We start from the raw sequence: 72,089 nt of genomic DNA on the forward strand, positions 1-72,089 counted from the left end.
TCACTGGCAAGAAGTGTGCCGACTTAGTGAGTCGATCCTACTATAACCCAAATAGCATTAAATCCTCTTACTGACCTCGGCAAACCAACAACAAATTCCATGGTGATATTCTCCCACTACCACTCGGGGATAGGGAGTGGCTTAAGCATCCCTGCAGGCCTCTGATGCTCTGCTTTCACCTGCTGACAAGTGAGACATTCAGACACAAATCGGCGGATGTCTCTCTTCATATCTGGCCACCAATACAGAATCTACAAATCCTTGTACATCTCAGTACCTCCTGGGTGAATGGAATACGGAGATGCATGTGCCTCTGTCAGAATATCCTCTCTTATCGAATCAACACTAGGCACCCACATCCTACCTCTTTACCTCACAATACCATCGGACACTATGTAGAGTACACTGCCCTTGGCTTCATCCTTCAGTCTCCATTTCTGCAACTACTCATCTAAAGGTTGACCTGCACGGATACGGTTAAGCAACGAAGACTGAACTGTCAGATTAGACAGCTTATGAGCTCTGCCCATAGGATAAATCTCTAATCCAATCTCTGAATCTCTTACTGAAGATATCTCTGTACGGACAGTTGTGCTACGACTGCAACTTTCCTGCTCAAAGCATCTGCCACCACATTAGGTTTTTTCGGATGGTAGCTAATTTCACAATCGTAGTCTTTTACCAACTCCAACCACCGTCTTTGTCTCATGTTCAACTCTTTCTGCGTGAAGAAATATTTGAGACTCATGTGATCAGTGAATATTAGGCATTTCTCGGCATACAGATGGTGTCTCCATATCTTCAATGCAAAGACAACTGCAGCTAACTCAAGATCATGAGTCAGGTAGTTCTTCTCATGCACTTTCAACTGCCTGGAAGCATAAGCTATAACCCGACCATGCTGCATCAACACTGCGCCTAACCCGAGCTTAGATGCATCGGTGTACAACACGAAATTACATTGCCCTGCCGGCATGGCTAAAACTGGTACTGAAATAAGAGCTCGCTTCAAAGTGTCAAAGCTCTTCTGACATTCATCACTCCATACAAATTTAGCATTCTTCTTGGTTAGTGAGGTGAGTGGCACTGCTATCAAAGAAAATCCCTGAATGAATTTTCTGTAGTAGCCTTCTAGACCTAGGAAACTGCGAATCTCTGAAGCATTCTTCGGCTCAACCCATTCCTTAACTATTGCTACCTTAGCTGGATCCACCTCGATACCACTGCTAGATATTATATGTTTCAAAAATGCTACCTTCTCCAACCAAAATTCACACTTACTGAATTTGGCAAACAACTTGTGTCTCTGCAAAACCTGCAACACTGTACTCAAATGTTGAACATGCTCCTCATGGCTCTTCGACTAAATGAGAATGTCGTCAATGAATACTATGACGAACTGGTCTAGGTAGGGCTGAAAAACTCGATTCATGAGATCCATGAAAATCTCTGGAGAATTGGTCAATCCAAACGGCATCACTAAGAACTCGTAATGCCCATATCTGGTTCTGATGGCCGTCTTATGAACATCTGCATCTTTTACCTTCAGTTGATGATACCCTGATCGAAAATCTATTTTAGAGAACACTGTGGCTCCCTGAAACTGATCAAACAATTCCTCGATCCTTGGAAGTGGGTATTTATTCTTGATCATTACCTTGTTCAGTTCTCGGTAATCGATACACAGCCTCATGCTCCCGTCTTTCTTCTTCACAAAGAGCACTGGTGCGCCCCATGGTGAGAAACTAGAGCGGATGAATTCTTTGTCTAGAAGCTCCGGAATCTATTGTTTATGTTCTAACATCTCAGCTGGAGCTAACCGGTACGGTGCCTTAGAATTGGCACGGTACCTGGCACAAGGTCAATAGCGAACTCCACCTCTCTCTCTGGTGGGAGGCCTATGACGTCATCTGGAAAGAGGTCAGGAAAATCTCTGGCTAATGGTACATCAGATATGGACGGAGTGGATATGTCAGGTGCAGAAATAATGCTGGCTAAGAAGGCCTGACAACCCTTATGAATAAGTCTTCGTGCCTGCAGCAAGAGATCATGCGAGGGAAACTCCTCCATCTATCCGGTTTAAAAAAAACTGCTCCATGCCCAACGGTCTTACCAATACTGAACTTTTCTGAAAGTCAGTGAAAAATCTATTCTTCGTCAGCCAGTCCATTCCCAAGATTATCAAATTCTGGCATCGGCAACACGATCAGATCGACGTACACTAGGTGGCCCTGCAGTTCAACATCGATGTCCCTGACCACACTAGCAGCTGATAACTTTTCCCCTGAAGGGACTGTCACTGAATAACTCACGTCGAGTCCAATAGAATTGACGTCTAGATGATTAGCGAACGTTTCCGAAATAAAAGAGTGAGTGGCCCCTGAATCTATCAAGGCTTTCGTGGCTACTCTCTTTAAGAAAATATTTCCTAAGAGACGTTGGTATAACACAAAAACTTATATCCCAAAAATTCTAATCTTAACCTCAAGCATAATAGAAATTTATATCCCAAGTCACCAAAATATTAACTAGCACACTAATAATCCCAAATAAAATTCGAAACATGCATAGCAAAAATAGTGCGATGCTGAATTAAATTGGTTACCAGTAAGCAGGGTCGTGTCTGGGTTCGTCTCCTCTGCCTGAATGGCGAACACTCTACCCTAGGTCGGCTGCCTCCACTCTGGCCAGTCCTTTAGCATATGATCGCTGGCTCCGCACTTGGAGCACTTGCCCGATCCATATAAACACTGTCCCGGATGCTGGCGATTGCACTTTGGGCACACTGGGTACTCAACGGGCTTCTGAGGAGCCTTCTTTTGAGGAATAGGACCTTTGTCCTTCCATAGTCCCTGAAATGACCTCTTCCTCTGCTGCCCCTGGAAAGGCCTCTTAAATTGGGTTCTCTGCTGCTGCTGCTGCTGAGGTGCATGATAGGGCCTCTTGCCCTGCCTATCACCCTCGATATCACTTTGGTCCTGCTCTGCCGCCAACACTCTAGATACGGAAACGGCATAGGTAGTAGGACCAGCAACCCTAACGTCATGGCGCAAGATCGGCCGCAACCCATCCATAAAATGCCTCAGCTTCTCCCGGGCATTATTCACAACCAAGGGGTACAAAGTGACACCCCGTCTAGAACTTCCTGACGAAGTCTGCCACGCTGTTGTCTCCCTGTCGCAGCGTCATGAACTCCCTAGTCAATCTGGAGCGTACATCCTCAGTGAAGTACTTGGAGTAGAAAACTTCTTTGAACCAATTCCACGTAAGTGTTTGCAAGTTTACTAACACTAATGCACTTTCCCACCATAGCATGTCGTCCCCAGTCAGAAGGAACGTGGTACACCTGACTCTATTTGCATCCTGCAGTTCCATGAAGTCAAAAATTACCTCAATGCATTTAATCCACCCCTCGGCTATCATCGGGTCAGTTTTCCAATCCTGATCTAAACCCGGTCATACTTTACCGGGGTGGAGAGGTCATCGGCCATGTTCACCGACTTCCAAACCCGTTCATAATTTGGTCACAAGACATTTGGCATACCTCAAAAATATAAAATATTTTCTTTTGCACGTCGAACATACTTACTTAGCGTTGAGAGATTCGTTGGATCTCGCTTGGGGCCACTGCTGCATATACTAACATGAGTTCAAACGCTATCTTTCATAGCTTAGACGTATAGCTATGCTCACACCCAAAAATGACAAATTTCTTTATGACGTTCTAAATCTCTCTGGACTTGACCTCGTTTAATCATCGTACTAGATCATGACATAAAACCCCAAACCAAATACTATATTTTATATTCATAACCACAAAACAAATCATACTTTTATATTCGTATTATAAATATAAATTTTTTTAAAGTTGTACACGGACCCAACATACGGGTCCAGGTAGGGGTCCGAGTAGGCACTGGAAATTCGCATTTTGAAGGAAATAGTGCACGGACCCCGTGCCAGGGTCCGGCTACAGGTCCCTTGTAGGTGCTAAAAATGCGAACTAACGGGAAATCACTACACCTAATGGTTATTCCTCCTAACTCGATGATACGGCCCATAAACCATTGCCTCAAGACCCATCTTAAGATGCTATGGCATTTAATAAAACTCAAACAAACACCCAAAAACAAATACGCATCACAAACGCAACCCAATCCGTGAACACAACATTTGACACTAATTCAATTATTACGACTTCTAATTCAACCGAGTGCCTAACAACACAAAACGAAAAACCAATAATCATCCCAACATTATTCTCGATGTACTTAAACGCAGTAGCGATCATCCGTCGATCCCCAAAGAAGCCTGGAACAATAAAACTTCAAGAGCACATCAAGAACGCATTTTCAGAAAAACGCAGTCTGAGCAGTCCCACAAAAACGATCATAACTCACTCATTTCTTATCCAAATATTTTGAATTTACTGTCAAATCGAAGGTATCCAAAAATTCTACGTTTTATACGTTGAAAGTTTTTCCAGAAAATTGACCAAAAAGTCGCAGTATTTAAAATTACAGTATATTTTGAGTTTTCAGATCTAAAATCGTTTCAAAACCGATCCAACAAATTTTTGCTCAAACTTTTTGCAACATACATGGATTTTTACACATAATAAACATAAGAACATATAATATAACAAGATCGATGCAGAAACAAAAGATTATACATGTCTTTTGATATTAAAATTACCGAACCGACGATACCGAAGCGGGAACGGAGCGAGGGTTGATCCGGGACGAATGTGGAACGATTTTCTTTGAAGAAAAGTAACAAACTCGCTGGAAAATATTCAGAAGATGGGGGCGGCTGCACTCTTGTTCTAAGAACCATAATTTCTCTAATAAAATCTGAAAATGAAATGTGTATGTGTGTGTTGTATGTTTAAGCGTGAATGTGTGTGTGTGTTAATGGATGTGTGCGTGAGTTTAGGTGTGAATTAGGGAAAATAATGAGCTTAATTAATAATAAAAAATTAATTAAAATACTAACATTCCTCTAACTTTAAATAACAATCTCTTAATTTAAAATGAAATGCACACTTGCTAAAGTTTAAAAGTTTTAAAATCCTAAAATCATTAATTAAATCAATTAGGCTTTAAAATGCTAAAAACTAAATAACTCTTTTAAAATGCCACAATCCTAACTTAAAATAAAATGCCACCTTTTAAAATCGCCCTAATCGTCGCCGGTCTCTTTTCCTCGATCCCGCATCGAATAATCGCCTGAAACATGAAACTCAAGAAAACATTTAAAGTGCATCACATAAACATAAATAATTAACATAATGCAATTTAATAAATCATGCATCGCTAAAAAATCATTTTAAACTTAAATAAATAATTTAACAATTAAATAAATACATGGGTTTTATGTGTACTGATTTTTGGGCTCTACAGCTGTCTTATGAACATCTGCATCTTTCACCTTCAGTTGATGATCCCAGAACATATCTATCTTAGAGAACAATGTAGCTCTCTGCAATTGATCGAATAAGTCCTCGATCCTTGGTAATGGGTATTTGTTCTTGATCGTTACCTTGTTCAATTCTCGGTAATCGATACACAACCTCATGCTCCCATCTTTCTTCTTTACAAGAGCACTGGTGTGCCCCATGGTGAGAAACTAGGGCGGATGAATTATTTATCTAGGAGATCACTCCTGAATTTGTTTCTTGAGCTCTAACATCTCTGCTGGAGCCAAACGATACGGTGCCTTAGAGATTGGCACAGTGCCTGGCACCGGGTCAATGGCGAATTTCACCTCTCTCTCTGGTGGAAGGCATGTGACGTCGTCTGGGAAAACATCGGAAAATTCTCTAACAACCGGTACATCAGATATCGACGGGTTGGATGCATTAGGTGTTGAAATAATACTGGCCAAGAATGCCTGACATCCCTTATGTATAGGTTTCTGTGCCTGCATGCAAGAGATCATGCGAGGGAAAATTCTCCACTTGTCTGGCTCGAATAGAAATTGCTCCATGCCCAACAGTCTTACCAACACTGACCTTTTCTGAAAATCAATCAGAACTATGTTCTTTGTTAGCCAGTTCATACCAAAAATGACATAAAATTCTTGCATGGGCAACTCAATCAGGTCGACATAAACTAGGTGGCCATGTAGTTCAAGATATCTCTGACAACAATAGTAGCTGATAACTTTTCCCCTGATGGGATTGTCACGAAGTAGTTCACATCAAGTCCAACGGGCTTGATGCCTTAATAATTGGCGAACGTCTCTGAGATAAAAGAGTGAGTGGCCCGAAATCTAACAAAGCTTTCGTGGCCACTTTATTTATGAAAATGTTTCCTGAAGGATGTTAGCACCACACATAAACTAATATCCCAAAATACAACTCTTAACCTCATGCATAGTTGAAAATTTCCTTCCAGAGTTTCAAAAATACGAAAACAACATACTAATATCCCAAACAAAATTTGAAGCATGCATGACCAAAAATAATTGAATTAAATAGGTTACCAGTCAGAAGAGTCGTGTCTGGGTTTGCCTCCTCAACATGCATGGCGAACACTCTCCCCTGGGTAGGCTGCCTCCACAGCGGGCATTCCTTCAACCTATGATCACTGGCTCTGCACTTGAAACATTTGCCAGAACCCCATAAACAGTGGATCATGTGCTGACGGTTTCACTTCGGGCACACTGGGTACTCCGGCTTCTGAGGAGCCTTCCTTTGTGGCATAGGACCTTTGCCTTTCGGCGGTCCGGGAAATAGCCCTTTCTCGGTTGTCCCTAGAAATGCCTCTTGAACTGTTGTTGCCGTTGGGGTGCCTGATAGGGCCTCTTGAACTGTCTATCACTCTCGATGTCCCTCTGATCCTGCTCTGCCGCTAAGGCTCTCGACACGACAATCGCATAGAAAGTAGGACCAACCACTCGAACAACACAACACAAGATCGACCGTAAACCATCAAGGAAATGCCTCAGCTTCTCCCAGGCATGATTAGCAATCAAGGGCACGAAGTGACACCTCCTCTCAAATCTCCTTACGAACTCTGCTACGCTGCTGTCTCCCTGTTGCAGCGTCATAAACTCCTTGAGCAGGGGGGAGCGTACTTCCTCAGTGAAGTACTCCGTCTGCTTCCTGCAGCTCCATGAAAGCTAAAATCACATCGATGGACTTAATCTATCCCTCAGCTATCATCAATTCAGTAGTCCCCGAGAACTCTTTTGGTTCCATCCTCCTGAACCTCTCATATACTGCCTCTGGCCTGGGCCTCGTCCCTGTATCAACTCAGTATTGTTCCCCGCAAACTGTGCAAAGAATTGAGTCATTTCTGCAAGCATATGTGCCTGCATATCTGGCGGTATGCGAAGAGGAGGGGCCCTCTCCTCATCGCAAGCCTCTCTGTTCTATTCACCTGCTCCTCGTGCAACCATACATATAGGAGGCATATTGTTCCAAAATTTACCCAACACGTAAACCAACTTGCAAGAATGGAAGTACGTAATATCCATATCATAAGGTGCACGTAAATCGAGTTTAAACGTGTACATGCTGAATTCAAGACCTTGATGCTTACAACATAAAAGAATTTAAAAACCTTAAAACTTACAGACTTGAGGCGTGACTTAGTGAGCTTCTCGCAACTGGCAGTAGGCTTAACCCTTTACAAAAACATCGCTCCGATACCAACTGTAACGTACCGTACTTTTAAACATAAATATACTTAAAATTTGCTGAAAAATAAAAAGTTTCTTAAATAAGTAATTATCTTTCAAAATGCAATGCAAATAAAATATTTGGATTGTAACGAACTTGCAAAAGTATTTGTTTTAAACGACAAGAAATAATTTCCTTAAAAATCAGAGTAAATGAAATAACATGCATAAATCCTTGAAAACTAAACGGTCCTCGGGTTAGTCCACCGCACAGTCCGTGCCGGCTCACTGATCCTCGTCTCTCGTCTCCTCATACTCGTCCTCTCCTGCATCGATCCAGTCTAGTGAGTCTAAAGACTCAACATGTATAGATTGGGAATAGCAAGTAACGCATAATAAAAACACATGCATTTCAAAGTAACACATACGTAACTTAATTTTGAACATACTTACAATACCATAGACGTGCCACCGGTTCATAAACATTTTCATAAACATACTTGTATCATACATACTTAAACATGCGTATCATCATCATTTTGCGTAGAGATATGTTTCAAAGCAAGTGACCCATAACATAGTGCGTCTGATCAGACTAAACCACAGTACTGGGCTGGCAGAGATGTCTATTACCATATACATAAGATCCACGGTCATACTTTACAAGGTGGATTGGTGAGCGGTCATGCTTTACCGCTTTCTAATCCTGATCAAAACCCGGTCATACTTTACCGGGGTGGAGAGGTCCCCGAACACGTTCTCCGGCTTCGAAACTCGTTCATAATTAGTCACAAGACAATTAGCAAACCTCAAAAACATAAAATATTTTCCTTTGCACATCTAACATACTTACATGGCGTTGAGGGATTCGTTGGATCTCGCTTGGGCTACTGCAGAACATACTAACTCAATTTCAAGCACATAATTTCCATAACTTAGACGTAATAGTCGTTTTCACCACCGAAATAAAAAATTGACTTATAACTTTCTAGATCACTCGGGACTTGACATTGTTTATTCATCGTACTAAACCATGACGTCGAACCCCGAAACAAATCCTGAAATGATGTGTGAACATATCCCAAACAACGGAAGGCATGGACCTAAAATAGTGGTTTAAAAGTCCTGAACATGTGCCAAGGCGCTGGGTAATACGGCGTTGGGTGCTAGGCACTAGCGCCACCACCAGGGCAGCACTGCGCAATCCTGGCGCTGCGGTGATCCCCATAGAGCATTGCGGTGCTAACTCTGCGCAAACTCAAGCCCAAAAAACAAATTTTGAAACAACCCTTGAAACAACTCCACTACCATGACATTTGATTTAAATAAATAACATACGCGGAAGCCTTATAATGTAAAAAGGGAAAACATAAAATACCATTTTCATAAAAAAGTTTTTAAACTTCTAACATAACAACTTTCAAAATATCATCATCATATATTCAAAAAAAAACCATCAACATGTAATTTATATGATACAAAATAGCAATTACCCAAAACTATTAATGTTTAACAACACAACTAAAGTGATACAAGTCAAAAGTTTCCCCTTCCATAAGCCTTATGACTTCCTCTCCCTTGGATGATCCGCTTCAATCCTTTTTATCACCTGCATCACATGACATTAATTGGAATGAGATAAAACTCAGTAAGCAGAAAGCTATACATAACATGTACATATATATGGGCTTGGCTTGAAACAGTGCTATAACAATGGCAATGAACAATGAATCAATGGAAATGAACGATGAATAATACCATCTTCAATGAACAATAGATAACAAACCAATATAGATGGTATTTCATGGAATGAATTAAAGGAAAGGAAATTATAGTTCTGTGACATGTGACCTGTGGATAGTATCTCTTTGATATATAAATATATCAAAATTGTGCGAGATACTGATAATCATGTGATTGGTTAATGACATGCAGGAATTAATATCATTCCTTGGCTTTAATTGTAGGAAATTGAGGTATTTTAACAAACACTTGGTAGGAACAATGAATTAATAGCTCCTTTGTCAATCAATTCAAAGGTAATTCTTTGAACAATGAATATATACCAATATACATATCAATTATATGCCAATGGAAAGAGTTAATTAACAATAACATGGCTTGATTCATATAAAAATCATGTGAGCACTTGAAAGGAAGCTTCTACTTACTACCACAAGCACAATGGTTGCTAATGTAACCTTGATTGAATTCCTACATCAATAAACACAATAATAACCAACAATCATCAACATTAATCCAAGAAATCAACAATTCAACTTAACCCTTCATTACCTCAAACCCATCCAACTCCAAGAATATAAAAGTTCTTACCTTGTAGCTTGAAGTCTAACTCTTGAAAAATGAAGTAGAGAAGTGGAGAGAAAATTGGAGAGAAAAAGGGCATGAATCGATTTAAGAAAAAGAGAGAATGGTAGAATGAAGTAGAAGCCTCTAGAATCATGTTATAAGCCTTCAAAACTACCAAAAATGTGTTTTAAAAACTTCGGCGCTGCAGTGCCGCGACACTGCCTGGCGGCGCCGCGGAAGGCGCTGTCTCCTGTACCAAAAATACACCCCAACTCACCTTAAATTCAACCTTTTCCAATACCATTCAATTCCAATAAATAAGCATCCAAAATCATCCTCAATCATCCAACACAACCATCAACAATACTCATTCATTATCATAAACAATACTAACCATAAACATAAATCCAAACAATAACATAAACAATAACCATGTTTAACCATTCCAATAATCATATCCATAACCAATAACCATTTCTCATAAACTCAATCACCAATACTATACCACAATATCACAACCATCGAACCATAAAAATATCCATTACCAATAACAACACCATAACAATAGAATAATAAAAGGTTGGGATATTACAATCTCCCCTCCTTATAAAGATTTTGTCCCCGAAATTTGTTTACCGTCAAATTAATTTGGATAACGATGTTTTATCTCCTCTTCCGGTTCCCACGTAGCCTCTTCAATCACTTGATTCCTCCAAAGAACTTTGAAAAGGCCAATTTCTTTGTTTCTCAACACTTAAACTTTGCGATCAAGAATTTGAACCGGCATTTCCTCATATCTTAGGTTAGGTAAAAGATCCAATGACTCGTACAGAAGAACATGAGATGGATTAGAAAGGTATTTACGTTGCATGGAAACATGGAAGACATTATGAACTCGATCCAAGTCAAGTGGCAATGCAAGACGATAGGCTCGGTCTCCAATCTTGTCAAGAATCTCAAATGGCCCAATATATCGAGAACCTAACTTACCTTTCTTGCCAAATCGCATAACTCCCTTGAGAGGAGCTATCTTAATAAATACATGATCACCAACCTCGAATGCTAAAGGTCGTCGTCAAACATCGGCATAACTCTTCTGTCGAGACTGAGTGGTCCTCATTCTTTCTTGGATCAATGCCACAACATCTGATGTTTGTTGAACCAACTCCGGGCCCAACATCTTCCTTTCACCTACTTCTTCCCAAAACAAAGGAGATCGGCACTTAATTCCATATAAAGCTTCATAAGATGCCATGTCGATAGAAGACTGGTAGCTGTTATTATACGTGAACTCCACCAAAGGCAACTTGGAATCCCAACTTCCCGGGAAATCAATCCTACAAGCCCTTAGCATATCTTCAAGAATTTGGATAACCGTTTCGGATTGACCGTCGCTTTGAGGATGGTAGGCGGTACTAAAAGCCAATTTCGTTCCCATGGCTCGATGTAAAAACTCTTCCAGAACTCAAATGTAAACCTCGGATCACGATCAGAAACTATCGATATTGGTATCTCATGAAGTCTCACAATTTCCTGAATATAAGCCTCAGCATATTGATTCAAAGAATACGTAGTTTTGACAGGAAGAAAATGAGATGACTTGGTAAATCGATCCACAATCACCCAAATCGAATTGAAGCCTTTCTGAGTTCTTGGCAAGCCAACAACAAAATCTATAGTTATGTGCTCCCACTTCCATTGCGGTATAGGCAGGATTGCAACAATCCCACCGATCTCTGGTGTTCAATCTTAACTTGCTGACAGTAGACATTAAAAAACACATAACATGCTATCTTTCTTCATACCTGGCCACCAGTAAATACGCCAAAGATCTTGATACATCTTGGTACTACCGGGATGTAAAGAATATGGCGTTGTATGAGCTTCAAGAAGTACATCTTTTCGAATGTCATCATTCATAGGAACACATATCTTACCTCGAAAGGTCAATAAACCATCACGATTCAACCCAAACTCCGAAACTCCTGTCAGATCACTTTTCCTCTTCAATTCTAATAATTGATTTTCAGATTGTTGTCCCTTCAAAATTCGATCAACCAAATTTGAGTGAAGAATTAATGCAGATAATCGAGCCATTGTACCTGAAGATACCAAATGGATCTCATTCCTTTGCAAATCCAGCAACAATGGTTTAGAAATCATAGATCCCAATAAAGAACTCGACTTGCGACTCAAAGCATCCGCAACCACATTAGCTTTACAAGGATGATAGCTAATGGTGCAATCATAGTCTTTCACAAGTTACAACCATCTCCGCTGCCTCATATTCAATTCCTTCTGCGAAAACAAATAACTCAAACTTTTGTGATCCGTAAATATTCACATTTCTCACCATATAAATAATGCCGCCAAATCTTTAAATCAAAAACCACAGCCGCCAACTCCAAATCATGAGTGTGATAATTCTTCTCGTATTCCTTCAACTGACGAGAAGCATATGCTATCACTTTCCCACGCTGCATCAATACGGCACCTAACCCTTGCTTTGAAGCATCTGTATACACAACAAAATCTTCAGTACCACAAGGAAGTACTAAAACAGGGGCAGAAGTCAACTTATCTTTCAATGTTTGAAATGCTTGTTGGCATTCTATGGTCCATTCAAACTTGGTAGTCTTTCGTGTCAAACTCGTCAATGGCAATGCGATCTTCGAAAAATCCACTATGAATCTTCTGTAATATCCTGACAAATCAAGAAAACTTCTTACCTCTGACACTGTCTTTGGAATGGACCATTTCTTAATGGATTCAATTTTGGATGGATCAACCGAAATTCCTTCTTTTGAAACGATGTGGCCCAAAAATGTCACCTGCTCCAACCAGAACTCACATTTCTTTAACTTGGCATACAATTGCTTATCCCTCAACAGCTGCAACACAATCCTCAATTGCTCACGATGAAGATCTCGTGTCTTTCAATAGGTCAAGATTTCATCAATAAAAACAATGACAAAAGTATCCAAATACGGCTTAAAGATACGATTCATCAAATCCATGAAAACTAAAGGTGCATTGGTTAGTCCAAACGACATCACCAAAAATTCATAATGGACATACCTCGTTCTAAATGCAGTCTTTGGTATGTCCTCCGTTTTTACCTTCAATTGATGATATCCGGATCGAAGATCGATTTTCGAAAACACGGTGGCTCCTTGCAATTGATCAAAAAGATCATCAATATGTGGCAAAGGATATTTGTTCTTTACAGTTACCTTGTTGAGTTGCCGATAATCAATGCATAACCTCAACGACCCATCTTTATTTTTCACGAATAAAATCGGAGCTCCCCATGGCGATGAACTCGGACGGATAAAACCTTTATCTAATAGCTCCTGTAATTGATTCTTCAATTCTTTCATCTCAGTCGGAGCCATTCTGTAAGGAGCTTTATAGATTGGAGTTGTACCTAGGATCAAATCAATAACAAACTCCACCTCTCGGTCAGGTGGTAATCCAGACACATCATCTGCAAATACGACAGGGTAATCTTGAACCACATCAATATTCTATAATTGAATATTACTTTCCTTGCGCACATCCAACACTAAAGCAATAAAACCAATACAACCTTTCTGCAACAATTTAGTAGCTTGTAGACAAGAAATAATAGGAATACTCAACGAAGAGCCTAGACCAACAAATACGTCATTCTCATGGTCATCAGCTAAAAACTTCACTGTCTTGCCAACACAATCAATCACCGCATGATAAGCAGATAACCAATCCATACCCAATATAACATAAAATGCTACAATCGGAATAACAATAAGATCAGCAAACAATAATCTCGTACTCATTTGAACAGGACAAGCCTTAAGGATACTAGTAGGACAAATTTCATCTCCAGAGGGCAACACAATATTGAAGTGCAATGGCATAACAGTAGGTTCAACAGATAAAGAATGCATGAACACTTCAGACATAAAAGAGTGTGTCGCATCAGTATCAATTAATGTAAGTGCTTCCTTGCCAGATATTAGAATATGACATGATATCACTGAAGAATCAGGATTGACACCTTCTTTTGTCATTGTAAAAATTCTGCCTTGAACCTTTCCTTTGTCTGAAGAGAGAAGCACTTCTCTGCTATATGCCCCATTTCCTTGCATCGATAACAGCGACCACTACCAACCAAACACTCACCTTTGTGTGGCTTGCCACACTTAGGGCACAATGATCGCTCTGTATCTGAAGAAGGCAAAGAAGACTTATTGCATTGCTCCATCTTGCCTTTTCCTTTGTGGCCACTTCGCACATTAGTACTTGTCTCTTGCCCTCTAGCTAGAAAAGCTTGCCTCCTTAACTGTCGTTTCTTTTCAATCTCTTGTCCATCATGCTCGGCAAGTAAGGCTCTCTCAACAATGTCTTGATAGGTGATCACCTTTGACATATGAACATCTCTTCGAATCTCTGACTTCAAACCACGAAGAAAGTGTTCTCCCTTATCTTTGTCGTTTTCAGCTATAAAAGGAACAAAAACACATCCTTCTTCGAATTTCAAAATATATTTAGCAACAGACATAGCATCCTGCTTCAATTCAAGAAATTCCTTCACCTTCTTGGCCTTGAACTCTCTTGAAAAATATTTGGTGAAGAATAATTCCTTGAACTCGTCCCACTTTAATTCTCGAACATTAACTGTGACCTTGGTGGCCTCCCACCAGATACGAGCCGCATTGACCAACATAAACACAGCACAACTTAACTTATCGTGATCGGTGAACTTCAAGTAATCGAATATAGCCTCTAATGATTTAACCCATTCCAAAACCACTAGTGGATCAGGGCCACCAATAAAATCAGGAGGGTTCATACGTCTGAAACGATCATATGCACCATCATCAGAACTTTCAGTTGTGCCTTGGCCTCTTCCACGACCACGACCCTGGGTCGAGGTGTGCATGCTCAACAGCTGTTGAATTTGCTCGTTATGAACCTTTTCTTGTTCTTGCCATAACTTATTGAATTCGTTAACAACCCTGGCAGTCTTATCAGTAGGAGGGGTCCTATCATCCCCTTCAATATTCTTTCTCTTGGGAAGCATATCCTACACAAATGCTCACTTTAACATAGATAGGAAGAAATGATACATCAATGGCAATGAAATCAATTCTCAATGTTAAAATCAATAGATGCAGGATCGAAAATATACCGGATTGTCCTAGGTAGAAGAAGTCATATATGGTCCGAAGAACTTTGGTTCTGATACCAATTGAAACAACCCTTGAAACAACTCCACTACCATGACATTTGATTTAAATAAATAACATACGCAGAAGCCTTATAATGGAAAAAGGGAAAACATAAAATATCATTTTCATAAAAATGTTTTTAAACTTCTAACATAACAACTTTCAAAATATCATCATCATATATTAAAAAAAACCATCAACATGTAATTTATATGATACAAAATACGAAGTACCCAAAACTATTAATGTTTAACAACACAACTAAAGTGATACAAGTCAAAGTTTCCCCTTCCATAAGCCATATGACTTCTTCTCCCTTGGACGATTCGCTTCAATCCTTTTTATCACCTGCATCACATGACATTAAATGGAATGAGATAAAACTCAGTAAGCAGAAAGCTGTACATAACAAGTACATATATATGGGCTTGGCTTGAAACAGGGCGATAGCAATGGCAATGAACAATGAATCAATGGCAATGAACGATGAATAATACCATCTTCAATTAACAATAGATAACAAAGCAATATAGATGGTTTTTCATGGCATAAATTAAAGGAAAGAAAATGATAGTTCTGTGACCTGTGACCTGTGGATAGTATCTCTTTGATATATAAATATATCAAAACTGTGAGAGATACTCATAATCATGTGATTGGCCAATGACATGCATGAATTACTATCATTTCTTGGCTTTAATTGTAGGAAATTTCATTGAGGCATTTAACAAACACTTGGTAGGAACAATGAATTAATAGCTCCTTTGTCGATGAATTCAATGGTAATTCTTGAACAATGAATATATAACAATATACATATCAATTATATGCCAATGGAACTAATTAACAATAACATAGCTTGATACATATAAAAATCATGTGAGCACTAGAAAGGAAGCTTCTACTTAATACCACAAGCACAATGGTTGCTAATGTAACCTTGATTGAATTTCTACATCAATAAACACAATAATAACCAACAATCATCAAGATTAATCCAAGAAATCAACAATTCAAATTAACCTTTCATTACTTCAAACCCTTCCAACTCCAAGAATATAAAAGTTCTTACCTTGTAGCTTGAAGTCTAAGGTAGGAGACACTAAAAATTCCACTAGAACCCTTGAAAAATGAAGTAGAGAAGTGGAGATAAAAAGGGCATGAATCGATTTAACAAAAAGGGAGAATGGTATATGAAGTAGAAGCCTCTAGAATCATGTTATAAGCCTTCAAAACTACCAAAAACGTGTTTTAAAAACACAATTATCGCCCGACTAGCGCCGCGGGCGCCTGCGCTTCGGCGCTGCAGCGCTGCGGCGCTGTCTCCTATACCAAAAAAACACCCCAACTCACCTTAAATCCAACCTTTTCCAATACCATTCAATTCCAATGAAATAAGCATCCAAAATCATCTTCAATCATCCAACACAATCATCAACAAAACTCATTCATTATCATAAACAGTACTAACCATAAACATAACTCCAAACAACAACCATAAACAATAATCATATTTAACCATTCCAATAATCATATCCATAACCAATAACCATTTCTCATAAACTCAATCACCAATACTATACCACAATATCACAACCATCAAACCATAAAAATATCAATTACCAAACAGCATAAAAATAGCGTAATAAAAGGTTGGGATATTACAAATTTGATGCAAACTCTACGCCACGCCCAACCGACTCGAACTGATGCAACGAGACTTATCCTAGGGCACTACAGCAATGTTTAAAACTCTCACCAACGCCCCAAAACAATGACGCACGACATGCAATGCAACACAACCCATAAACACGAATTTTCGACACAAAATGTTTCATACGACTTTTAATACAACCAGGTTCTTAACACACGAAATGAAGCACCAAAAATATATCTGAACACCATACACAATATACCTAAACGCAGCAGTGATCATGCGGCGGTTCCCAACAAGCCTGCAACAAACAATTCTCAAGAACACGTAAAGGACACATTTTTATATCATCGCAGTTTGAGCAGTCCCACGAAAATGATCATAACTCAATCGTTTCTTGTCCGAAACTACGAATTTATTGTCAAATTGAAATGTATCAAAAAGTACTATGTTTTAGACGTTAAAAGTTTTTCCAGAAAATCGAAAGAAAATTCACAGGATTCAAAATGACAGCAAACTTGGTTTTTGAGATCTAAAAATCGTTTCAAAAGCGATCCAAACATCTTTTGCTCAAATTTTGCATAAGAAACATGAAATTTTACACACAATAAACATCAAAACCTATTCTATGACAAGATCGATGCAAAAACGAAAGAATATACATACCTTTAATCTTTAAAACTCACGATACGGCGATACCGAAGCGAAGAGATACGAGGGCCGATCCGGGACGATTGTGGCACGATTTCTTGAATAAAATTGACGTGACTTCGCTGAAATAATTCGAAAGGAAGGGTGGCTGCTGGAGACCACTATGAACACTAGATTTTCCTCTAAAAAATGAAATAAAATGTGTATGTGTGTGTTGTGTGTGCTGAACTTGTGTGCGTAAATTTGTGTGTGCAATAAAATACCACATTTTTGTAAATTGCCTAAATCGTCACGATCTCTTTTCCCGATCTCGCATCGAATAATCGCCTGAAACATAAACTCAAGAAAACATTTTAACGTGCATCAATTAAACATATAATAATTTAAATTAATGCCATCATAAGTCAAGCACTGCTAAAATTATTTTAAAATTAAATAAACAATTTAACAATTTAAAATAAATGCAAGGATTTTATGTGTACTGATTTTTGGGCTCTACAGCCAACCTCGCCACCTGATGACGCTCAATGGAGTCCGTAAACGGATCAAAGTGCATACTAGTACGTATAGCGCCTGCATTGTCCTGGATCGAAGGACTAATGGTGTACAACCATAACCGCGAACTATTTCACTCGATAAGTGATAACCGCTTGGACAGTCCGAGGAAGGGTTGTTCAGTGCATCATCATATGATCACTCATCTGTATAAATGAACATCTCTATGTCCTTGACAATGAAACATGATGTTTACATCACAAATGCTAGTCTCAAGCTCAAGAGACATTTATACTTATTTTAGGCGGCTCATTCGACTAAGAACCTATTTATAATATACAGTTCACTTCTTAATGAGTTTCATAATCTTACATTACGAGGCAAACCTCATGGTACCTAATTTATATTTAAGGACTTTATCTATGCACCATGCATGTGTATACAGATAAAACGTAATGTCATAATTGAATCAAATTGTAAAATATTATTTAAATAAAGATCATTTTATATTAGAGCTAATAAAAGCCCAAGCCACAAGTTGGCTTGCTGGGCACCTACTCTAACAATCTTTCATTTTCCCTATAGCCAACTACCCATAGATCTTAGACTCATTGCTTCACGATGATTCTCAAACAATGGTCCTGGTAGGGGCTTTGTTAGTGGATCGGCAATGTTGTCTGAAGAGGCGGCTCTCTCTATCGATATGTCTTCTTTTCCCACAATCTCTCGGATTATGTGAAACTTCCTCAGTATATATTTGGATTGCGGAAGAGACCTCGATTTCTTTGCTTGTGCAGCGGCACCAGTGTTGTCATAGGAGACCGTGACTGGATCAACTGTTTGAGGAATGACACCCAACTCTTGAACGAAACTCCTCATCCAAGTACCCTCCTTTGCTGTAGCCGATGCAACTATGTATTCAACCTCAGTGGTCAAACCGCTGTGGTATCTTGCTTGGAACTCTTCCAAGAGACAACACACCATTGAGCTTGAATACAAATCCAGAGGTTGATTTTGAATCTTCCATATCTGATTTGAAGCTATAATCAGTATAGCCTTCCAATTTTAATCCTCCACATCCATAAACCAAGAAAAAATCTTTAGTCTTTCTCAAGTACTCAAGAATGTCCTTCACAGATTTCCACTGCAATGGATCAGGATTCGAATTATATCTTCTTGCAACACTCAGTGCATATACAATATCACTTCGAGTATATATCATACCATACATAATAATGCCTATAACAGACGCATATGAAATGTGGCTCATGGTTTTATCTCTTCGTCGGGCTAAGGGAACATAGAATTAGTAGACTCATACCATGAGACATTGGGAGATATCCTTTCTTGGACTCTTCCATAGAGAATCTCCTTAGTATGGTATCGATATATGTGGATTGGATGAGCATGGAGAATTTACTAGCAACCATACTTTAGTTGATTGCAACATCCCTACATCATTCCCAATGAGTAAATCTCATCAATGTAAATTACCAGGAATGTCACTGCACTCCCATTAACTTTATTGTACACACAAGGTTCCTTAGGATTCTTGGAAAAATCAACTCTTTGATAGTGTTGTCAAATCTGAGGTTCAGCTCCTTGATGTCTGTTCGAGTCCATAAATGGATCTGTGAAGTTTGCATACTTTATGCTAACTTCCTATCGCGACTCGAGAAAAGGTTTTCTCATAGTCAACATGTAAGGTCCAAGAAAATTCGAGCTACGTAACCTGACTGCATGCAATCTGGTTTTATTAAAATATGTGTTTAATTATTTTAAAGCATTAAATGCATGATTATTGCATGGATATGCGGTCTATTTCATGGTTTATTAAAGTTTCACGTATTAGGACTTTTAATAGTATTTCGCGCTCGAACGAGGAACGGAGACGGAGATAATTAAGGAAAAATATTTTTATTAAGTATTAATTTTTAATTATTTAATATATGGTGCAATTAGAGGTGATTTTCGAAAATGGTCCATGGTTGGTATTTTTACTTGCCGAGTCATATTTTAAACCGATACGCAAAATTTAGCAAGTCGGAGGACTTTTTGAGGGTTCGGGTATTATTTTAAAAAATGTACTTAAATGAAATATTTTCAGGAGTGTTTTTGTGCTTAATGAGATTATTTTATTGCCTAATAGGACTAAAATCTTTTTAATCTCTTTATTTTTAATTAAAGACTCATTAGCACTTAATATTATGACTTAACCCTACACTTAGACCATAAACATATTTCCTAAACAACTCGATCACCTCCTCCATCATTCTCTAGCAGCATTTTCGAAAATACACCAGCAGCCACCTTTGAATTCTCTCAAGTTTTTGCAAATAAATCATTCCTCATCTTTCCGGTGCAAGTTCTACGCGAATATTTCTAAGGTTTTAGCATATATACGCAAAGGCACGCCATCGTTTTTCTCATCATTCACATCGTTATATGCTGACTTGTGTGTTTATGCATGAGAAATTATTAGATCTCTTATGTTGCATCATTTTTGCAAGGTTTTTCATGAAATACGCATACAATTTTACATATAAGTCACGTTTTTCCATGGCTTCGTGCAAGGGCTGCTAGACCTTTGTCCCAAGAGGCTAAACACGTCAATATCTAGAAGGATAAAGGGGCGAGTGCACGTCGGATCATGGTTAGGCAAGGAGCGATCGGATTTTGCCTTGTTGAGGGAAGCTAGGGTGAGATCGGACAGAGGGGGAGAAGTGGCCATGCAAGGGTCGAGCAGAGCTATGGTGCAGATCCTGGAGGGTCCGAGCCGTGGTCCATATGGGCTGGAGAGTGGCTGTCTTGGTCAAGGTTAGGTTCGAAAGTCATGATCGAGCAAAACTTGCATTGTGGAATTCTCAATAAAAATATAGTTTTGAATGCTCGAAAATTAATCGCAAATGCACGATGTCAAGTAATAGTATAATGTACGAGAGTACGAGTATCGTTCCACTGAAGACTGTATTTTACAATTATTATTTTCAGTTATCAAATTTTTAGCAATGAAATTTGATTGATTGTTTACTACTACTATGCTCAAATAAATATGCAAATAAAAATATTCAGGAATTAAATAATGAGATATACTATCTAGAATGATTGATTAAAATTCAATGAAAAATGGATTTGTTGGAAATTTCAGTTCACCTACCCCTTGTTAATTTATTAATTGGTTCGATATTGATTGTATGCTTCCAACAGGATTTCCTATTCAATTAAACACGCTCTCTCGAGCTATGCCAAACTAATTCTACTCAATGAACTAATTAAATATCTTTAATTATTTATCAAGAGTGAATCGCATATCGGTCTATGAAATCCCCTAGTTTTCGCCCTACTGGACTATGACTATCGGCGCGTATCCAATTTCATATGTCTATGTAAATTGTAGATCCACGAACTATGCTACTCGTTCCTATCACAAGCTATTCTCTCGAACTCACTCGCAATATAAGATTATTATTAAAGTTAGCTATTCTTTAATAATGATAATGAAAACAGTGACACAATCAAGAATAAACCAACAATTGAAATATGAATTAACTAAATCAAAGTTCGGAGTAGGATCCCCTTAAATCCCAACAAATATGTAATTTTAGCTACTCGAATTCTTAATAAACATAAACACAACAATGTTTAAAAGATAAAAACTAAATTAGAAATACTATATTTGACGAAAAACGCAAAGACGATGCCAAGAAATCTTCGAATATTTATCCAAGCACGAAATCCTCTCCAAGGCTTATGGTGGCTGCTGAACAATGTCTAAATTTCGTGCCTAGGTTTTCACCTTTAGCCATCCACCTTCCAAATTGAATAAAATCCAAATAGGAAACTTTCCTATTTTAATTCGCGCTAGGGCGGTCAAGTTTCCCCGCGATCTACAGTACTACTGGTGTCTTCCGCAGCCTCTCGCGCTGGGGCGGTCAAGTTTGACCGCCATAGCGCAAGGTCTCTTGTTCTTTTTCCTTCAGCCTCTCGCGCTGGGGCGGTAAAGTTTGACCGCCCTAGCGCGAGGTCTTCTGCTTGGCACTCATTTCTTTTGCGGCATTCACACTTGACCGCCCTAGCGCGACATCTTCTGTCCCCATCCTTCTCTTCCAATTGATTTTTCACCACTTTTCTGCACAATAACCTACTTAAGTGAGCGGTGATCAAATGCAATAAAATAAGAAGAAATAGACAAAATGTAGACTCCAAATACCCTAGAACGATGCAAACTACGACTCACACAATGTATTAAAACATGTAAATATTACCTCTATCAACCCCCTCATACTAACCTTTTGCTTGCCCTCAAGCAAAATAGGTTACAGACCACAACAAAAATGTGAACCAAACCACAAAGTGAAAGTACTAAAAACAACTAAACTGATGGCGAAACAGCAAACTGACATCTTATGCCTCAACGGGTTTTTGAACTACAGCCAATTAGTCAACTCAAAGAATCTATTAACACCCCCTTTTTAAAGCATCTTATAGCATTTTGATCTGACCAGAAAATGTGGTCGTGTGTGTGTGATGTGGGTTTCACCAGCACGTGCTTCAGATAGTTTCATTTGTGAATCATGCAAGTCACCAAATTAATAATTCAACGCAAGTTTCTCTATCATGAGTTCTGTTTCTATTCGTTACCAACCAGTAAACACACAGCGGCAGAGTTTCATAGTTGTCCAACAAGAATTAGGGAGTCAATATCCATAAACGTTTCAAACGGTTCAAAAAGATGGGGAGTACACTGATCATTTTCATTATGCACTTGTCGGCATTTTTAGCTGACATTCCTCAATGCCTTACATCTCCATCTTTTTATCCTCGGGATAGGATTTCATCACTTTTTGGCTCTCCCACACCTTACATCCCCTTTTTTTTTAATTTTTTTTTAGTGCATAATTTTTTCATATATACTCCATGGGCTTTGAATATAAGGTATGTTCATTTATTTGACCTAGGGGGGACTTTTGAGGTTCGATGCACGATTGGGACGAAGATTATTCCAGGGGGATTAAATTTGTCTACTCGAGTGTATGCCACTGGTTAGTCACGACTGTCAACAGAAATTCATTCAAGTTCTACTCGCATCTCATGTTTTTCTAGTTTCCCCACAGATTTTTAAACTCAACTGTCATTAACATTACTACCAAAACCCATTATGTGTGCATATACAAATTCACCATTCGCCGGGGGATTCATAATAAGTGACAAGACTAAGCAACATGCAGTTCATCTAACCTAAAATCATCGTTGGCTACCAACTCACTTGTTTCACCATCAACTGAAACACATGCAAGACACAAACTGAATGACCCCCTCATACTAAGAGTGTTCCATGTCCCCATTGCACAAAAAGAAAAAAAAACTGAAACACATAAACGAACAAATGAATGCAGAACATAGGCACAAATGCAAAATAAATGACGGAAGGAAACAACAATAAGAACCAAAAATATAATGTAGTAGCAAAGAAAAAAAATGAAATAAAAGAAGGGGAAACAGTGAATTCCCCTGATCACAGCCCATCTTCCACGTCCTCGGGTGGTACCACGCCAAGCTCCTGATCGTCGGCCTGTGGATAAACATACTGGAATGGGAATAGAGGCGGGAACGTCGGTGGTGGTGGGTAAGTGGCGGTGTCAAGGCCCATGTGCGATGTCATCCCGCGTATTAGAGACTCCATCGATGCCATGTGTGCGCTGTTGACAGTGTTATACTGATCTTGATGGACCGCAAATGCACATAACTCGTCAACCTTATCAATAATGGACCGTCGACGGGGCTGTGGGTGTAGTGGTGGGTGGTTGGCGGCTTCCTCCTCCTCAGGTACCTCTGGGAAGTCGATAGATGCTTGCCTCTCTTCGTCTTCACCCACGAGTCGTCAATGGGCTTCATTGGTTGTAGCCATTCGTCCTCCACATTAACAACTCCCCCGGCTTGCACACACAGCTCGGTAATAATAGTAGGAAAGAATAGGGCGATGCTCGAGCTGTGTATTGACTGATGTATGAGAAAAGATCACTCAGCCCACATTAATGGGAATGCCCTCCATTAGTGCGTACACCAGGATGGCGCGGTCTTTCTGAACGTTACTGGTATGTGACATTAGCATCAATCGTTTTGATAGGAATGCATACCACATCGCGGGCTTGAAAAACAAATATTTTTCCAGAAAACAACTCGGAGTTTTCCACCTAGCCCCCGGGTAACATATAGATTGCAAAATGACTTCGAAATTCGGATTGGCGATTAACGCCTCTAAATCAGACTCATCAACTACAGGGGTAGCCAATAATGCATTTAGAGTGGTTGAGTCGAAAGAGACTAGCCTACCCCGTACCATAGCCGCTCCATCAGTCCTCTCGGCGGCGTTGGCGTAGAATTCACGCAAAAGAGGAACCACCGCGGCCTTAGGTGGAGCACGAAAAGATTCCCATCCCCGGTTCGCAATAGTACACGTCAAACCTAAGGATCTAGAGGATAAATCAAACCCCCGCTCTGGAATAGGGCTCCTATTAACTTTGGCATGTTCATATCTATGTCGGGCTTCCTCAGTGACAAATTTATCTCAAGTACCAGACGATGAGAAGGAAGAGGCGTGTGTTACCTTTGATTTCTTCGGGGCCATGTATGAATGTGGGTGTGGAGAGATGCCAAGGTCAATCCGCGTAGCTGTCCAGAATTTGAATGAAGAACGGAGTCACCGGCGGTTTGAGTGCTCTAGGAGTGTAAGAATTCGAGTGCCTGCAAATCAAGAAGGAGAAATTGAAGGTGATGGGTGGATTTATCAGAAATTTCGTTGTGGGGGAGAGAGTTGGGGCGCGCAGAGTGAAAAGGGGAAGGGAAGGGGATGGTTTTATAACGCGACGCGCTGGGGCGGTAAAGTTTGGCCGCCCTAGCGCGCTGCGTTCTGGGGAAAATCAGAGGGGTCGTGCTGCGGCGGTCAAGTTTTACCGCCCTAGCGCGATACCCACTGTCCCCAGCGTGCCAAGGAGTCGCGCTGAGGCGGTCTAGTGATACCGCCCTACCGCAACCGCCTCGGGTTTTTGCAAATATTTTTTTTAAATAATAAAATAACAAAATCGAATTAAGTGCAAGATAAAGGGAAGAGAGGTAGTTCTCCATTTATAGTCGAGAGCTTGAATGTCGGTCAATTTTAGTTTGGATTGTCTTGGAACTGGGTGATTCCAAGTTGTGGCTCAATTGTGCCACCCATGTAGTGTTTCAGTCGCTGGGCATTGACCGTAAACGTCCCATCCTTTCCATCCTGCAGTTCTACAGCTCCCGATGGGTATACTTTGGAAATCACGAATGGACCAGACCATCGCGACTTCAATTTTCCGGGAAACAGTCGCAACCGGCAGTTGTAGAGCAGGACATTTTAACCTTCTTTGAATTCTCTTTCGATGATCCGCCTATCATGAGCCTTCTTTGTCTTTTCTTTGTATGACAGTACGAGATCATACGCCAGATTCCGGAATTCCTCCAACTGATCCAGTTGAAGCAGACGTCGTTCATCTACATCAGTAAAGTTACAGTTTAATGCTTTTGTTGCCCAATATGCCCAATGTTCTATCTCTACAGGTAAATGACATGCTTTACCAAACAGTAGCCTATATGGTTTACTGCCTATAGGTGTTTTAAAAGCAGTCCTATATGCCCAAAGAGCATCGTCTAACATCACAGACCAATCTTTTCGACTGACACCTACCACTTTTTCCAAAATCCGCTTGATATCTTGGTTAGACACTTCCACTTGACCACTCGTCTGGGGATGATAGGGGGTAGAAATCTTATGTGTGACACCGTATTTGCTCAAAAGTTTTTCAAATAATTTGTTACAAAAATGGGTGCCACCATCACTAATGATTGCTCGTGGTGTTCCAAATCTATTATAAATATTTTTCTTCAAAAATTTCAGGACCACTTGAGCATCATTAGTGGAATATGCTTCTGCCTCTACCCACTTAGACACATAATCAACCGCAACCAAAATATATTTTTCCGTGAACGAACTGGGAAACGGTCCCATGAAGTCTATCCCCCACACAACAAAAACCTCACACTCAATGATATTGTTTAATGACATTTCATGACGGTTAGAGATGTTACCTGTCCGCTGGCATTTATCACATGTTAGCACATAAGAACGAGCATCTTTAAACAGGGTTGGCCAATAAAAGCCACATTCAAATACCTTAGATGACATCCTTGTTGGTTCAAAATAACCACCTACCTCACGGTCATGGTAATGGTTGAGGATCTGACCAAACTCCTCCTCTACAACACACCTTCTTATCGTAGAATCTGCACAAATCTTAAAAAAATGGTTCCTCCCAAAAATAATATTTCACGTCAGAGAAGAATTTCTTTCGTTGGTGAAACGATAAATTTGGTGGTGGTGTGCCTGTGACAAGAAAGTTAGCGAATTTTGCATACCAATGGTAGTGTTTCACCACTAGCAACAGTTCATCCGGAAACCAATCATCTATATCATCGTTTTCAAAATTTTCACTAACATGCTCAAGCCTAGAAAGATGATCAGCTACCACATTCTCTACACCTTTTTTACCTTTTATTTCGAGGTCAAACTCTTGGATAAGAAATATCCACCTAAGTAATCGTGGTTTGGCCTCTTTCTTAGCAAGCAGATATTTAAGGGCAGAGTGGTCCGTAAACACAATTACTTTCGACAAAACAAGGTATGAATGGAACTTTTCAAGTGCAAATACTACTGCAAGTAATTCTTTTTCAGTGGTGGCATAATTTAATTGTGCTTCATCTAGAGTCTTACTTGCATAGTATACAGTATGAAATACCTTGTTTCGCCTTTGGCCAAGGACAGCACCAGCCGCAGTATCGCTGGCATTTCACATGACCTCGAAGGGTAGATCTCAATCTGGTGCCACCAAGAGAGGAGCCGTCACCAAGCGCTCCTTCAATTCCTCGTATGTCTGTAAACAGTCAGAATTGAAATCAAAAGGCACATCTTTCATAAGTAAGGAAGATAGAGGTTTGGCAATTTTTGAAAAATCTTTGATAAAACGCCGATAAAAACTGGCGTGGCCTAGAAAACTTCTAACTCCTTTATGGATGTCGGAGGTGGTAAGTTCTTGATAACTTCCACTTTTGCCTTATCCACCTTTATTCCATGTTGTGAAATCTTGTGCCCCAACACTATGCCTTCTTGTACCATAAAATGGCACTTTTCCCAATTCAGTACCAAGTTTTTCTCCTCGCATCTTATCAACACCACCTTCAAATTCTGCAAACAGTCATCAAAATAAGAGCCAAATATAGAGAAGTCATCCATAAATATCTCAAGGAAATTTTCTATCATGTCATGAAATATAGCCGTCATGCATCGCTGAAAAGTGGTAGGGACATTACACAAACCAAAGCTCATCCGTCTAAAAGCAAAAGTGTCATAAAGACAAGTGAAAGTGGTTTTCTCTTGGTCCTCGGGTGCAATCATGATTTGGTTATATCCTGAATACCCATCCAAAAAACAATATAACTCATGACTCGCTAACCTCTCAAGCATTTGATCAATGAAGGGCAGTGGAAAGTGATCTTTACGGGTAGCATCATTTAATTTCCTATAATCAATGCACACACGCCATCCCGTAACTGTCCTAGTGGGTATTAATTCATTTTGTTCATTTGTGATAACAGTAATCCCAACCTTTTTCGGCACACATTGAATAGGACTTACCCATGCACTATCAGATATAGGATAGATAATATCTGCATCAATGAGTTTGATAGTTTCTGCTTTTACTACCTCTTGCATCTTTGGATTCAATCTTCTCTGAGGTTGCACAAGATGTGAGTATTTGTCTTCCATCAATATCTTGTGCATGCAGATTGAGGGATTGATCCCTTTGATATCCGCCACCTTCCATGCAAATGCACTTTTGTGTGCTTTCAAGTCTTCCAGCAGTTTGTCCTCCATCACATCTGCCAAAGAAGAAGAAATAATCACAAGAAATTTATTATTCTCACCTAGATAGACGTATTTCAGATGTGAAGGTAATGGCTTGAGCTCCAGAGTTGGTGGCTCCTCTAGACTTGACTTCTGAGGGGTCAAGTCTCTTCGATCGCCCCAAGTCCTCTAATCTCATCCTTATTGGCCTCTTCCATGGCTGGTTGGCATTGAGGTATGCCACTATTTCGGCTTTCTCTGCATCCAATTCATCTTCTCTCAATTCAATAGTGAGAGTGGCTTCCAAAGGGTCCCTAAGAGCATCCTGCACATAGATAGACACAAGAGCATCAAAAGCATCAATTTTATAACTATAAGTGCATTAAAAACATCAAAAGTAATCTCCTCTTGTCTCACTCTCAATCTCAATTTCTCTTCTTGCACATCAATTAGGGCCTTGCCAGTTGCAAGAACGGTCTTCCCAAAATCAAAGACATCTCCATATCCTCCTCCATGTCGAGCACCACGAAATCTGCAGGAAGAATAAATTTGTCCACTTTCACTAGCACATCCTCAATAACTCCCTGTGGATACTTGACAGATGTGTCTGCTAGCTGTAAAGACATCCTCGTCGGTTTAGGTTCTTCCAATCCAATTTTCCTAAACACAGACAAAGGCATAAGATTAATACTCGCACCAAGATCACACAAAGCTTTATGAAAAACAACATCACCAATCATGCAAGGAATAGAAAAACTCCCTCGCACCAAGATCACACAAAGCTTTATGAAAAACAACATCACCAATCATGCAAGGAATAGAAAAACACCATCGTTCTTTAAGTTTCGGTGGGATTTTGTTTTGCACCAAAGCGGAGCAATTTTCAGTTAGATTTACCGTCATGTGATCCTCCAATTTTCTCTTGTTTGCTAAGATATCATTCAAGAATTTAGCATAACTAGGCATTTGCATCAGCATCGGCAAAAGGAATATTGATATGCAATTTTTTAAATACCTCAAGAAACTTACCGAATTGCACATCAAGTTTTGTTTTTTTCAAAGCTGCGGGGAAAGGAGGAGGGATAACAATTTTAGATTGTGCGGTGGGTGCAAATGTAGAGTTAGAAGACTTATCTTTTGATGACTCAATCTATTCGTCCCTTACTTGAGATTTTTCTGTCCCTCTAGCCTCTAAGATCTTTCCACTCTTCAACTCGATGGCCTTCACTTGCTCTTTTGGATTGGTCTCTGTGTTACTTGGCAAGGTGCCCGGCTCTCTACTTGCTATCATCTTTGCTAACTATCCAATTTGATTTTCTATCCAATTTATCGATGCATCTTGGTTTTGGAGTCTAGTTTCGGTAGATGAGATGAACTTAGACATCATCTGCTCCAAATTGGACTTTTCTTTCTAGGAGGTCAGATCTGTACATTGGTTGTTTCACATATTGTTGTCCTCCCTGTGGTCGATTCTGACTATTTTGGCCACCCCATGAGAAGTTGGGATGTTGCCTCCATCCAGGATTGTATGTGTTCGAATAAGGTTCATTCCTTGGACGGTTTTGTACTCCCACTTGATTCACCGGTGCCCCTTCTTGCACATAAAAGGGATATCCATCTTGACAGTCCTTAACATAGTGTTCTCCTCCGCATTTTTCACAAAATATCTCTTGAAGACGCATAGCCGTGCCACCCATATTCAACGTCCAACTTCCTGTTCAAAACATCAAGCTGTGCAGTGATAGCAGAAATGTCAGTTACCTGGTGGACTCCTGCACTTCTCCGCTGGTTGTTCCTTTCAGGTTGATGATGATAGCTGCTAGCAGCCATCTCCTCCAACAACTCATATCCTTCCTCAGCAGTTTTTCTCAACAGGTTCCCACAAGCAGCAGCATCTATCGTAGTACGATTAAGAGTAAGCAAGCCATAATAAAAGGTTTGAACGACTAACCCAAGTGGCAGTTCGTGATGAGGACATCTTCGTAATAGATCTTTGAAGCGCTCCCATGCCTCATATAAAGACTCCTTCTTGAATTGAGCAAATGTGGTGATGTCTGCCCGCAACTTCATGGTCTTGGATGGAGGAAAGTATTTAACGAGAAACGCCTTCGCTAGGTCCTCACATGTGGTGATCGAACCTAGAGACAAACAATTTAACCATGCTTTAGCTTACTCACATAAGGAGAAAGAAAATAAACGCAACCTAACAGCATCATCAGAAACTCCATTAAATTTAAAAGTATCACAAATTTCAAGAAAATCTGCGATGTGCGTGTTTGGGTCATCTACTGCAGATCCTCCAAACTAGACTGTATTCTGAATCATCTGAATTATAGCTGGCTTGATTTCAAAGTGGTTTGCCCGCACAATAGGCCTCATAATGCTGGGGTGTGCTCCATCCAAGGAAGGCTGGGCATACTCTAGCATCGGTATGCGGCGTGGCATCTCAACATGTCTATCTTCATGGTGTTACTCCTCATGCTCGTGCTCGTGCCTCTCCATCAATTCCTTCAGTCTCTGCTGTTGTCTTCTCCTGCGGAAAGTTCTTTCAAATTCAGGGTCGAACTGCTCAAGCTCCACGTCAAGTGACTTTGGCATGTACTGGAAGAGATATCTGTAATAGAATATGGAGTGTTAATTCAATAAAAATGAGACAATGCTAAAGAAAATAACTAAAAATAAAATTGTGAATTAACAGTCCCCGGCAAAGGACGTCAAAAACTTGATCGAGCAAAACTTGCACTGTGGAATCCTCAATAAAAATATAGTTTTGAATGCTCGAAAATTAATCGCAAGTGCACGATGTCAAGTAATAATATAATGTACGAGAGTACGAGTATCGTTCCACTGAAGACTGTATTTTACAATTATTATTTTCAGTTATCAAATCTTTAGCAATGAAATTTGAATTGATTGTTTACTACTACTATGCTCAAATAAATATGCAAATAAAAATATTCAGGAATTAAATAATGAGATATACTATCTAGAATGACTGATTAAAATTCAATGAAAAATGGATTTGTTGGGAATTTCAGTTCACCTACACCTTGTTAATTTATTAATTCGTTCGATATTAATTGTATGCTTCCGACAGGATTTCCTATTCAATTGAACACGTCCTCTCGAGCTATGCCAAACTAATTCTACTCAATGAAGTAATTAAATGTCTTTAATTATTTATCAAGAGTGAATCGTATCGATCTATGAAATCCCCTAGTTTTCGCCCTACTGGACTATGACTATCGGCACGTATCCAATTTTATATGTCTATGTAAATTGTAGTTCCACGAACTATGCTACTCGTTCCTATCACAAGCTATTCTCTCGAACTCACTCGCAATATAAGATTATTATTAAAGTTAGCTATTCTTTAATAATGATAATGAAAACAGTTACACAATCAAGAATAAACCAACAATTGAAATATGAATTAACTAAATCAAAGTTCAGGGTAGGATCCCCTTAAATCCCAACAAATATGTAAGTTTAGCTACTCGAATTCATAATAAACATAAACACAACAATGTTTAAAAGATAAAAACTAAATTAGATATACTAAATTTGACGAAAACCGCAAAGACGATGCCCAGAAATCTTCGAATCTTTTATCCAAGCGCGAAATCCTCTCCAAGGCTTGTGGTGGCTGCTGAGCAATGTCTGAATTTCGTGCCTAGGCTTTCTCCTTTAGCCATCCACCTTCCAAATTGAATAAAATCCAAATAGGAAACTTTCCTATTTTAATTCGCGCTAGGGCGGTCAAGTTTCCCCGCGATCTACAGTACTACTGGTGTCTTCCGCAGCCTTTCGCGCTAGGGCGGTCAAGTTTGACCGCTCTAGCGTAAGGTCTCCTGTTCTTTTTCCTTCAGCCTCTCGCTCTGGGGCGGTAAGTTTGATCGCCCTAGCGCGAGGTCTTCTGCTTGGCACTCATTTCTTTTGCGGCATTCGCGCTGGGGCGGTCAAAGCGCGACATATTCTGTCCCCAGCCTTCTCTTCCAATTGATTTTTCTCCACTTTTCTGCACAATAACCAACTTAAGTGAGCGGTGATCAAATGCAATAAAATAAGAAGAAATAGACAGAATGTAGACTCCAAATAACCTAGAACGATGCAAACTACGACTCACACAATGTATTAAAACACGTAAATATTACCTCTATCAAGTCATAAGGGCTATGGGACGCGTTTGAGGGTATACTTCGGGTGAAATCACGCAAGGCTGCGTGCATGGGACCTTAAAGCCGAGTTTGATCTGTCCAGGAGGGATTTGAGCGTGTGCCAGGGTAGCTGGTCAGGTCGGGGCCGAGCTAGTTTGGGCTAAGATTGACTACGGTGCTAGGAGTGCAAATAGGGCTAGGGTTTTTGCAGTTCATTAACTTATTGCAAGGTGTTAGAATATTTCATGTTCGTAATCTTGATTTTGATATTAACAGAACTTGTTATTTTGTTTATAATGAATTTACCTAAGTGCACAGAAAGCTACCGAGCCTAAATTGAAGCTATCGAGACGCAAACTAAAAGCGCCAACTGATTGCCCTAACTGAACCAGTTCAACTGATATATCGAAGATCAGTTCAACTGATATATCGAAGACCAGTTCAACTGATTGTCCAGCTGATAGGTAGTTCAACAAAAGATCTTCAGAAGCCCGGGCAGTTGATAAGGAGCTCATCTGATGAAAAGCGCAGCTGATTAGTTCAACTGAAGCAGTGAAATCAGTTCAGCTGATGAGCCAACTGATTTCATCAAACCGGTTTTAGAACATTTCAACTGACTAGTTCAGGACATCAGTTAGGAGCCGACCAGTTTGAAGACCACGACAAGCTTATCTAAGTGGAATCCAGCTGTGCGCATTAAGGAAAGCAATTGTTCAGTAAGTGGACAATAATGAACGTTGCAGCGGAGCTTAAAGTCAAGAAGTTCCAGAATGACTGTCAGAAAGGACAAGACACAAATATCGAGGAACATATTCAAACTTCAACAGACATATTTGATGAGTATTGAATAACGGTCACGAAGCCTCTGTAAATACAAGATCAAGATCATCAACAAAGAAGTGTGTAAAAATCATGAGAAAAAAAGAAGGTCACGCTCAAAGTATATCAGCTTAAAAGAAACAATCCGCCCAGATTTGAGGGAACACTTCATGGTGTTATCAGCTTAGATTAGAAGTACAATTCCTTCAGTGTGTGAGAACACTTCTGTATCAGTTCTCACAAACGCACACACCATCACTCACATATACACAAAGAATAGAGCTTACTGAATAGCTGAGTGAGTCTTGCACAAAGACGTTAAACTTGTGTATGTAGTCTTTAACACATAGATGTTAAACAAGTGTTGGCTGGAAGGTGCTGCCTTCAGTCTAGGCTATGAGTTCATTTAGGCAGTGGGTAAGTCCTAAGCTGAGAGGGTTTGTACAAGTAGTTATATAAATCAAAGTCTTCTAGTGGATCCTACCCGAGGTGGTAGAAGGGGTGACGTAGGAGCAGTTAAAGTCTCCGAACATCCATAAACATATCTTGTGTGCTTAACTATTTAACTATTGTTTTCAAATTTATTTGATCAGTTCGAGCTGATATCAGTTTAGTTCTCACCAGAATTGAACTGATACAAGCAAGAACTGATCCCCCTTATTTCAGTTATTCAGTTCACACAACGTAAAAAGCTCTCAAATTAACCAGTTTTCTTAACGAAAGATTACTTCGAGTATTTTTCGCTTGGTTTAACACCAAACTCAATTTAATTCATTGGTGTTTACATTCTTAGAACATGAGATATTATAGTTCATTGAGAATATCGTGTTTGAAGGACCTTCTTAGGTATCTAGAACCGATCTATCAATTGGTATTAGAGCTAGTTGGTATAAGAAGAACATTTGAAAACTGATATTTTAAATTTGTTTCAAAATGTTATTTAAAATGGTTTTTAAAATCCTCTTAAAAATTTTATATGAGTTTACCAAGGGAAGAGATAAGATTTTTGGATCTGCAACTAACATTGTATCCACTTCTCTCACCTACATATTTTGTTGTTTTAGCAACTTGCAGGGTTTTGAGTCCAAACTGACAGCAGAATAGCTAAACTGATCAGTGGACAAGATTTCAGTTTCCAGCCTACCAGTTCTACTGATCAACAAACGAAACCCAACTACACTGAAATTTTGGATGATTAGGAGCTTAATAATCAGCAGTATACCACCGCTTCATTGCCATATAAGATCAAATTAGATGATCAATGAGTTTCATCATCAGTTGAATCTAGTTTGAGTCAGCTAGATCAGTTAGCCAGCATCGAGATTAAGTCCAAGGTAAATTAACTGCTCTTCTGGCAAAGAAACTCAAGATCGATGCAGCATTTCAAAGCATTCAAGGCAACCAATTGTTGATATATTCATGTCTATTATGTATAAACTGACTGATATTTGATGTTGTGTAAAATTTGCTATTAAAGTAGCAATTTCCCTTACACATGTTGGTCTACTTAAGCGTATGATACAAGGGACGCGTATTTGATTAAATAAACATCATATTTATCCAGTTAGTTTCTATGTAACAGAACTATTATCTTAAGATTTATTGCCTAAACTGCTTGAATGTTAAAAGTTGCTAAAACTTCATTAAACCGCGTAAATGATTATATTTTTAAGAAGAATTTTTAATTCAGTTCTTGAGTGAGACCTTTCTTATCCCTCGAACTGAAAAATGTTTTAAACTCGTTTTTTAATTCATTTCTTGAGGCGAGGCTTTCTTATCCCTCGACCTAAAAATGTTTTAAACTTGTTTTTCACTTTTTTCAAGGAAAAGAGATCACGGCTTGGTGCCAAGAAATGAAAATCACTCAGTCTTTCACTTCTGTTACTTATCCTCAAGCCAGTGGTCAAACAGAGGTTGTTAACAGAATTATTGGGCAAGCCTTGAAAACCAGGCTACAGGGCAAAGGAAAAGACTGGGTGGAAGAATTGCCTAGTGTTCTCTAGGCATATTGAACTACTCCCCAAGCACCTACTCAAGAGACTCCTTTTAATCTAATATATGGTTCTGAAGCAGTTTTGCCGGTTGAAATCGAGCAATCTTTTGCCCGGGTAAATCTTACCCGGATGACAATGATCAAAGCCGGTCAATGGAATTGGATCTAGTGAAAAAAAATAGAGAGAGCAGGCTCTAATTCGAATGGAAGCTTACTGAGGGCGGGATTATGAAATCATACAACAAACGAGTCCGAATCCGATACTTTCAGATAGGAGATCTGGTGATGAAAAAAGTCAATCCAGCCGGAGATGTGGGAAAATTGGAAGCTCGGTGGGAAAGATCTTATAAAATAACCCGGAAAGTTAGCTCGGGAGCATTTTATCTAGAGGAAGCTCAAGGACGTTCTCTCAAGCGACCATGGAATCCATTTCATTTAAAGAAGTATTTTGTTTTGAAAGGTGTAATTATTTGAAGACATAATGAAAGTTATATTCTTCTCATAAAGTATATGAATGTGAATGTTATATCTAAAAGCCGGGAAGAACAAAGCCCCGGTTAATCTATAAGCTCAGGGCTCTAAACCATGGCTCGGAGCACCACACCTCGACCATTCCCAAGTCTCGAGACATGATCCCCATCCCAAGGCTCCGTACCTTGGTTATTTATAAGCCCAGTGCTCTACACCCTGGTTTGCGGCACCACACCTCGACCATTCCCAAGTTCCGGGACGTGATCTCCGGCCCAAGGCTCCGTACCTTGGTTATTAATAAGCCCAGGGCTCTACACCCTGGCTCGGGGCACCACACCTCGATGATTCCCAAGTCCCGGGACATGATCTCCTGTCCAAGGCTCCGTACCTTGGTTATTAATAAGCCCAAGGCTCTACACCCTGGTTCGGGGCAACACACCTCAACCATTCCCAAGTCGCGGGACATGATCCCCGGCCCAAGGCTCCGTACATTGGTTATTAATAAGCCCAGGGCTCTACACCCTGGCTCGGAGCACCACACGTCAACCATTTCCGAGTGCCGGGACCTAATCCCCGTCCCAAGGCTCCGTACCTTGGTTATTAATAAACCCAGAGCTCTACACCCTAGCTCGGGCACCACACCTCCACCATTCTCAAGTCTTGGGACATGATACCCGGCCGAGGGTTCCACACTCTGGTTATTGAAACAATCCATGCTTTGTACCCAGACTTAGAGGGTCTACACCTCAAGCGATTATTAAGTACGAGGATTTTCATTCAGGCTCAAGGTTCAACATCCTGGTTACTAATTTGGAGTGACCGGTTAATTTACAACACTTAGAAATTTTTGTGATTTCTTATTCACAAGTCGTGATTGAGATTATCTCTAAAGCCGGGTATATGGTAAGCATTAAAGAATAAATGGAAACACTGCGTATGAAGACAAAATGATTGAAATTTCATTAATAAAAAGCCCGGAAGCTAGAGATTACAAGGAAAGAAAATAAAAGAAAAGAATAAAATCCTATTCTAAGTCTATTTGGCCTGACCCCGGCTGCTCTTCCTCTATTTGATCATCTTTCTCCTCTTCGCCATCCTTGGGAAGGGATGCTATGGCTCGGCCAAAGTCCGAGAAGTTTTTCCAATCCTCAAGGATAGCTCGGCATCTTCAAATTTCACCCGGCACATGTCAAAGCCGGTCTTAAAGAGAGGATAGGCTCGGTCCACAATGGCCGCCTTGAATTCAGAAGATAAGTGGAAGGAGGTCTGCCATTTATCTTTATTATGCTCAGCCAGGGCCATGACGTTTTCCGTTTTCTCCACCCGGGATTGCTGTACCTCTACCTGCTCGGATAGAGAACGATTCCTTGACTCCAAGGCAAATACAGTACCTCGCAGAGCTTCCTCCCGGACAAGACCCTCATTAATGTCATCTCTGGCCTTGTCCAGAGTGACATTGAGGTCGGCCATTTCTCCTTCGTGGGTTGTTTGAGCCCGGGAAAGCTCCCCTCACAATTGCTCCTGACCGGGCTTTGTTATTGGCAGTGGTGGCCATCGCCGCCACCTATTCAAAAGCTAAAATCAGCAGTTGAACACCCTGTTCACAAGAGGTTAGTAATAAAAAAAAGGAGAGAAGAGAAGATTGAAGAACTTACAGATAAAATGCGGTTGGACCCCTCGAAGAGTATGGAGGTGGGAAGGGAGCTCTTCAAATGTGCCTCCTCGACTGGAAGCAGCATCTGTTTTAGCAGTAGGAGTCTAGTTGGAGTGGCTACCTCTATGAGGATGTTGGCCCGGGAAGGCAAACTGGGCTGCAGAAGCTCTTGGAGTGGCCGGCTTTGGACATGAGGATTGGATTGTGTTGCTTGGGAGGGTGCGCCCTGGCTTTCCCCCTGGATACTCTCTACAGCATCAGTTCGGGGCTTGTGGTAACTTTTCTTTTCCTCTAGACGAGGGGAACATGATCTTCATCTTCCTCCAGGGAGCCAGTCACCTCCCGGTCTTGATGACTTTTCGCCCGGACTGTTTCCTTCAGCCGAGGCCGCCTCCTCCTCGGCCGTTTTTCTCAGCAGCTGCTCTCCAGGCTGCCAGACTCTGCTATTTCGCTGCCTTCTCAGCCGCCTACTTCTTGGCTAAGGCCTCCTGCATCTCTATATTATCTGAACAAGGAAAGAAAGGGTTAGTGTTATTCTAAAAAAAAAAGACAAGAGGAATAAACAACAGAGTTTGAAGGAAAGAGTTATCGGATTGAGCACCCGAGCCAGCAACTTCTTCAATGACCCGGTCTAATGGATCTTCTACCCTGGCACTCAACCCACCCGTATGTTACCAAGTTCTCCTCAGAGATAAGGGTAGAAGAGGAGAATTTTTGACCCTCCACCAACTCTTGGCTTCGGGTGTATGATTCCTCAAATTTGTAGGATTTGAAGAGAGAAGGTTGTGTAGGAAGCGAAGGGAGAACCCCGGTCAGACAAGGAAGAGGGGCCGGGAGGTGAATGAAAAAGAATCTTCCTTTCCATCCCTTCTGGACAGAAGGGATATTATTAAAGAACCGGGAGTTAAGCCTGGCAGACAGAGAGAAGGCGTTATCTACCAGTCTGCAAACAAAAAAGTGATGAAGAATAAGGGGGTGATGAGGAGACTGTTCATTTAGAAAAGGATATAGGCCGAGGCCATAATCCGGAAGGAATTAGGGTGGGTTTAGTTAATAGGTACACCAAAAAACCTGGTGACTCTATGTAGAAGGGGGGAATGGGGAACCGGAGACAATTTCTAACTTGATCCCGGAAAAAAATGGTGAAGCCGGGGGGAGGGTTGTTGGCCCTATCAGAGGGGCCTGGTATCAAAATTTGGTAAGAAGAGGGGATGGAACCAAGGGTCCTGAGTTCCTCATCCGCTCTCGAGCGCAAAGTGCTGCACATTGAAGAGAACCGTGGAACCCCCGGGTCTCAGATTGGGGTGGGGAGGAAGCTCGGGTTTTGTCCTTGTCCTTGCCCTTGCTCTTTTTCAAGGCTCGGGAGAGACCAGCAGATAAGGATTTTGGATGTTTGATTTTGTGCTTTTTTGAGGAGAGGATGAAGGAGCGTTGTGGAGGAGGAGAAGGGGTAGAATCGGAGCGCATCGCGGTGGACTCGTGGCTAGGCGAGCTTCGCGCATTTGCTCCGGAGGTAGAAGAGGTGAAATTTGACATTGCTAAGAAGAAGAGAAAGGCAGAAAACTTACAGAATTAAATTGGAGTGAAGAATCGGTGATTGACGATCGACGGAGAAGATGAGCACTATGCGTCGGAGAAATCTAGAGAGAAATTCAAAATTTCAGAAAGTGACAAATGAAGGGGGTGTGTTTTTTTATATAGGTGGAGGAAATTGATCTCAACCGTTGATCTAAAGTTGGATCGAACAATCAGGAGGCATCTTGGAAATTGTGCAGGTAGATGAAAGGACGTGCACGGATATCGAAGCGTCAGACTTATCATATTCTCAGAATACGAAACGTTTCAGACCGTTTGAATTCTAGGACATACGTCATCATGACATCTGTCACGCCCCGAGTCTGAAGCATCGGTGACATCCGGCATTGTTTAACAATTAAATTGAAAACAATAAAGCCTCGGATCAAATCAAACCAGTCTTTTTCATAAATAAAGTATTGTCTTACAATGACAATGGAATAAAATACATCAGAGTTTCAAATAGCGGAAACGAAAGAAAAGCAAAATCTTGAGTTCTGATCTTGATCTCCGGTTCACCAACCCCAGAAAGCATCTTGCTCTTCCTCTTCCAGTTGCTCCTCATTTTTATTTGAAATTTGTAAAGGGTGAGTGTTTTGGGAAACACTCAGCAACTGGGGGTCGATCGATTCCAAAGATACATATAGAACTTAGTTTTCTTAAAACGTTCTTTTAACAGACTTTCAAAACTTAATATTCTTAACTTATCAGGACAGAGACAAATCGAATAAATGACAGAATTCATCAGATGATTCATAACAATTCAGAAACCAATTACTCAATTCAGAACAGAACATATCAGAACAGACAGAACATTGTTACTCATCTCATTTCCATGGTCAAATTGTCCCCAATATGTTAGTCCTCTAAGGGGTGAGGTCAGAACACGGTTTTATACCCACCGTTGGGGGCCAGACAGAAATGGTTTTATACCCACCATTGGGGGCCAGACAGAATCACAATTCTCATCCCATTTCAAATCAATTTGTAACAGTGCAACACAGATTCAGATTTACCAGACAGAACGTATCAGAGTTTTCAAATATCAGAGTTTCAGACGGATTCAGCGTAACCAAAGAATTTCGAATAACAGACTGAGCATATAATCGATCGAAATTTTAAACGGACAGACTTCATATTTTCGAAAATGGAGACACACACTCATGCATGTCATAATATATATTCAAGTTTAAAAATACAAACGAATATATAACAAAAGCCCACTTACAGTATTTGCAGATTTTGATACAACACGTCTTCTCAAAAATCGGGCAGCACTTCGGCGCAACTTTGGAAAATGCAGTCTTCAATCACACAGCACCTCGACGTAGGAATTCTGTTCTGGACTGTACGAGCTTTCCTTTCTTCTTTTTCCTTGCTTGAATCGGCCGAAGGCTTGAAGGTGAGGAGAGGGCCGAAATTTTGTAGCTTTTTGAGGGATTATTTGAAGTGCATTTGGCATGAGGATTGTGGTACTATTTATAGAGAAATGCTAGCCCTTTCATCTAGCCCTTGGTCGACCACTTGGGCTCCAAGAAAAGGTTTAATTGTGTTTCAATTCTCCATGCATTCCTCAAGTTCAAGGCTATCCATAATTGTGGTCCAAAATCCCAGTGCACCCTTAATTGTCATCTTGATTTTCTAAAGGGTCATTCCTTGCATCAATAATGTGTCCTAACCCTTAGCTTAATCCCTTAGCTCCTTTATGGGTTTACTTAAAAGTCTTTTCTTGTATATTTAATTTGTTCAAACCTTTAGCTTAACTTTTAGCTCCCTTTTTGGCCTTGTTAGGACAAGCTTGGTTGAGCTTCTTCGAGCTGAAGGTTCGTGTTCTTGAGCTGGGGTTTCACTCCTCTCGTGAAAATTCTTCGATGGATATGGTTATTTGTAGCTCGGCTTCCGGTTGAGCTCATTCCCGAGCTTTGAAGTTACTTCCACGAGTTACTAGCTGAAAATCTAAGTTCATAATTAAGTTTATAATTAGAATGAAAGTATTTTGATCTTAGATTAAGCTAAGTTTTAAGCTCGTATATTTCTTACCTTATTTACTTGGGATCGTAAAATCTCGGGTTCTCACAACATCATCTCCACTGCCCGAGAAGACTAAATGACAAAAATATTTTCACAGACCGGGAGACATAAGGCGCCGGCATCTTATTCAAAGACCGGGAGACATAAGGCCTCAGCATCTTATTCAATGTCCGGGAGACATGAGTTCTCGGAATCTTATCTTAAGCCCGGAAGATTGAAATTCTCGGCACCTCATCCCATATCTGGGATATTGAAAGCCCCCGATGCTTTTATAATCTGGAATTGGTTATCTTTCTATTAAAGCCTAAGCGTGACTGATCGGGACAGCGAGTAAGACTCTAGCCCGACTATTTAAGGGATGGGTGGTGATACCCCCCTAACAGCCCGGGTCATGGATGACGCGGGAAACTACATGGATAGCCCAAATTGGAGTCAATATGCGTATGACTTTCTTCAGCAACCGGGCATGGGATTACCCGGGATATTTTCTCCCCGGGAAATCAGAAGCCCGGGCTGTCGTGCAATCTCCCAGGAGCTTTTACCCGGGCTACCTCGAGAAGCGCATCACACTCGAGTGTACCATATGGGATATCTTATGCTTGGCAATCATTACTGTCTGAACTAAATGGGTTTGGCGTGTTAGGAAGTCATCAGAAACAGGGTATGGGCAGCCGTTTTGCCATACTTAGCAGGTGGGCACTGAAAACAAGGTAATAATGGGATTTTCTCCTATAAATAACAGGTACACTTCTCATTTACAGATTCTGAAATTTTGAATTCTTGAGCATTTTCACGTATATCACCACATATACAAGCCACTTCACCTTTCTTCTTCACCTGCTGACTTAAGTATCGGAGTGAATACGTCGGACACCCTTCCGACGTCCATTCACGTATTCGTTTCATTGTCTCCAGGTTGCGGTAGAAGCCCGAGATATACACCGCAACCCGAGATATACCTTCCTCACAGATATATTTTCCTTGCTCATTTTCCTAAAAACATCATACTTATATCACTATCCAGTAGATCGCCCTGACTTTGCTCACCCGATTTATCCGGAACACATCAATATATATACACACACGGAGGGAGAGAGATAGAGAGAGATAAATATATTTTCAATGTGAAATCAATGATAAAAGGTCACATATTTGGAAATATTGTTTCTAGTTTGATACTTACGGCCATGCATTTCTCAGCACACTTTACCATTATTTTTTCACTAGTCAAGATGATGGTGGAAAATGTAACTCTAGTTTTAGTGAAAATTGTAAAAAGAATGGATGGATTCATCTATTATTTATTTAATGACAGAACAGAAATTGTGCTACCCCATTTCCACATTGGTTTGTGGGAGGATGATGAAAATAGTTACATACCCACAAAAACAAGAATGAGAGAAAATAGTTATTTAATGACATAACAGAAAGTGTGCTACCCCATTTCCACATTGGATTAACAGATACGGTTGGACACAACATATAAGAACAAGAATGAGAGAAAATAGTTACATACCCACAACATAGGCGACCAATCAGAAACAATGATAAAGAATTGAGATCATGCACCGATGCTTACATCACATTGCCCACAAAAAGGACTATGCTGCTAAATACCAGAGGTCTAAAGTATAATTTATTAGACCAAGCACTGAAATAAACCGAAGAGAATATTTGTGCGACTGCCAAATGAAACCGTGTGAAGTCAAAATAACTTACATCTTTAGCTCCTTCAGCAACTTCTTTAGGTTCCTCAGAAGCTAGGCCCTTTTTCCTTTTCTCTCTCTGTGATTGAGAATGGCGCCTAGCTTTATTGGTCTTGTGTCTGCATACAAGATAATATATTAACACTTCACTTAGAACCGGGATATGATGTCAGTTAGTGATTCAAGTCTGCATACAAGAGAAATATATAACACTTCACTTAGAACCAGCTATACACATCACAGAAAAAAGGAATTCAAGCAAGATGTCTAGAAAATCAAAGACCCAAATCGTGTTTACATCTATTATATTCAAATATTCAAGCAAAGAATTATCACATACTTCATATTATCGATCTAGTAATGAGAATTCAAGCAACAGGATATCATAAACAAAATCTCCAGAAACTTAGCAAAAAATAAAAACACAGATCTATATCCTGAATCAACTTTGTAACCACAAAAACAGTGACTCAAATCGAACACTCCTATATTCTCAATACACTCTTATAAAAAATTTATATTTTCTATTTTGAAAACAAACGATTGTTCATGAGCCCTAGTTGGGAGAGTCTATGCTCCTCCTAGAGCTTTACTCCCCCTTCTCATAAATTGACATGTGTCTTTTTTATATATATAAAAAACTCATTTGCAGTCTTTTTTTTCTTTTTTTTTTCCATTCCTCTCTCGTTCTCTTTTTTCGTTTTTCCCAACTTAATGTTGATTTGTCATTTTTTTAAGACTTGTTTCATTATTATTTATTTATTTTTATTAATATTTCATACTTGTAACCATAATAGCCCTACTAATGATAAAAAAATACATCGTAATAAACTTTAAAAATTACAAGGAATTTACATTTACTAGCTAGAAAAAAAATACATCATAATAAACTTTAAAAATTACAAAGAATTTACATTTACTAGAGAAAAAAAAATTATAACTCATAATAAATTTTACGAGTTATAAACATCCATAAAAAATGGCCATCGTTTCTTTCAAATTTTATAATTTGTTTATTAAAATTAAGAATTTTAAAATCAGATATTTTAAAATAATAGTGATAATATATTTGTATTCATTAATACTACAAAAAAATGCAAATTTATTTAATTTCAATTCTATTTAATTTTTTGAGCTAAAATTTATGTAAGTTTTTGTGTTTATATATGTTTTACTTTTATTTTTAAAACAAAATTTATTTTATTCAAAACATTCTAATTTGGAACAAAACAAATTTTCGAGTCCATCAGAAAAAAATTAATTATGTGGGGTCCAAAACTACTCTAACACCATACAAAAAAAAAAAAAAAAAAAATTATCACTCCTAAAATATTCTTATTAATTTGAAACTTATCCTCTTATTTTAAAGGAGTAAAAATTAATATTAATTTTTAAAATTATTTAAAACAATTCATAATTCATAAGTTTATTTTATTTCTTTAAAATATATTTTTATTAATAATTGTTTCCAATTTAGTTTAGATAATTAAAAATAAAAATATATGAAGAATATCTTGGAATATTTAAATTCTAGGATTTAGATTTTGAAAATTTTAATTAATAAATATAATAATATTAATGGTCAAAGAATGGTAAAAAGACATATGATTAGAAGTATGAGTGAATAATAAAATTAGATTCTTAAAAAACAAAATTAAAAAGGGAGGAGAAAATGAGAAAAGAAAAACAAAAAGTTTAGGTGAAAAAGATAAATAAGAAAAGAAAGAAAAAGAATAGAGGATTACAGCATAAAGAAAATATAAAAATATATATATATATATATAATAGAATAAGACACGTGTCTATTGTTAAGGGAAGGAGGAGTAATACTCCAGGAGGAGCATAGACTCTCCCTAGTTAGTTAGTGTTTTGATATACACGGGATTCGGCTATGACAGCGTTCGATCGTTCAATAAATAATTGACTTGAATTCATAACAAACCGTGACCAAAATCTCGTACAAAATCAATAAAATAAAGTACCACGAATTTGAGAGAACAAGGTAGATTTATAAACGTGGATAGATTTGGAACTTACCGTAGATGAGAAGCGTCTTGTAAATCTGAAACCGTGACACAAATCTTCACAATTCTCACTAGAAAAAGGAAATAAGAAGGAAGGATTCTGTAGAAGGAAAAACTCTATCGCCAGCTAAACGAAGAAAAGAGAGGAGCGCGAGAGATTTGTGATTTGGCGCCCTGTTATAATTAATCTCTATTTTATTAATAATATGGTTTGTGTGCTGTAAATAATAAAATTTATTATAAAAAAATTATTGTAAGACTATTAATAATATGTGAGGCAAGCTATAAATATTAAATTTTAACAGCATATATATAGCTCGTCGTTGAAATAACTATTTACGGCATGTATTTTTTGCACGCCGTTGTTTGTATCAACTATAATAATATTAAAAGCGAACATGGATAGGTGTGCCATAAATACTACCATTGGCGGCGTGCTTTTAATGTGTGCCATCGATGCTCCGCTGCAAAACGTAGTTTTTGTTGTAGTGAATATTTTTCAATAAATATTTTCAAGGATTTTTTTTTTACAGTTATTTTCAAGGCTTATTAATATTATTAAATATGATTAATTTTTTCTAAAAATTATAGAGTTCAAATTATTTTACGAGACGATCTCGATTTTATTCGGGAACCCGGTTTTGGTCAAATGAGGGACTTTTAAAAGCTCAAAAATATATTTTTTTGAAAATTAAATTTTATAAATTTTAATTTTACAATTAATTAGGCATTATTGGGCATAAATTGTCTAAGATTAGAAGGTCCCATTATCCCTAAACAAAAAGCTCAAAAACCCCAACCCATTAAGCATCAAATTTCGAAAATTTATAAAAGCCATCCTAGGTTATTTAGAAAACCCTAGCAGCCGAAATTCACACACAACGGACACATATTTTCGAAAATTCCTAGTGGATAAAACAAGGAGTCTTCGTCGCCCGTTCGTTCTTCTTCGCACCCCATGCCAACTATCGAATATTCAAGCGTTTTAAACGCTAAGGAATGTCTCTAAACTTTTTTGACACAACATTCAAATCATATTATGAATTTTTTACGTATTTTTGCATGAAAAACATTGGATTTCAAATTGCTTAACGTTTTTATGATTATTTTCAAAGTTTTGATGATTTTACGCATGTTCGATAAATAGTATGAATTCCAAGGGATTGGCTGCCAACATAGGATGTTTAATGAGTGGAACATGGACGATTTAAGGTGGAAACGAGCGCTAGAATCGAGCTTGGCTAGGGAGAGGAGTCCTAGGGTTTTCGAATGGTGCCCACATGATTAAAGCATGCGGCTCGGTGCATGTCTACGAGTGGCTCGGCCAAGGCTTGTCTAGGGGCTAGGTTGGACGTGATCAAGGGTTATGAAGAGTACTAGCATGGCTAGGACTCGAGTACAGCAGCTAGGGGAGAGTCCTCATGAATTAGGACTCTTTCCTACGCACGATTCGGGAGCTGCGGCTAGGGTGGCTCACGCCTCGGTTTTGGGCTGGCTAGGGTTGGTCAGTAAGGTCCAAGAGAGTCTTAGTTAGGTGCCTGGGCTGCTGTTTCACAGTTGCTCGAAGCAAAAAAAAAAAGGAAGAAGGGCCGCGACCTAGGACATGCGCGCCTGGGTGCGTGTGGCATGGTTGAGGGTTGGGAGGCTCGGTGCTGTCCAAGAGGCTTCTGTAGGGTTCTTAGGGGGTCTGGTTAGGGTATGGTTCAATGTGGCTCGGCCATGGTTCGATGAACTTAGGACAATGGCTCAAGGGAAAATGGCTAGGGTTCGAACTTAGGGTTCAGGAGAAAAGGGTTCGAATAGTGGTCGAGGAGTCGATTCATGGTTCATGAGGGTAGTTTAGGTATGAAAAGTTTATATTTAAAGTTTGGAAGAAAATATTAAATTTGGGATTAAATCGGTATTAAAACGCTTCACGAATTAGTAATTAAGGAAATAAATCGAAATCATCGAGTTTAAGTTAAATAAAAATGTTAGAAGTCAAATTTAAACTTAACTAATTATTTGGGATAGTCTCGAGTTAATAAAAGTGAGAAAATTTCTAAATCGAGAATTTTAGGGTGCAAGGGCAAAACAGTCATTTTACTCTTAGGTAGTGTGGAAAACGTTGCAGTGTCCCGGGGGATCATAACATATATTAAATGATATTTTTATAACGATTATGATGAAAATATGAGATTTTATGATTTATGATAAAGCTGTGCAATTTTTACTATTAAAAATGATATTTTTCAAATGTGGGAAGGACAAGATATTTAATGATTAAAAAAACAAAAGAAAAATTATTTTGAATGATGTGAATTGACTCTGACATAAAAAATATAATATATGATTTTTGGGAATATCGTGATGGAGGAGGCCCATCAGAAGGAGCCCGTTTACGGGAGAAAGCCCATAAGGAGTCCAACGATCGTATTTCATTTTACGTCGGTGTCTAGTGCCCGTCCCATGCGCAATGGTGAGCTAAGACTTATCAATCGACCAGATGATAAAGGCTAGTCACTTTCAAGGATCAAACTTCATCCAAAATGATAAATGATTGAAAGTTTTACGATTTGACAAATTATGATTAAATTATGCTTACAAATTTATTTTGAATAAAAGTATGATTTTTAATGCATGTGTTTGCATATGAATATTTTCTACTCATGTTTAGAACATGCTGAGTCATTAGACTCACTAGGTTTGAATGTTGCAGATGATGATGATATTGAGGGAGGCGCTGACACTTGAGTTGATCGAGTTCAGCAGCACACTCCCGAGAGACTTTATTTTCCGCTTAGCTTGATAGTTAAAAGTTTAAAGATTTTGTTAATGATTTTATTAGATATTTTTATGCTTTATTTTGGAGTTAGGATGATCATGTTAAATGTTAGAGTTTAATTTTGATACTTGACGATTTAGGGATTTTTATGCACTTGAGATTTTAAATGCTAAATTATTTTGATTTATGGAAATGTTAAGTTATTTCAATTGGTGAATTTCGAAAGTATATATAGAAAAAAACTTTAGTAGGATTTTAAAGTTAAAAAAGTAGTGGATGTTTTATTAGTTTTACTTCAGTTCTACTTGGTCTATTAACTTGATAAGTCTCCTTCAGTTCAATTACGCTTTTCCAATTCGTTATTGGTTCAGTTTAAGTCTTTTGATAGGTTACTAGTCAATTTGTCAAACTCTAAAACTAATAAATTCCAACAATGGTGTGGGGTTGTAATTAGAAGTCAAACGATAATTTGTAACTAATTGGATAGGGTCGCTGAGCGTGGTGGTGATTCGGCCTAACAAGGCACGATAAATGTGATAACGTGGCGCACATATAACTATTTTAGGACTTTTTTCTCTGAAATTTCTCTCTTTTTTGGTGAACATGGGATTTGAAATTTTTCGTTTTGCAATTATTCTAACATCCATTGAATAATTGAACAAGTAAAGCGGCTCCAACAAAAGATATGATTTTTTAAAAAAATTTCAAGTTTTTCGAAAGAAAAAATTTAAAAAGATAACAGTCTAATTTGAACACCCACACAAGTTGTGCAGCTTCGGGTAGTGGGTGAAATATTATCTACCAATAGTAGGGTTTTTTTTATAAATAATTTAAATTTAAAAATTTGTAAAAATATTTTTTAAAAAAACATTTCAAATGTAATACAGTCCTTGCTTACGAAGCACGAATCATTCTCCACGTGAGCATTACCCGTGCTTGGTAAGCACAGCACAGATGCTCCACGTTGGCGAGCATCCGTGCTTACCAAGCACGGATTCTCCAACGTGGAACATGATCCGTTCTTCGTAAGCACGGACGCTCCACGTGTGCGAGCATCCGTGCTTACGAAGCACGGATTCTCAATATTATATTGTTTTTATCGTACTTTATTTTGTCTTTTTCTGTAATTTCCTTTCCCTTCGTTTATTTTCTGAATATTTCACGTGAAAATTCCGAATTTCCTTCAGTAATTGAAGCTTCATGTGAAGTTCAATAATGAATTCTAAATTTCCTTCGGTATTTTCGTTCTATATAATTTTGTGAACTGCGACGAATGAGTTATCAATTTCCTCTTTAATTTCGCATAAATTTTCTCTCAAATTTCATCGGCAAAATGTATAACATCGAAGTACTCTTATATTTTGGTGGTCATGTAATTATCGATAATGGATCGGATGAATATAGTATTCCATTTGTTAGACCGATACGAGTATTACGATCTATTAATTTGTTGTAGTTGGTTGAAGTTGTGCATAAAATGTTAGGAATCGATCCAACGAATTTTTCTCTGAAGTTGTCAACAAAATATTCATTCATGGAGAGATCATCTTTGCATGAAATTCAAGTCAATCTCGTTGATGATTATGCTTTACAATTTATAATGCAATGTGACATTATGAATATGTTTCATTTATACGTGGAAGAAAATTCAATTGAGCATCATGTTGGATTTGATGATCCTGAATCTTACGTTCCGCATGCATCCGATTCAGGGTTCAATAACCAACCCGATGCTTCTACATATTGTGGTTTCCAGGATCTAGAATCTTATGTTCCACAGGTTACTGAAGGACTCGATAATCTAAATTTCGAAAAAATAAGTGGGTCTTGGGATCAATATATCAATGTCTCGTCGGAACAAAATCATGTTCCATATTGGCCGAATACAACATTAGATACGAGTGCTCGTTGTCCGGATCTGGCCACTAATGATGATATTTCCAGGAGTGATACTGAACCCGATATGTCATGTAAGACTTTACGTTATCAATATCCCGTAGCAGTTGCAAAAAAATGAGTCTAGCAGACCTTCTTTGATAGTCAGGGAACAATATTCCTCCAATAATCATTAACGCAACACAACGAGTTTATTTCACAACATCACTTCTGAACTATCATCATTAACAAGGTTAGACATGCAATGGTCGTGTAGTGCAGTCATAGACAAATGACCACCTTTCAAATGTTTTGATGATGGTACAAATCCCAACAAATCAAAACATATGTGTTGTTATTTCTCAACTGTATGTGACACATCTATTCCAGTGACTGCTTGACCATCAATTGTTAGACCCCAAATGATTGAAACATCTTGTAACGTGATAGTTGCTTCACCACATGTAAAATGAAACGTGTGGGTTTCGCGCCGCCAACGTTCAACAAAAGTAGTAATCAAATGATCATCAAAAATGTAGAACTCGTAATTTAGACTACGTATGAGCCATGCATAATTCTAGTATTTAAATTAAAATGATTTTTATTGCATGAGTGTTTAAATTCTTTTCTTTAAATTTATTTATTTCATGCAGTAGTTTAGTTGCTACCTTTTCAGTTAAATAAGTGAGGCCGAACTGGAGTTGTAGTAAAGAGATAAATTTTAATATTTAGAAAATATTCCTAGAATTTACTTAAGTTAAATAATAAGCTAATTTAATATAAAAGAAGATTTAAGGAATTATCTACATAAGTTGAGATAAGTAGTAAATAAAGTTCAATAATTAAATTTTTAATTCCCTAAAATATTTAAGGGGTAGATAAAACACTAGAGATTTAAAATTCAATAATTAGGAAATATTTTCCTTTATTTTCTTAAGAATTTCGGCCCTCTCATTTTTGGTAGGATTTAAAATTGGTCAACTCACAATTTAATTGAGTTCCTTCCTTATCCATTTTTAGTAGATAAATCTCTCACTTTTTAATTCTTCAATAATTAGTAATTAAACAATTTCCTATCCTATTTTAATAAATAAAAATTGATCACCCCTCTCCCTTATTTTAAAAGATTTAATTTAGTTGACAACTCATTCTTAATTATCTTTCCCTTAATCTTTTCTAGGTAAATAGTCTCCCCACATTAAAATCACTATCAAATAATTTATTTAAGCAATATTTTCCCTTGCTCCTAGACCATAAACTCGACCAAATGCATCCTCTAATATCCCCCAAAAATCTTTGATATCAATCTTGGTTCCTATCTAACAAAAAAACTAGGATAGAAAGAATATTTCCTCTCCATTTATCTAGTATCTTCCCCTCATTTCTCCCAACCATTCTCCCCTCCCTTACACCAAAATTAAGAGAAATTCCAGAGCATTATTCAGTGCTAAAACCGTGAGAATTAGTGAAAGAAATAAGAGAGAAATCGAAGGCAAACTAGAAAGCAAAGAACACTCCTCCTCCGCGCCGCGTCGTCGTTTCTTTTTGTTTTTTTCAAAACAAAATATTCAGGCATGTTTATATTTCCCTTTTCTCTTCAATCAAGCCATATAAATATTTTTAAAACACTATATCTACATGTTTCAGAGACCAAAAACCGAAAATGGGCAGCAAATTTGTAAAGAAATTCTGCACAGTTTTTTTTCCATTTCATGCTTCACGGTTTGCACGATTTTGATGATTTCAGGGTGTTGTTCGATTCCAGGCTCCCAAGGCTGCATATAGACACGTAATAGGGTGTGTCAAGACCATGTTGGTCCATTCAATCAAGCCACATGCACGCTGGAAATTCAGTATTGACAGCAACTCATCCTTAGTGCCATATTGTGCTTCGATTTTTGTTGCTTGCTGTCAAGGGAGAGTTCCCAATCTTGGATGCCCTAGGGGCCTATAGCCATGGTTAGAACACCTCCCTATCATGTCTAAGACGTGACCAAGTTGCCCTTTTGTGGCTTGGTCCATGATGGTATCAGTTTCTAAATCAAAATACAAGAACAGCCCCTCGGCCCCTTCTCCCTACTGCATGTGATGTTTCGGTTTTAGGGAATGGTGTGGATCTTGGTTGGCCTCTGGCCCTTAGCCACGGTTCATACCATACCGCTTGATGTCTAAATCATGCCATGGTCAATAAAATGACCACTGGAACGATCCATGACAGCAAAACGAAAGCAATGCCCCATCCGCGCAGGTTTGCTCTCGGCTGGATGTGATGTCGCATTTCATGGTTTGGTTCGAATTGTGGCTGGCCTAGGGCCCTTAGCCATGGTTCAAATCATTTCTCAGGACGTTGGTAAGAGGCTCTGGTCGGTGGTTCAAGCCCAATGGCTGGTAGTCTCGAAAACGACGCAAGTAATCAAAGGCGCGGCTGTTGTATTTTGACAGCAAGTGACGTCGCGGTTCAGAGGCGTGTTCCGGGTCCTTAGTTGGCTTTTAGCCCATGGCCTTGGAATGGACAGTGCCTCATCAAGTTAGAAAGGTCATGTTTTTGGCCGTTCGTTATTCGGATCATTTTAGAGGTCGTACGAGAATTTACGGTGCAATGTGCCAAAATGACTCTCGAAAGAGCGTTTCACGTTTTTGGCCTCCATTCACTAAAGTTCGAGTACTGTAAATTTAGGAGCTTTTTTTCATCATTTTAGGCGTATTTTAATCATGACTATATGATGGTTTGGTGTTGGATCGGGTTGGTACGGAGTCATGATTAAATACGAAGTCGTTGGGCGTAATTGTCGCGTTTTCGGATTTAATTACATAGTTTGGTCAAATAAATCATTTGCATATTTTTCATGTTAGATTTAAGTCGCAGCGAGCCTGGGAACGATCCAACCCAATTGGTAAAATTTATACATGACATTTAATTACGTTATTTAATTATATTACGTGCAAAAATATAAAATATTCTTTTTGAGATTTATGCGATATTGCTTGTGGCTACTTCACTATCATGGTTTATCCCGGTGGTCACTTACCGGTTCAGTTCAGTTCATCCCGGTGGTCACTTACCGGTCCCACCCAGTATATTGTGGCAGTAGTCTGATCAGACGATTATTACTTCACCCGGTGGTCACTTACCGGTCAGTTCAGTTCAGTTCAGTGCAGGGGCCACTTGCATAGACCATAATCTCACCAGAAAATTATTACATGTTATTTCATTACAGGGCTCCAAGGAGCAAACATTTTCCACTTATGATTTTTCAGTTCAGTTATGCACGTATTATAATTAATCATGACACGATATTTACAATATAACTCAGGACATGATATTTCCACTTGCATACGATTTTATTATTTATTTACTTGTTATTTACGATATATGCATGCTGAGTCTTTAGACTCACTAGACTTGATTGTTGTAGGTACTGACGACGACGGGACCAAAGGCGGGGACCAGTGAGCTAGCTTGGGTCGGCAGTAGTGGGACCCGAGGACCTCATTTTTCAGCATTTATTATTTTATGATCAAACATTTTTATCTGTCGTTGGATTATTTTTAAACGGTTGTGTCGCAAACATTAAATTCTTCCGCTGCCATTTTGAATATTAAACTTTATTTATCAGTTTAACTTATGAATGAGACATTTTAATTATTTAAAAAGAAAATTTTTAATTTTTCCGCAAATTTTTCAAACGCGAATTTTCGGGCCTTTATAGCTGGTATCAGAGCCATGTTTATGTATAGGGTTGTACTACTACTGACCTCAAGAAGCTCATGAAGTCACGTCTTCGGTCTGTAAGTTTTACATTTGCGCGTTTTATTTAAAGCATGAATTATTTTATCAGCATGTTTTCATGAAATATTTTTACGTTCAGATTTTAATTGTTCATTATTTATTCAAATTTAAAATAAATTATGGAATTATGCATGTTGATTACTTGTGGGTTATGTATGTAACAGTATGCCCCCTAGACGCCTTGTTGGACGTCCGAGAGGTGATGATGAGCCTCGCCAAGAGGATGGTGAGGAGCAGAGACAGGAGAGGCAGGGACCCCCACCCCCTCCACCTGACATGAATGCCCAGATGCTAGCTGGGATGACACAGTTCTTCGCACAATTTGCGGGGAACAATGCTGTGGCAGCCAGGCCGACAGGGCCCGAGGCTACTTATGAGCGGTTTATGAAGATGCGTCTGAAGGAGTTTTCAGGGACGTCTGATCCCATGGTTGCCGAGGGCTGGATTAAGTCCCTCGAGGTCATCTTCGAGTTCATGGAGCTTGGAGATGCAGACAGAGTTCGTTGTGCCACTTATTTCTTCGGAGGAGATGCCCGCTTATGGTGGGAAGGAGCATCAGTAGCCCTGAACTTGGCTACACTGACATGGGCGCGCTTCACTGAGGTATTCTACTCCAAATATTTTACCGAGGATGTGCGCACCAGGTTGACCACGGAATTCATGAGCCTGAGACAGGGAGATCTGACTGTTACGGAGTTCATCCGTAATTTTGAGAGGGGCTGTCATTTTGTGCCCTTGATCGCGAATGATGCTAAAGCCAAGTTGATGCATTTTCTGGTGGGTCTACGGCCGATCTTGCGCCGTGATGTTAGGGTGGCGGACCCTACTACTTATGAGGTCGCCATCTCCAGAGCTCTAGCCACAGAGCAGGATCAGTATGATATTGAGAGGGATCGCCATGGCAAGCGCCCAATCCAGGTACCGCACCGCCCTCCTCCTCAGCAGCAGCAGCAGAATAAGAGGCCTTTCACGGCCCGCCGAGGAACAGAGGTCAGCAACAGCAACGGGGACGCGCGGTCCCGAGGACTTTTGAGCATCCAGTTTGTCCTAAGTGCACGCGCCGCCATCCTGGAGCATGTATGTATGGCTCAGGGAAGTGTTACAAGTGTGGTATCCCAGACCACGTGCTGCCGCAGTGCCCTCAGAGGAACCTGCCTACCCAAGGCAGGGTGTTTGCTCTCCATGCAGCGGAGACAAACTCGGAGACCATGCTTATGACAGGTACCTTTACGCTTTAAGTTAATAGTTGGGATTTAATGTATTGGATTAAGATTTTGAACATAGAATTGCAGTAGGATTGCATGCTCTACTCAGTATTATTTTGGGAATTTAAAAAAAAATAGAAGAACATTGACCTTTGCATGTGTATAAGCTTAGTACTTGTGATATTGGATTTAGCTTATTGCTCTAACCTTTCAGGGAGAATTTTCATATCTGGTTCCGCTACGAAGGCCTTGATAGATTCAGGGGCCACTCACTCATTATTTCGGAGGTCTTTGCTAATTTCCTTAAGGTCAAGACCATTAGGCTAGATGTAGCCTATTCGGTAGTATTACCTTCTGGTGAGGAGATAGCAGCTACCAATGTGATCCGAGACATAGATCTTGAGCTCCATGGCAACCTCGTTTATGCGGGATCTGATCGTGTCGCCGATGCCAGAGTTTGACATCATTCTGGGAATGGACTGGCTTCTAAGGAACAGAGTTTTGATCGACTTCCAGCGGAGATCTGTTCTAGTTCGACCGCCTGGGGTGGCATAGTTCTTATTTGAGCCAGACAGGTACTTTCCTTTACCGCGTATTATACCTTATGTCCAGGCTAGGGAGCTTATGCATAGATGGTGTCGGGCGTTTCTAGCGACTTTTATATCTGTCCCCGAGGCACTCAGTCAGTCAGCCACAGATGTTTCTATTGTTAGAGATTTCCTAGACGTTTTTCCTGAGGACGTCTCTGGTATGCCACCCGAGAGAGAGGTGGAGTTTTCTATCGAGCTTATGCCAGGTACGGTTCCGATCTCAAAAGCACCGTACCGACTAGCACCGACAGAGATGGCAGAGCTTAAGAAGCATATTCAGGAACTTCTTGACAAGGAGTTCATTCGCCCGAGTTTTTCTCCATGGGGCGCGCCAGTCTTATTTGTGAAGAAGAAGGATGGCTCTATGAGACTTTGTATTGATTACCGGGATTTGAACAGGGTTACAGTGAAGAACAAGTACCCACTTCCGTGGATTGAGGACTTATTTGACCAGTTGCAGGGAGCTTCGGTATTCTCCAAGATTGATCTGTGCTCCGATTATCACCAGTTGAGGGTGAGAGATGCTGATATTTCCAAGACTGCTTTCAGGACTCGGTATGGCCACTACGAGTTCCTTGTGATGCCGTTCGGTCTGACAAATGCGCCAGCGATCTTCATGGATCTCATGAATCGCTTATTTCAGCCATACCTCGATCAGTTTGTGATAGTATTCATAGACGACATTCTCGTCTACTCAAAGAATCAGGAGGATCACAGCAGACATCTGACCACAGTTTTGCAGACCTTGCAAAAGCACAAGTTATTCGCAAAGTTCAGTAAGTGCGAATTCTGGTTAGAGAAAGTGGCATTCTTAGGCCACATCATTTCTAGCAGTGGCATTGAGGTAGACCCAGTGAAGGTTGCAGCAGTCAGAGATTGGGTTGTGCCGCAGAATGCATCAGAGATCCGCAGTTTTCTTGGGCTAGCAGGATACTATCAGAAGTTCATTAAGGGATTCTCCTCTATTGCCGTTCCACTCACATCATTGACCAAGAAGAATGCTAAATTTGTGTGGAGCGATGAGTGCCAGAAGAGCTTCGACACTTTGAAGCAAGCTCTTATCTCAGCACCAGTTTTGGCCATGCCGTCAGGGCCCGGAGATTTTGTATTTTATACCGATGCTTCGAAGCTCGGTCTAGGTGCAGTATTGATGCAGCATGGGAAGGTGATAGCATATGCTTCTCGACAGCTGAAAACCCACGAGAAAAAATACCCTACCCATGATCTAGAGTTGGCCGCCGTGGTTTTCGCCTTGAAGATTTGGAGGCACTATTTGTATGGAGAGAAGTGCCAGATCTTTACCGACCACAAGAGCCTCAAGTATTTCTTTACGCAGAAAGAGCTGAATATGCGTCAGAGACGATGGTTGGAGCTTGTGAAGGATTATGATTGTGACATTAGCTACCACCCGGGTAAAACTAATGTGGTTGCTGATGCATTGAGCAGGAAAGTCGCAGTGATGTCACATTTGACGATTCAGAAACCTCTTCAGTTTGAGATGCAGAGGTTTGGCCTAGAGGCATATCCTCGAGGTAGAGTTCCCCGTCTATCTACCTTGACGATTCAGTCCTCTCTTATTGACCGTATTCGCAGTGGTCAAGCAGCAGATGAGCAGTTGGCCAAGTGGAAGCAGAGAGATGAGTCCAAGGGCAGTGTGTTATATACAGTCAGCGACGGTATAGTGAGATATCGAGACAGGATGTTGGTTCCTAGCAGTGATACTCTCCGAGCAGATATTCTATCAGAGGCCCACATGCCGCCGTACTCTATCCATCTAGGGAGTACAAAGATGTACAAAGATCTGCAGTTATTGTATTGGTGGCCGGAAATGAAGAAGGACATCAGACGGTTTGTATCCGAGTGTCTGACCTGTCAGTTAGTGAAGGCGGAGCATCAGAGACCAGCAGGTTTGCTCAAGCCTCTTCCTATTCCCGAGTGAAAGTGGGAGAATGTTACCATGGACTTCGTGACCGGTTTGCCGAAGTCAGTCAGAGGATCAAATTCCATCTGGGTGATTGTAGATCGTCTTACCAAATCAGCTCACTTTTTGCCTATTAAGACGACTTTCACCATGATTCAGTGTGCAGAGTTGTATATCCGAGAGATAGTCCGACTTCATGGTATTCCAGTTTCTATCGTATCTGACAGAGACCCCAGATTCACTTCCTCGTTTTGGAAGAGTTTGCATTCGACCATGGGTACGAAATTGCTGTTTAGCACAGCTTTCCATCCGCAGATAGATGGGCAGTCAGAGCGAGTTATTCAGATTTTAGAGGACCTTCTCCATGCTTGTGTTATCGACTTCTCGGGGAGTTGGGAGTCGAACTTGCCATTAGTGGAGTTCACCTATAACAACAGTTTCTAGTCATCTATAGGTATGGCCCCGTTTGAAGCACTGTATGGCCGTAAGTGTAGGTCTCCTGTTCATTGGGATGAAGTAGGAGAAAGAGCAGAGTTGGGTCCAGAGATTATTCAGCAAGCTGCCGATGTAGTAGTCAAGATCCGTGATAGGATGAGGACTGCTCAGAGTCGACAGAAGAGCTTTGCAGACCAGCGGAGGAGAGATCTGGAGTTCGCCGTCGGCGACCATGTCTTCGTGAAAGTGGCACCTATGAAAGGTGTCATGAGATTTGGGAAGAAAGGGAAGCTCAGTCCGAGATTCATTGGACCATTTGAGATCCTCGACAGAGTTGGGATGCTAGCTTATCGTGTTGCTCTTCCGCCGAATCTGGCCGGAGTACACAATGTGTTCCACATCTCTATGCTGAGGAAGTATGTAGCAAATCCTTCGCATGTTCTGAAATTTGAGCCGTTGCAGCTCACTCCGAGCCTGTCTTATGAGGAGAGACCAGTGCAAATCTTAGACAGACAGGAAAAGAAGCTTCGGAACAAATTGATTAAGCGAGTCAAAGTCAAATGGCTTAACCATTCAGAGGAGGAAGCTACGTGGGAGTCTGAGCCGGAGATGAGGAGTCGCTACCCCGAGTTATTCGGTGAGTTTTAATTTCGAGGACGAAATTTCTTTTAAAGGGGGGAGGATTGTAGAACCCGTAATTTAGACTACGTAGGAGCCATGCATAATTCTAGTATTTAAATTAAAATGATTTTTATTGCATGAGTGTTTAAATTCTTTTCTTTAAATTTATTTATTTCATGCAGTAGTTTAGTTGCTACCTTTTCAATTAAATAAGTGAGGTCGAACTGGAGTTGGAGTAAAGAGATAAATTTTAATATTTAGAAAATATTCCTAGAATTTAATTAAGTTAAATAATAAGTTAATTTAATGTAAAAGAAGGTTTAAGGAATTATCTACGTAAGTTGAGATAAGTAGTAAATAAAGTTCAATAATTAAATTTTTAATTCCCTAAAATATTTAAGGGGTAGATAAAACACTAGAGATTTAAAATTCAATAATTAGGAAATATTTTCCTTTATTTTCTTAAGAATTTCGGCCCTCTCATTTTTGGTAGGATTTAAAATTGGTCAACTCACAATTTAATTGAGTTCCATCCTTATCCATTTTTAGGAGATAAATCCTTCACTTTTTATTTCTTCAATAATTAGTAATTAAACAATTTCCTATCCTATTTTAATAAATAAAAATCGATCACCCCTCTCCCTTATTTTAAAAGATTTAATTTAGTTGACAACTCATTCTTAATTATCTTTCCCTTAATCTTTTCTAGGTAAATAGTCTCCCCACATTAAAATCACTATCAAATAATTTATTTAAGCAATATTTTCCCTTGCTCCTAGACCATAAACTCGACCAAATGCATCCTCTAATATCCCCCAAAAATCTTTGATATCAATCTTGGTTCCTATCTAACAAATAAACTAGGATAGAAAGAATATTTCCTCTCCATTTATCTTGTATCTTCCCCTCATTTCTCCCAACCATTCTCCCCTCCCTTACACCAAAATTGAGAGAAATTCCAGAGCATTATTCAGTGCTAAAACCGTGAGAATTAGTGAAAGAAATAAGAGAGAAATCGAAGGCAAACTAGAAAGCAAAGAACACTCCTCCTCCGCGCCGCGTCGTCGTTTCTTTTTGTTTTCTTCAAAACAAAATATTCAGACATGTTTATATTTCCCTTTTCTCTTCAATCAAACCATATAAATATTTTTAAAACACTATACGTACATGTTTCAGAGACCAAAAACCGAAAATGGGCAGCAACTTTGTAAAGAAATTCTGCACAGTTTTTTTTTTCCATTTCATGCTTCACGGTTTGCACGGTTTTGATGATTTCAGGGTGTGGTTCGATTCCAGGCTCCCAAGGCTGCATATAGACACGTACTAGGGTGTGTCAAAACCATGTTGGTCCATTCAATCAAGCCCCATGCAAGCTGGAAATTCAGTATTGACAGCAACTCATCCTTAGTGCCATATTGTGCTTCGATTTTTGTTGCTTGCTGTCAAGGGAGAGTTCCCGATCTTGGATGCCCTAGGGGCCTATAGACATGGTTAGAACACCTCCCTATCATGTCTAAGACGTGACCAAGTTGCCCTTTTGTGGCTTGGTCCATGATGGAATCAGTTTCTAAATCAAAATACAAGAACAACCCCTCGGCCCCTTCCCCCTACTGCATGTGATGTTTCGGTTTTAGGGATTGGTGTGGATCTTGGTTGGCATCTGGCCCTTAGCCACGGTTCATACCATACCCCTTGATGTCTAGATCGTGCCATGGTCAATAAAATGGCCACTGGAATGATCCATGACAGCAAAACGAAAGCAATGCCCATGCGCGTAGGTTTGCTCTCGGCTGGATGTGATGTCGCATTTCATGGTGTGGTTCGAATTGTGGCTGGCCTAGGGCCCTTACAATGGTTCAAATCATTCCTCAGGATGTTGATAAGAGGCTCTGGTCAGGTGGTTCAAGCTCCAATGGCCCGTAGTCTCGAAAACGACGCAAGTAATCAAAGGCGCGGCTGCTGTATTTTGACAGCAAGTGACGTCGCGGTTCAGAGGCGTGTTCCGGGTTCTTGGTTGGCTTTTAGCCCATGGCCTTGGACTGGACAGTGCCTCATCGAGTTAGGAAGGTCATGTTTTTGGCCGTTCATGATTCGGATCATTTTAGAGGTCGTACGAAAATTTGCGGTGCAATGTGCCAAAATGACTCTCGAAAGAGCGTTTCACGTTTTTGGCCTCCATTCACTAAATTTCGAGTAGTGTAAATTTAGGAGCATTATTTCATCATTTTAGGCGTATTTTAATCATGACTATATGATGGTTCGGTGTTGAATCGGGTTGGTACGGAGTCATGATTAAATAAGAAGTCGTTGGGCGTAATTGTCTCATTTTCGGATTTAATTACATAGTTTGGTCAAATAAATCATTTGCATATTTTTCATGTTAGATTTAAATCGCGGCGAGCCTGGGAACGATCCAACCCAATTGGTAAAATTTATACAGGATATTTAATTACGTTATTTAATTATATTACGTGCAAAAATATAAAATATTCTTTTTGAGATTTATGCGATATTACTTGTGGCTACTTCACTATCATGGTTTATCCCGGTGGTCACTTACCAGTTCAGTTCAGTTCAGTTCATCCCGGTGGTCACTTACCGGTCCCACCCAGTATACTATGGCATTAGTCTGATTAGACGATTATTACTTCAGCCGGTGGTCACTTACCGGTCAGTTCAGTTCAGTTCAATGTAGGGGCCACTTGCGTAGACCATAATCTCAACAGAAAATTATTACATGTTATTTCATTACAGGGCTCCAAGGAGCAAACATTTTCCATTTATGATTTTTCAGTTCAGTTATGCACGTATTATAATTAATCATGACACGATATTTACGATATAACTCAGGACATGATATTTCCACTTGCATACGATTTTATTATTTATTTACATGTTATTTACGATATATACATGCTGAGTCTTTAGACTCACTAGACTTGATTGTTGTAGGTACTGACGACGACGGGACCGAGGGCGGGGACCAGTGAGCTAGCTTGTGTCAGCAGTAGTGGGACCCGATGACCTCATTTTTCAGCATTTATTATTTTATGATCAAACATTTTTATCTGTCGTTGGATTATTTTTAAACGGTTGTGTCGCAAATATTAAATTCTTCCGCTACCATTTTGAATATTAAACTTTATTTATCAGTTTAACTTATGAATGAGACATTTTAATTATTTAAAAAGAAAATTTTTAATTTTTCCGCAAATTTTCAAACGCGAATTTTCGGGCCTTTATAAAAAACTTGTGAGTCATATTCTAAAACTCCATAAAAACCCATATCATTCAAGTATACAAGTACGCGATTGTGTATGTAATTATCAGTGTATAACTTTCAAATCAAATTGTCTGACCTCTTCATTTTGACAATATCATCAACAGTTCCGGAAGAAACTGTAGATGACATATGTGTCGCTTGTAAATAGAGGACACTGAGATCTTCTGGACCTCGATTATCTGCCATTGTCAAATAAGTTGTCGATCTTCTAAACTGGTAAGAAACGAGCTCGACGGTTCTCCGGTGAGGAACGGAAAATTTTCGAAAGATGAGAGAAATAATGTGTGAAAGAGTAAGGAGAGGAGAGGGAAAGAAATAAGGTGGAGGTGGAGGGGAAGTGCTCCACGTGGAGCATTTTTTTCGTGCTTGGTAAGCACGAATGCTCCACGTGAGCATGATCCGTGCTTGGTAAGCACGGATTGCAGTACATTTGATTTTTTTTTTACCAAAAACGGATAATGCTCACGTGGAGCAGCACGGATTGCAACATTTGAATTTTTTTTAAAAAAAATATTTTTGAAATAAATTTTTAAATTTAAATTATTTATATAAAAAAAACCACCAGTACCCTCGCCCAAAAATGGGCAAATCGTTAGCTCCGTATCTGATTTTTCTTTCCCTTTGTTCAAAGCAACAAATTTCTCGATTGGTTTAGGGTTACTTATGTTTACATTTGGTGGTTGGTGGATATTTTTCTCGTTTCACTATATTTTTCTCGTTTCACTGTGTCCTAACCCTAGAATACAACGATGTCTAGCAAGCAAGGTGATTGCGAACTGTGAAATTCGTCGAATCTTGTTGTATTTTACCGATTTGCGTTTGTTTTCCTTGTTTTTTTGGATGATATACGTGCTCTCTTTCGCTTTTGACCAGGAGGAAAAGCAAAGCCTTTGAAGCAACCCAAGTCGGAAAAGAAAGAATACGACGAGGTTTTGATTCTTGATTTAATAATTTTGAATCTTAAGTTTTGTTTTGCGATTAGGGAACTGCGATGATTTTTTCATAGATAGAGTAGGTGTACAATTTAGTTGATATATGTCTTCTTGTGTGCTTTTTTTCATTTTTGGAAAGTGTGGAAATTTATTGAATTGCTACAGTTTAGTGGAAATTATAATTTATTCAAAAAAATTCCTTTATATTTTTCAATAAATTGAGTTTCGATTGCTGCCTGGTCCAGCCCAAACAGGGGATCGCTGTTGCAATACGATTCGTGCAGAATATGTGTTTCCAGATTTGCATCTTTAGATAATAGCTTTGGTCGTTTTTACAATGGGTAACTAATTATTGCGACTGCCGCATTGCTATTTAAATGCAACACCTTAAAGAATTATTATTATTTCCTGTAGTTTCAAACAATGATGATCGTATTTATGGATCTTTTGTTTTAATCATGGTGGCAGCTATGAGTTATTCAGGTAGTAACTTCTTCCCGCAATTCCAACATTACATTAAATTGGTGTTATTCAAAATGAGATTAGTTTTATATATCTTCTAATTGCCTTTTGGTTTCCAATGTGCTAAGAGGCGGATAAGCATTGAAACTAAATTCCATCTCGTTTTTATTGGACTGAATTGTGGATTTGAGAATGATGAAAATATGGATGAGACAAATGTGTAAATGATATATCATAACGATAAGGTTTGTACAAAGAATTTAATTATTTCTTGAGTTCTTGTTTCCTTTCAAATAAATGAAGGAAAAAAATGGCTCTAATATTTTCCTTACTAAAATTATAAATCCAATTATGTAGTTAGATGTTTGCAATTCAATGAGTTGAAGATGCTGCCTCAATGCCAGGACTGCCTTGTATGTGTATCATATTATTGCTTGATTATTCGTTTTGTTGCTTTCTACTTGCTGCATTCTTTTATTTGACTAGATTGTTGAATTCCTTTGATATCTCCCCTAATTAACCCCCAAAAAATTTAAGAGAAGTAAGCAAAAGAAAATAACATCGATGTGTCAATACGCTTGATTTTTTGGCACCTGCCAAAGATTTCCTTGCCTGTGTTTCTGTTTCTCTGTAGCTTTGGAATGTCATGGATCATTTCATTTGCAGGTCGACAAGGCTAATATTCAAAAGAAGAAGGATGAAGAAAAGGTGAAGTTATCTTTCTCCAAGGATTTCTGCTTCATTGCATTGTTTCTTATCAATAATTGTTCAAACATTGTTCTTGCCAGGCACTCAAGGAACTCAAGGCAAAGGCTCAGCAAAAGGGATCATTTGGAGGTTCTGGTCTTAAGAAAAGTGGTAAAAATTGAGTTACATTAGAAAACCAAACGACTCAATTGACAGATTTTACCTCATTATGTTGTCATGTTATCAATTCCGGTAATGGGTTTAAACTTGTTGGCTTGTGTTCATCATTGAATGACAATTATGTGAAACCAAACCAGTGGTGAAACATTTTGATGTAAAACTTTACAAATGCAGCCATCTTGTTTGAGAAACCTACTAAGCTCATCTTGTGCAACATGATTAATTTCCATCTCTTGTTGGAATTTGATTTTGTATGAAGATGAATGACAACAAACTATGCCATAACTCCATGTAATGCTATGATATGAAAGAAACTGTTTAGGCTCTTATTGATTGATTCCTTGAGAAAACTACACCCCACCCCCCTTTCGTCTGTGATATTGTGATACCCTATAGGAAGAAAAATATAGTTGAGGCGCTAGATGTGCGGATCAGTAAACTTCAATCGACCCTAACCCAAGGGAATTTATTAATCGATCAAGTATGGCAATTTGGTTGGATTATATTGGTGCTTTCTCATTATTTTAAAAGCATTGATTAAATCAAAGTAAATATTGAATCAATTTAATTTGGTTCTCTTTAGGTTATTGGCTAGACATTTTCATAAAAACGTTGATGGAATTGGTTGATTTGTCCCCTTCCCATTATTTTTCTCAATGCATATGAGTTGAAAACAGCCCGAAATTACGATATTTTGGGCGGATTAGTTTATTTTATTGCATCTTATTTTTGTATACAATTACTTCGTTCGAGTTTTGGTAACATGATTCTTACCTGACGTCATAAAAATCCCAACACGTAAATATAAAAATAGAATATCATGAAGTTATCATCACTTCTGATCCGAGACATTAATATCAAAATGAATTTATGGAAGAAAGTGGTTGACTCATCATAGAAAACTCATCACAGAATCTCATTCCTGATGCAGTAAAACTCAGCAAACGATAATAAGAGATCGAACAAGTTTGAAAATTAGGTGTTGACGACCAGGATCTCTCCTCGTGGAACTATGAACATTGCATGTATACTCCTTGAATTGTTGACACTTTTTGTATTATGCAGAATATGAACCTTTTTAGTCTTTATACATATCCATCAAAACTTTCTTAACAATTTCACTGTAAAACGGGACGCTGAGATGTGAATACCAACGAAGCACTTCTCGTAAATCCAATATTTGATCCTCAATTTTTTCCTCTATATTTCTAGCTCTTCCATTTTTTGAGCCAGCGTATCCATATCCAAGACGAGGGACTCTTCTTGTTTCCCAGCAGGGTATTCACTTGCAGTTTTCTTCACTTCTTTCAGGCCCTTTCCTCCACTTTGATCAGCAACATTCATGGTGTTGTCCCTTTGTTTGTTTGAATCCCCTTTTTATCTGAAAATTTTGCGAGAAGTATCCAATTAACTTGGAATGGATCTTATTGGTACTAGGAATAATGTGACTTGTATGAGGAGTTTTGGGTAACTTTCAAAGGAGAAGAAAGGATATTTCTGAAACTTTTATGGAACAATTTACAGAGTATTGTTTTTTTATGTTTTGATGATCATTTGCAGTTCACCGAATGAAAAGCTCCAAATTTTCTTGGTCTGCTTTTGCTTTGCGAACTGAAAGTGTTTTCAAGATTGAGACAAATGTTAATGATAAGCTAGGAGCCTGATTTAATATACTTTCAAGGTTTTGCTTTCCCTCAGGTTGTTGGACTCCAGGATGGAACCAGAAAAATAGGACGAGGTGGGTCCGTATCCCAAAGCGATTTAATATATTTTGTAAGCAAAATTTGAGATTATAGAAAAACGACACATAAATTTGAAATATTTTTATATTTTCTCTAGCTCACCCTTTTAAAGCTCACCCTTTTAAAAAGACGCTAATGAGTTGTAACAGTGCAAGTATTTGTGTGTCGAATCATATCTTAAAATACTAAAATTTAACATTTGCGAAAAATTTAAAATTTTCTCATTAAATAATTTATTAAAATTATAGTTCTTAAAATAAATTAACAGTCACCAATCATATTAAAATTAAACTAATATTAAAACTACATCATTTAAAATATATCACCAACATCCAATTAATCCTAAAATCCAAAAATATACCAATTTAAATAAAAAAATAGCCTAACAAAATTATAAATTTAATTTGCTTATCATCAATCCTAATAAATCAAAAGTAAGAGTAAATAGTTTAAAAATGTGCCTAATAAAATAACTTAAACTACAAGGTTCTCGGGTTTGCACTGCCACTGGCCCGAGCCTGCTCACTGGTCACCACCTCTCGTCTCCTCAATTACATCATCTGCATCGATCAAGTCTAGTGAGTCTAATGACTCAGCATGCATAAACCCTGAATAAAGAATAATACACAATAAAATCCATGCAATTTAAACTTAGATTGTACATAAAATATTATAAGCATAAATATGTATTACGCGACTTTCTTGCATAAACAATTTAATAAAAATCATAAATCATATTTTTCATACTTGTTCTGCATAGAGTCATAAACGTATATAATTTTGCGTAAAATTCTGTTCAAATGCAAGTGGCCCATACACATAAATCGTTTGATCAAACTAAACCATAGTACTGGGCCGACAGAGATCACCACATCCCTTGGACAGGATGTCCGCTCCCTAACATATCATAATCCTCCGAAGAGGTTGGAGAGGCTACCGGACACGCTCTCCGGCTTCCAAAATCGTAACATAATTTGTCTGCAAGACAAATCGCATAGCTCAAAAATAATTATTTTCCACGTGATACATATTTTCGAACATCGTGGGCTTCGTTAGAACACTCTGGACTTGTTGTCATTGTTGGAATTTAGGTTTTCTCATACCCAAACGCAACGGAAGTTTTAAAAATTTTTAGATCTTGACATTCAAGATATATTTGAACAGTCGTATGGTTTTAAAAATTAAACATACAAAGAATGTTTAGTAATATATCTTTAGTGAATAATTCACTTGGCACCAACTACTCCGGTGTTAGCGGACGTAGCTCTTGATGTAAAGCCCTACGAACGTTCTTCGATCTACTAATCCGGTCCACGACTGGAATATTTACTCATCTTCTAACTTCTACTAGAAAATTAGAAGATAATTTTCTTAAAGATAGAACACAAAAAACCCACACAACTCTCAAACTTGGAGTGATCAAATTTTTCTTGTTTTGAAAAGGGATTTTCGAGAGCTTCTCTTTTGAAATTGGGAAGAGCCGAAACCTTTTCTTCTTTTTCTTGCCAAAGTTTTTCGGATGCCTTATGTCCAATTAAGAATCAAGATCCTTATAATTATTTTTAATTTTTAATTTACTTAATTAATCTAATTAATTAAGTCCATTAAAGATACTAAAAATATTTGCATGCCAAATCACCGAAAACCCTTTTCGAATGCATGTTGTAACGTCCAAAAAACCAACATACGTAAACCACATACATGCAAATTATTTTAGTTGCTTAATTTTTTTATTTAATTGATTTTAAATGATGGCATGATATTTAGTATATGATTAAATGTATGATTGCATGATTAGATGATAATATGATATAATTACATGAAATTAAGGATTTTACCCGAATATTCGTGAAACGTCTACTTATTAAAAAGTCTACTTATTGAACATCTTGCATGCATACAGTCCTACTAAAAATACAATTTAAAAATAATCATAAGTATTTGTTAATAAAAATATAACGGAAGCATAAACAAGAAAAATCCTAACATCGATCGATGAAATAAATCAGCGTATAAAAAAATACTCAAATACTCTCAACTCAAAAAAATCATAAATGTGCGGAAAACATGTGGTCCTCGGGTCATGTCGCCCCACCAGGCCTGCCTACTCAGAGTTCGGCACCTCCAGTCCCCTCGATATCATGCTCACCTGCATCACACACGCCTAATGAGTCTAAAGACTCAACACACCTGTACCACTAATAACAATTACATATATATAGCACACAGCAGTGAAAATATCATGTAATGAACATACATTTCATGAACTTTAAAAGCGTAATGTAAACGTGCCATATGAAATCGTGATGTGTCAAAAGAGCTCATCATTAATCATTATTCATCGTTTTCTTTGGTGAATTCAGTTCATTAGAAGTGACTATCGTACATTATCATTTACGATGGATCCATCATACATAGAATAGCGGTACCCAACGGCTGTCGGACATCAGTGACAAGATTACCCATCCACTGTGCTCAGGACTCATCATCATCATTTACATATACGTCTTAAGAATTTACATATACTTCGATAGCCACAACTAATTATCATCATTCAAAACATCATCATCTTCATCACTTATCAAAATCATGCACATATGCAATTTTTCTTAAAACTAAGCATGCAACGTATATTTTCAAAAAATCTTAAAAATTGTGATCATGATGCATAAGCATTTAAAACTTGATAAATTTGTGATCAGGGCGCTGCCAGGACTAAAATATCACTCCGGGTGCAAAATGATCATTTTTCCCCTGCAAACCCAAAATGACCATTTTACCCATGGACCTCTAAAATTTGACCCGAAGCTTACCAAATCCTTAAAACGTCCAAAAAAATATTTAAAATATTTCTTAGACGTAAACTCGAGCCCGTCTCAAAACTTAACCGATTCGTCGTAAAACTTGGACCAGAGTCCCGGTTTTAGCCCGAATGGAACCGAAACTTAACCAAATTTTTCCAACATAAACCGTGACTTAAAACTAGATGACCAACCTATAAACAACTCATTCCAGACCACTTAAGACCTAGAAACAAGCCCAAAGGTTGCTGTAAATCTCCAGCATATACGCATAAATTTTCCAGCTTGAACGATTTTATGATAAAAATCATATCTCCCTCGTTTCTTATCATAAAATTACGAATTTGCTATTGAATCGAAGATAACACAGAGTAGGTAAATATCATATGCTGAACATATTCCCAGAAAACCAACCAATAAATCGCAGAATTTGAAATAACAGAGGGTGACGGGTTTTGAGACGCAGAAATTCCACAGCTTGAGCGACATTACGATAAAAATCATATCCCCCACGTTTCTTATCAAAAATTTACGAATTTGATATCGAATCGAAGATAATAGAGAGTGCTACAAATCATATGTTGAACACATTTCCAGAAAACCTACCAATAAGTCGTAGAATTTTAAATAACCGAGGGTGACGGGTTTTGAGACAGAAAAATTCCACAGCTTGAGCGAGTTTACGATAAAAATCATATCTCCCTCGTTTTGTATCAGAAAATTACGAATTTGCTATCGAATCAAAGATAATAGAGACTGCTACAAATCATATTTTCAACACATTTCCAGAAAACCAACCAATAAGTCGCATAATTTTAAATAACAGAGGGTAACAAGTTTTGTGACACAGAAATTTCACCCGAAGACTCAAGATGTCGATCAGCCCACTCCTAAAACCCACAAAAATTCGACTCCCATAAGTATTTATCATTCACTCCTGTCATAAACAACCCCTTAACACCAATTTTAGGCAGCCCCTTGCACAAGGATAGGAAAACGTGAGCAACCAACACAAAAATGCAATATTCTCATGTAAAACTGAAAAGTTCCGCATGTTCTAGGCTAGATCGAAAATTTCTCACAGAAATATATACACAACAGCAGTATAGGACATGAATGATGCAAAAACAATGTTACATGGCGTGCCTCGATGTATTTTAGGCAAGAACGTCGTAGAAACAATTGTCGGGGAAGCGCCGGAGGAATTTTCTTGCAAGAAAAGTGCTTGGCCGATGGAGGTTTGGTGCTAAGCTGCTGAAGACCGAGAGAAATGAGCTGAGGTGGAGGGGGTGTCGGCTGGTGGAATTAATTTTAGGTTAAGGGAAGTTTAGGGAAATAATTAAGTAGGTAATAATAAGATAATTGGCCTTAATTATTATTTAAAAAGTTTAGAAAGATTTTTTAGCACACTAAGATTAAAAATAGGCCCATCAAGCCCAAACACATTCCCAAAATTTTTTTCGTTTAGCTACGTTTTTGAAATTATTGCCCGAACCTGCAAAAAGTCCTTTGTTTCGATAAAATTCGCGTACCGATTAAAAATATGTTCCGGCGGGTAAAATTATCCAATAAAGCCCATTTTTGAAAAAAAATACACTTAAAAACACTCCATATTGATTAATAAAAATTAATCCCTTCATAAAATAATTTTTTCTGATAAATTCCCGGTCTCCGTTCTCGTTCGAGCGCGAAATGCAACTAAAAATCCTAAGCATTAAAATTTTAAAATTTCATGAAATAAAATCTATCATGCAATAATAATGCATAAAATTCATAAAAATAATTCATGCATTTAATGCTTTAAAGGAATTTAATAAAATACTAAAGAAATTTAATAACTTGCATGCATGTGGTTCACGTGGACTTTCAAATTTTCGGGATAGTTACAATCTACCCCCCTTAAATTGAATTTCGTCCTCGAAATTCGGTTATCCTTGATAATCAAAAAGTTTAGAGTCTTAATTTTTGTATCCTAATAATCCATGCTTCCGCTGCGCTACCCTGATAAAAATAAATATTAAGCTGTCCTTATGTCTCCTCAATCCAAATTAAATTGCCTAACAAAATCATCGTTTGTGAATTGCAACTTAAAAAGACTTACGTAGACTTAGTTCTATTCTACTAATACATAGAATTTGACTTATCTCGTAATTCCTCATACTAGAAATGGATGTCCAACTTAACGCACTTTGATTTTCTTGAAACGTCTGCTATTCGTTTTGTTTAAAACGTACTAGAAATTTTTTTTCCTCCTTAATCTCGATAATTCTAAATACACATATATATACTTTAAAATACCTTGATACCATTTTAAAATAAAATAACCAACTAACATTTAAAAATCAATGCAACTAGTTCAATGATAAAATCGTCACACATTTTACCAAACTTAAAAACATTATTCGAAAGGTATAGCCCATACTATAACCTCTCAAAACCCCTCATAACCATGAATAAAAGTCATAAAATATTTTTAACATAACTTAAAATCATAAACTAGTGCGGAAAACTAGCGTCGGTCCTCGGGTTATGTGCACATTAAGTCCAGCAAAGTCAACCATCAAGACCTCCATTATCATATACAAAATCAATATCACCTGCATCAATCACACCTAGTGAGTCTAAAGACTCAACACGCCATAACTTTGATAACAACATAATACATATACAGATCACATATAAAAGTGAAAAATACTTGTACTTCAAATATCGTTTTCATGAAGATGCATAAACTTTAAACATAAACATTTCCATAAATATTTTCATGATGCATAAACTTTAAATAAAAACATTTTCATAATGATGCATCAACTTTAAACATAGACATTTTCATAACTTTTGCATAAACATTTTCATATAAACATAAACATATTCATATTCGTATCTATATTCATATCATCATATTCATGCTCATGTTTGTTGAATTCAGATCGTGATTGTGACTCGTATTCTTTAACGTATTGGGCGATGGATCCATCTAGAGAAAACCATAGTACTGGACGGCGGGGACACCAGCGACACTCTCACCGGTCAACTGCGTCTTGGCCAACGTATTAACATATTAACGTATTCGTATTCGTATTCGTATTATTATCAACGGAAACACGATCGTCGGTCTCCTACTGGAGCCATAACCCTCACGGTATTTCCAACATATTTACTCACAATCTCTTCACGTCCTTCAACATTTCATATTTCTACCACTTAATAAAAACATGCATATGATATCGTTTTTCTTTTAAACCAAGCATGCAACATATCTTTTAAATGTCAATGTTAAATCATAAAAATTCATAAACATTTAAAAATAATAATTTAACATATTAAAATCATAAACATCCATAAACATTTAACAATAAACATTTGAACAGATTAAAAATCCGTAAACATTTAAAATAAACGTCTTAACATATAAAATCATAAAAAGACATAAACGTTTTAAAATCAACATCTTAAAAATTCATAAACATTTGAATTAATCATATTAGCACATAAAACAGCATTCAGAGCACTGCCATGACGTTTACTAATTTCTAATTGTAAAATGACCGTTTTACCCCTAGACGTAAAATTTCACGTTTTTGACTTTTTCTTAATTTCATTGATTATAACATGTTTCAAATAATTATTTAAGTTTACATGAATTTTCTCATATTTTTATTTAGCATAAATCGAGGACTTTTAATTTATTCTTTAACTAAGACGTATTACTGCATTTTAATCCCGAATTAAACCAAACCTTAATATAAAATTCTCAAATTAAAAATTTAGACTTTTAATAATTATTTAAGCTTAAACCTAGTTTTTCATAATTTTACAAAGCCTAAAACTAGGCTTTTCATTTAATTCTTTAATTAACTTTTCGTGAGACGATAAAATCACGGATAAATCCAAAACTCGTTATTGTGATCTCAAATTTTAAACATAGCATTTTAATTATTTATTCTACCCTTCCAAGTCATGAGCCACACCCGTGGACCCATGTATTAAATTTTAGTTCTTAAAATCTCGAAATTGACACATTTACAAACACACCGAGCCATCTCTTAAAATACTCGAGCCACACCCGAGCCACCTTGAGCCAAAACTTAGCCTACCCATCTAGGAACCCTCCTGACCAAGCCCAATCCCCTGACCAGCCCCTTAAACCCTCGAAAAGCCTGCTGACATTGAACCCGATTGCACGTGGGTGTGTGTGAGAGCCTCCTGTGTGTCTTGGACTCCTAACCCAACTAGGACTCTCCCAGCCAAGCCACCACCGAGCCCACCTCACCCTAACCAACCCTGGACCATGGCAAGACCCTACCCAGGCCTAGGCCAGCCACTGACCGTGCGCACAGACCACCTGAACCCAGACATCAAGTTACGCGCTACCCTTTGTTCTCCACGCTCTCTCAAGTCAGCGGCCAGCATAGCCACTCCAGCCCCTAGCCCAGCCCTTGCTCATCATCCTTAGACCCTATAGCACCCTAGTGACTCGCCCTAGCTCAGCTCGAA

General features: G+C 38.6%; 2 long non-coding RNA genes and 1 other non-coding gene across 4 annotated transcripts; 2 read left to right on the forward strand and 1 right to left on the reverse strand.

Annotated features, from left to right (window-relative positions):
• Nucleotides 1–15,427: 15,427 nt before the first annotated feature.
• Nucleotides 15,428–44,460, reverse strand: LOC142539102 (uncharacterized). 2 transcript variants are annotated; one of them, XR_012818813.1, is made up of 3 exons: nucleotides 44,318–44,460; nucleotides 42,294–42,399; nucleotides 15,428–15,497 (listed from the first exon to the last, which is right to left on the reverse strand). It is a non-coding gene; the product is annotated as an uncharacterized LOC142539102 (long non-coding RNA). The 2 variants fall into 2 exon arrangements; XR_012818812.1 differs by lacking the exon at nucleotides 15,428–15,497 and adding an exon at nucleotides 41,606–42,198.
• LOC142541194 (small nucleolar RNA R71) lies at nucleotides 29,835–29,940 on the forward strand. The gene has a single exon (XR_012819261.1). It is a non-coding gene; the product is annotated as a small nucleolar RNA R71 (small nucleolar RNA).
• Nucleotides 44,461–61,371: 16,911 nt separating the features above from the next.
• On the forward strand, nucleotides 61,372–63,240 carry LOC142541037 (uncharacterized). The gene is made up of 4 exons (XR_012819216.1): nucleotides 61,372–61,553; nucleotides 61,662–61,717; nucleotides 62,849–62,890; nucleotides 62,971–63,240. It is a non-coding gene; the product is annotated as an uncharacterized LOC142541037 (long non-coding RNA).
• The last annotated feature ends 8,849 nt before the right edge of the window (nucleotides 63,241–72,089 follow it).

Source organism: Primulina tabacum, chromosome 3 (assembly GCF_025594145.1).
Source record: "Primulina tabacum isolate GXHZ01 chromosome 3, ASM2559414v2, whole genome shotgun sequence".
Taxonomy (NCBI): domain Eukaryota; kingdom Viridiplantae; phylum Streptophyta; class Magnoliopsida; order Lamiales; family Gesneriaceae; genus Primulina; species Primulina tabacum.